We start from the raw sequence: 71,390 nt of genomic DNA on the forward strand, positions 1-71,390 counted from the left end.
CATTGATTCTGGGCAACCTACAGTAGTGGCCAAAATTGTGGAAACCTTTTGGGGAAAGTGTATTTTTGAGGTTTGATGGCTAATAACACCACTTTTTTTTTGGAGTTTCAAAATAATCATATTCCACTGCTGGAATGGCCTGGGAATAGCCCAGACCTTCACCCAATTGAAAATCTATGGAGCCGACTAAAGAAACTTGTTAGTCAGAAGCGAGCCAGCAATAAAACCCAGTTAATAAAAGCCATCATTGCATCTTGGTTTCACATTAGAACAGCTGCAGAACTTAAAGACTTGGTTCACTCCATGGGAAGACATTGTAAGGCCGTAATTCATGCTAAAGGTTACCCAACGAAGTATTAACTGACATGGTGATCATTTTTGTCTATCTCCTTTTTTCTACGTGTGTCACTTTTTTTCTTTATACTGCAACTGCTATTCTAATAGCAAATCCTTCATAAAAGTTATTGCATTACATTCTTGATCAAATGATCTTTCCATTGATATATAATTTTACGGCATTAAAATTATATATATATATATAAAAGTGGTGTTATTAGCTAGTTTTAGAAAATACACTTTTCCCAAAAGGTTTCCACAATTTTGGCCACTACTGTACAAATGTTAACAAAAGGAAACAAGCCACAATACTTAAAACTAGAAAATGGACATAAATGTGCATGTATGTTGGGGAGGAGACAAACGTATCGCAGAACCAAAGGAGACAATCGTTGGTGTTCAATCCCACTGACTGAAAAGTTTACGGACTGCATCTTTGCACACTATTACGTCACCTAATTAAAATACCTGGCACTGAATTCAGAATTCTTCCAGGTACCTATATAGGCAGTTATGAAGCGATGTTTATCTCTAAGTCCACAGATGCTTAGTTAAAGCAACAGTGCCTGGGTGGTTTCTTAACTTGGGTCTTCTGTGAAGAAAGTGTGCATTGCTGCATAAGGAACAGTTACACAACTGTTATGTAACGTTACACCACACGGTGGAACAAAGCCACAGAGCTGTGTTTTGATGCACCCGATCCAACAATGCTTTGGTTTGTTCCAGCTGTCATGCACAATGTCAAATGGCTCCCTGGCTCGAGTTTTCCAAGAAGTTGACTTTTGCTTCTCCAGAGGAAGCTCCTCCTCCTCCTCCTCCTTTTCTGAAGTCGGGAAACTTTTTCCAGCAATCTGGCAGAAAGAGACGGTGGCATCATTAGGGAGATTGCATAAGGGGCTGACAAAGAGTGATAAATGAGATACTGGACGGCGGGAGGGTGGAGAGAAATCACTTCTGGAAAGAAAAAAAGAAAGGGGGGGGGGAAAAAAGAGAAGCTTTACTTTTCTCTCCTTGTTTATTTTCTTTCTGTAAGAAGAAATACGCTGGTTATGTAACTAGAGAACCTTCAACCTTCTGAGATAACGTTCCAGATAGAGTTCTGCCCCATCTTTTTATCGATTTTATTTCAGATGTTCACGCCGGAGGTCTATGAATATATATATATATATATATATTGAATGAAATCAAGCATCCCTTTTTCGTTTTGTGTGTGGGGGTATGTGGGTACGAGGGGCAGGAGAGGAAACTCTCAGAGTTTGAAACCTTTCCTGCATCTTGTCTCTGGAGATTCTCCATCATCCAGGTCGTGGTTATCCCAAAGGTGCTTTTTCAAGAGGCAACTGGACTTTCTTGTTTTTTCTTTTGAGGACGTTTCGCTTCTCATCCAAGAAGCTTCTTCAGTTCTTCTTCAGGTTTCCTGCATCTTCTGCTTCTTTTCCCACATGGTTGAGAACCCTTGTTTTTCACTGGGACATTTCCCAAGGACTTATGACCCAAGAAGACCTAAGTTGTTGTTCCTAGTCCTTTTTCTGAACCCACGGGAACATCTTAACTCATCACTTTGGTTAGGCAACAGAGGGTTGGGGATGGGAAAATGGAATATTTCAGTTGACGGTCAGCTTGACTAAAGGCTAGTGAGAAGATTCTGTAGAAGGACCAGGTTATCATTCTACCTTTGGTTCCTTTTTTCCTCTTCTATCAAAACCAAAAATAAAAGGCCAAAGGACTGAATTCCATAATAACTGTGTCTTTTTTTGATGGCATACCAATTAGATCACAGTGACACCATCATAAAATGTCTAGTCTAGTCTAGTCTAGTTTAGTCCAGTCCAGTGCATTTCATTCCATTCTTCCACTAGAACAAAAAAAGAGAGAGAAGAAGCTGTCCTGTCACTGTTTGTGATACAGGATGTCCAATCTGCTCGTTTCTGCACAGAAATTAAGCAATAGGTTTCCTTTGATTTGACAATGTCAATCAAAGATTTCACCAGAGTGTGCGTCAAGAATAAAACTGAGCCTGGATATTGCCTGGTGGTGCGGATATAACCCAACTGCACCTCCCTTGGGACCTCTCCCTGGATCACAGCTGCTTAGAAAGATCAGGCAGATGTTCAGATTGGTGGTTCTCCAAGAACATGTTAATTACCGTCTGCCAGAGCTCTGGAATGCATTCCTTTCCGCAACGGGATCACAGCACAGATTAGCTTTGATCTGCAGACAATCACAGGTTCTGCACAACCTTGCAAATTTGGGGGGGGGGGGGGAAGGAGATTGGGTAGAAAGAATCACTGTGTGATTGTAGAAGTGGAATGGAGACAAACCCAGGAATTATCCCATCTTGAGGCCTTTGCAAATGTCTATTTGAAAGCATTCAGGGGAAAAAGAAAGCTCAGCAGGTATTGGGATCTGTTGAAAAAATGTTCAATTCTTTCCAAGTGAATGTAAATTTGAGGGGGAGGGGGGATGATAAAGGGCCCCAGCCCTCTCTTCCCAGACCACACAAACTGTGTGAAAATAGAATAGAAAGGAAAGTCTATGGAGAATCATCCAGGCCATGGTTGACCCAAAGGTGTTTTTTCCTTGAAGATGTTTTGCTTCTCATCCAAGAAGCTTTTTCACTTAGGAAGAAGATAGGAGGAGAAGTTGTCAAAAGAAGGATGGAGCTAAAAAATAAGCCAGATTTGACCAGAGGGGGCAGAGAAGAGCAGTCTAGAAAAAAGTTCCCTCCTGCATCCCTCTGGAGAGGCCATTGGGCTGTGGCTCAGAAGGTTTCTGATGTTTCCATTCTAAGCTCTTCTTCCTTCTAGTTCCATGACCCAAAGTGGAATGTAGGCAGCCTACTCTATGCTTCCCAGATTAATAGAGTTGGAAGGGACCTTATAGGTTATCTAGTCCAACCCACTGCTCAAGCAGGAAACCCTACACCATTTCTGACAGGTGGCAGTCCAATTTCTTCTTCAAAGCTTCCAGTGATGAATCTCCCACAGCTTCTGAAGGCAATCTGTTCCATTGATTGATTGTTCTCACTGTCAGAAAAAATTCTCCTTATTTCTATGTTGAATCTCTTATTGATCAATTTCCATCCATTGTTCTTTGTCTGGCCTTCAGGTGCCTTGAAAAATAGCTTGACCTGTTGCACCTCTTTAAATATTGGAAGACTGCTATCATGTCTCCCCTGGTCCTTCTCTTCACTAGACCAGCCATACCAAGTTCCTGTAATCGTTCATCATATGTTTTAGTCTCCACTGCACACAAACACACCTGGGTGCTACCTGAAGAGAGAACAGAAAGACACAGAAGCCCAAGATGCTACTTCATTCCCTAGAAGAAAATCTAGGTGTGCCAAAGGCTAGTAAAAAGAGTTGGGAAGGATTCATGAAGCCTGATTTGGCAGGTTATGCTTAAAACTTAGAACATTCTCCTAATTTTCTTTCCTTCCCTTCCCTTCCCTTTTCCCTTCCCTTCCCCTTCTCCTTTTCTCTCTCTTCTTCTCCTTCTCCTCCCTTTTCTTCTCCTTCTCCTTCTCCTCCTCCTCCTCCTCCTCCTCCTCCTCCTCCTCCTCCTCCTCCTCCTCCTCCTCCTCCATCTCCTCCTTCCCTTTCCCTTTCCCCTTCCCCTTCCCCTAATCCTCCTCCTCCTCCTTCTTCCATAGTACCAACTACTATTTAACTAAAGCATTGTTTCACAGCTGTATGGCATACCGTGGCTCGCCTGGGGACGGCAAGAGCTAAATTTGGTTTAGTTTGCTTTTTTAATGAAATATTTGCTTATGCATGTGTGAGCTCAGCCACAGACATCGCTTTCTTTCCAGGAGAGCCGTGCCAATTTTAGAAATGAACACCAATCGTGCAAGGCTTCATATTCTGAATGACATTAAGAGAGGTGAACAGCACAGTACTTTTCCACTGGGTCCAGATAATGTTTGATTCACTGCTATTGAAAGGGTGTAAAGTTGGAGTGGGGGACGTTCCCCTATTCCAATAGTATTTTTACTCAGGGTGGTCTGGCAGAAGCTGATATGATTCCTCGGAAGGCATGGAACCCAGCAGCAATCATCTTCAAAAATCCTTTCTGAGAAATCAATATCCATGACCTCAATGCCTTCCATCGTTCCCTTAAAACCCATCTTTTCCAGCAAGCCGGGTTGGCTTAAGAAGAAATTTTTAAATTCTTTTAATCAGTCTGTGTTTTCTTAACTTTCGGGCCAAAATTTATATATATTTTTAAATGTTTTTTTTTTAATATTTGTATTCTATGTTTTTTATCTTGGCTGTACACTGCCCTGACTCCTCAGGGAGAAGGGCAGTATATAAATTGGAAATTAAATTAAATTAAATTAAAAATCTATGATATTTTTTACCCCTTCCAATCTTAGCAAAGACGATATGTACTTGTAAGAGGAACATCCAGGAACAGAAAATCTATTCTGTTTATTTTAAAATATTTTTTTTCATTCAATGAAATGGAAAAAGAAAGCCCTGTGATATTTTTTCCCCCAAAGACAAATTCAGTAGTTGCGCTATGAACTCTGAAAGGGTTTTTGTGTCTGTCTGTCCTTCACTATGCAATAATCTCTCCAGCAATCTGTAATCTCTTTGATCTCCCACCTCCATGTCAAGGCCAAGTAAGGACACCATAAAGTGAAGACACCATAAGAGGTGACCATTGTTAACGTAGGAGACCAAAAAGCCAGAGACACTGCAGAGCACCAGTCAAGGAGAATATTTGTAGCTCAGGGTTGAAGTGAGGAGTCCCTGGTTATCTCCAAGCTTGGCTGTTTTCTTGCAGACATTTCATGACCCAAATTAGGGAATATCATCAGTGTTAGAAGAGAAGAAGAAGAAGAAGAAGAAGAAGAAGAAGAAGAAGAAGAAGAAGAAGAAGAAGAAGAAGAAGAAGAAGAAGAAGAAGAAGAAGAAGAAGATGAAGAAGAAGAAGATGATTGTGGGGTCCTAGATGCTCTCTGAGCTTGGTTGTTTTTTGCAGATGTTTCATTACCCAAACTAGGTAACATCATCAGCTCTGAACTTGCAGATAATGAAACATCTGCAAGAAAAGAACCAAGCTCAGAGAGCACCAAGGACTCCTCACACTGTAGAATGACAGAGAGAGAGAGGGAGAGGGAGGGAGGGAGGGAGGGAGAGAGAGAGAGAGAGAGATCAGAGCTCACCTACCAATACCAAAATCATGGATATTGTGAGGAAATTCTAATGCAGTAAAAATAATGAAGTAAAAAAGAAGAAGTTTTTTGCAAGCAAGGAAAATGCTCAGGAAACAGAAATTCCAGGTTAGGACATAGAATTAAAATGTACACATGATGTGTTCATAACCAACTTCAATTTCCCTTTTATTCTATGGTTACAATATAACTCTCTTCTCTCTATAAACTATCCTGTCTAATCATTAAACATTTTTTTTCTGTTTCAAAGTCCATAAGGTGTTCCAGTTAAAAATAAACATCGTCTTTTCTCTGATCAAAGAAGTTTATTTAACCATCTCAACAAGTTCCATCATCTTCATGCACCTTTCTTTCATTGGGTGGGTGGTGTGAAACCCTTCCATCTTTGTGCATACAATAACCTCATTGCAGTCACTATGTACAGAAACTGAAAGTCGGTTTGATTATATCTGTATCTCTCATCCTCAGAACTTGAAAAGGTGTAGCTCAAAGTTACTGGCTGAGGGAATTCTGGGAGTTGAAATCCACACATCTTCAAGTTTGCCAAGCTTGAGATACCCTGATCTATAGGAGACCATCCCTGTCATCAGGACGAAGGTGAATTTTCCCATTTTAAAATTGGGTCCTGGGCATGAACAGAAAGAAAAACACACGCTAAGCTCTGCAACCTTCTGGTAAACCTAATACTTCATGATTTAAGTACTGTTGAAAACATTCATTGAGAAGCATGGAGAATCACCTTGCCTTGGGCCCTATTTGAGACATGAAGATATCACAAGTGCATGCAAAGATGAGCTGTCCGTTCAGCACCATAACCTCCAGGGGGAAAAAGGGGAAAAGTGGAGGAACAGGTTTATGTGTTTCTTTCAGGATGTTTGCACAATGGCCCTTCTCAGAAAACTAGTCTCCAAATTTCTCCATTGGTGTTTGCTCTGAAGACCGTTCTGAGCTGCCAGGAGTATTCCATGGATAAATGTGGAAAACAAGTCAAGGTGAAGAAGAGTCTTCATGGATGTGGACAGAATGGGCCTGTAATCGATGGTTGGTGATCTTCTTCCTTGTGGAATGAGTGAAGGATGAATCCCCAGCAATCCCATCTATGCATTTATTTATATTCCACATTTATTATTTTTATAAACAGGTCAAGGCAGTGAACATCATTTAATTCTCCTTCCTCCTCCTATTTTCCCTACAAAAAACAACACTGTGAGTTGGGTTGGATTGAGAAAGCGGGACTGGCCCAAGGTCATCTAAATGGCTTCCATGTCTAAGGACTCCCCATTTCCTGGCAATTGGTTGTCATACCTCAGGCAGGACTAGAACTCCCAATCTCCTGGTTTCTAGGCTGGTGTTTTCACCACTAGAGACCAAAGTGGTTCGGTTACAGATGAGAAAGATCAAAGGCAAGACATCATCTGACACAAAATCTTGGGGTTGAGACTCCTGTTTTTTCTGTACAACATTGTGAACATCGAGTTCACTAGGCCTCTTGTATTGTGTATCTTCAACCATCCAGAATGTTTATTGATCCTTGTGTAGTTGATATGGAGCTTATCTAAACAGAACCACATGGCTCTTGAAGCAGAGACTTTAGGGGGGGAAAAAAATCTGCCTGGGAAATGTACTTTAGCTGGTTCCCTGGTGTCATAATTTCTTACCTCATAAAAGCAGCTGATGGTGTAATTTAAAACACTCCTTTTCTTTAAAGCCCATTATGATTCTTCTGGAGAGTTTCTACCATGGTAATGTTTCAAGGACAGATTCCATGCTCTGAGGAAGTCTCTCCTTTATGACTCAGAGGACCTAGGGGAAGATGTGTTGAACTCAGTTTTGCTTTGGGATGGTAAGAAAATAAGAGATTGATGGTGTACAGACCGGACAATGGATAGCAAATGGGAGCGCTTCCAGCTATGTCTTAGGACCAAACATTACTGACCAATAGTCACATGGAAGTGATTACCCTAAAGTCATATTCCTGTGTTTCCTTGGGAACTTTAGCATCAATCAATCTTCTAAACGGGGTCATCAGACACTGGGAAGCTATGCCAGTAAATCAGTGCTGGTTCCTGTGTATATCTTCCCAGAATACATGTTCCTTTGTGTGTAGATTTTGAGCTGAGAGCTGCACTGCAAAGTAGAGAGAGAGGCAAAAAAAAAGTGAAATCAGTAAGGTATCTGTGAAATCCTCTTACCTTCGCTACCAGTTCGCAAATGGGAGCGCGATTGCACTTGCTTTGCTCACTCACGACACCTCTGTGCATGCACAGGACCTTCTGCGCTGCGCAGAGCATCAAAAACGGGACGTGATGACATCCGGGTGGGTGGCAGAGTCTCCCACCGCCGGCACTACCGGTTTGCCCAAGTTGGATAGAACCATCTGCATTTCACCACTGGTTGACCCCCTCTTCTTTGGGGCAGCCTCTTACATATTGGAAGACTGCTATCATGTCATCCCTAGTCCTTCTTTTCATTAGATTATCCATACCCAATTCCTGCAACCATTCTTCGTATGTATGACAAAGGCAGGGGTGAAATCCAGCAGGTTCTGACAGGTTCTGGAGAACCGGTAGCGGAAATTTTGAGCAGTTCGGAGAACCGGCAAATACCACCTCTGGCTGGCCCCAGAGTGGGGAGGGAATGGAGATTTTGCAGTAACCTTCCCCTGCCACAATCACCAAGCCACACCCACCAAGCCACACCACACCCACAGAACCAGTAGTAAAAAAATTTGGATTTCACCACTGGACAAGGGTCTATTGGACTGTGGTCATTGCACATGAATGCTGACCAAAATATTTTTCTCCCATATTTGCACTATATTATAGTATCCTAACATAAGTAAAACAAGCTAATGGTACACATCTATATAGTCCATTTGGCAATTTAGTCCTTGATGCCAGAAGGGTTTGTTGACTAAAACTTGGTGCTGATTGGGAAATGCAGCTCAAAAGGCAAATTCTTTGAATGCTGAGGGCACCACCTCTTGGAAATCGGAAGCATGCAGCAGACATTAATATATATATATATTAAAGGAAGTTAGCAGTGAATGAAAGAAAATAAATGAAAAAAATCAGCAATTTGGCTTCTTAATCATCACATTGATGGTAGAGCTGAAGAGTGTATCCTTGTGCAAGCATATGAATTATTATTATTATTATTATTATTATTATTATTATTATTATTATTATTATTATCATCATCATCATCATCATCATCATCATCATCATCATCATTATCATCATCATCATCATTATCAGTTAATCTTTAGTGAGATTCACAGCCTTTGAGGCTGGTTAATAGCTCAGCAGCTCGAGTCCTAACCAAGGACCTAGGAACTGTTAAGGTATCGTCGGAGGATGTAAGCTGTTCCAAGTAAGGTGGTTTTTATAGAGTCAAAATGTTCAAGTCCGGCAAATTTAGAATTTCTAAATAGCGGGGTAGCCCTTTGGGTATTGCTCCGAGGGCTCCAATTACAATCGGGACAACACACAATTTCTTTTTCCACAGTCGCTCAACTTCAATTTGCAAGTCCCAGTACTTTGTGATTTTTTCTTGCTGCTTATCTTCAATCCGTGCATCACCAGGTATTGCAATGTCAATGAACCATACTTTTTTCTTTTCAACTATTGTTATGTCAGGTGTGTTGTGGACCAAGTGCCTGTCAGTCTGAATCCTGAAGTCCCACAAGATCTTGAGTTTCTCATTCTCTAAAACTTTCTCAACCTGATGTTCCCAGTGGTTTTTGCTGTACTCAAATCCAAACTTCTGGCACAATTTCCAGTGAATGATCTTAGCAACACGGTCATGGCGTTGTAGGTAGTCAGTTTGTGAAATTTTGCTGCACCCACTGATCAGGTGGTCGACTGTCTCATCTTTCTCATTGCAGAGACGGCATTTGCTGTTGGTGGTAACATGTTGAATTTTTGCCTTCATGCAGTTTGTGGCTAGGGCTTGTTCTTGAGCTGCCAAAATAAAGCTTTCTGTTTCTTTTTTCAGTACTCCTGATCTTAACCAGTTCCAAGGTAGTTTCTGGTCAGCTTTGCCTTCAATACTTTTCAAGTATTGGCCATGCAGAGCTTTGCTTTTCCAATTTTCAGCTCGCTGCTCAATTATTTCTTTCTTATATTCTGCTTTTGTTTTAGTTGTCTTTAAAAGGCCTCCTTTATTTACTTCCTTAATCATTGGTTCTTCAGTTTTCTGGATGTAATCATTCAAGCTGCGTTTTTCTTCTTCCACAGTCTGCTTTACTTGTAGGAGTCCTCAATCATTATTATTATTATTATTATTATTATTATTATTATTATTATTATTATTATTATTATTATTATTATTATTATTATTATTATTATTATTATTCCGAGCCATCCTTTCCTCCAGCAAAACTTCCGTGTTTTCAATGGCATCGATCACAGGGGGAAAAAAAAGATCCCAAAAGTTTTCTGAAAGTCAAACAATTCATGCAGCTGTTCAAGGGCCGATATTCTACATTTTGTTAAGTTTGGAAAAGGAAGCGCATTCCCCGACTCTTTGGAGTTTGCAAACCAACCATGAAGTCCAAGAAGACCTAGCAAACGGTCTGAGAACATCAGGTACTTTAAGGAAGCGACCCAAGTTTGGACTTGATAAGAAGGAGACCATTGGCAGATTCAGATAATAAATACGTTTTTTAAAAAAAATACAAAAACCCCACGCACACAGCTGTGAACAAATCAACAGAGTGTGGTCCGATCATCCGAGCCAAGTCATCCCTAACGGAGCTGAAATGTTTTGTTTTGGTCTGGCAGGAAGACCATTTCGCGTGTCAGTAGAACTCCATCTAAGAACATCTGGAGACATTCAAAGAACATGAAAAGAGCTGGGCTGAATAAAACTGCCACCTCAAAGGGAGACACATCTTTCAAAAACTCCTTGGCCCAGGCGGGTATACATCGGAGGGAAAAGAGGGGTGCATAAAAATCCATTGTGGGGCAAACTCCACCCCCTAAGACAGGGTCTGCAACCTTAAGCACTCAAAGAGTTATTTGGACCCGTTTCCCACAGAAAAGAAAACACCAGGAGCCACAAAACCTGGGTGGGTGTGGCTAACTCAATGTCAGTCACTTCCACCAGTCACATGACCTCCCCTAGCCACGCCCACCTAGCCTGTCATTAGGGCAGAGAACCAGTTGTTAAAAAACACTGGGAACCACAAAAACCTTTTGACATATCTCTCTCTCCCCTCCCTCCCTCCCCCCTCTCTTTGTATCTCTCTCTGTCTCTCTGTCTCCCCCTCTCTCTGTATCTGTCTCTGTCTCTCTCTGTCCCCCTCTCTTTGTATCTCTCTTTCTCTCTCTCTCTCCCCCTCTCTCTGTATCTGTCTCTGTCTCTGGCCTGGCCGCTTCTCCATCCCGCGCCATCACCCTTACCTTCTCCGGCCAGGCGAGGAGTGATTGAGAGGGGAGGGTGAAGGGTGGGGCCAGACAGTGGTGGGATCACCCGACAGGGAGCCACAGCAAAGGGCCCAAAGGACCGCATGTGGCTCCAGAGCCGCAGGTTGCTGACCCCTGCCCTAAAAGATTGCAGGCAATTTTGTGATGCAAGCATAGGAAGGTACAGCTTGCTTTCAGCCTGCATGGTGACTGTTCTGTCATCTTGGCGGCATCAAAATTAATCTATTTCAATTGACTGGATGTGGAAGACCACCCAATTCAAAAGGGCTCTGGGTGTTAGTTAGAAATAGATGTGTTTCTGGCAAGGGTGAAATCCTCCCGGTTCGGACCAGATTGCCTGATCCGGTAGCGATCGTGGCGGGTGGTTTGAAGAACCGGTAGCGATCGCGGCACGAGGCTCCGCCCACCCGCCCGGTTGTTGTTACTTCCTGGTCATTACTTCCTGGTTAAAATGTGTTCTGTACCCTCTGTGTATGCGCAGGTTTTGCTTTTTTGCTTTTAAAAGTAAAAAAAAGAGGCTCTGACGATCACAGCTGAGCTGCTTGATCGTCAGAGCCTTTTTTTAACTTTTAAAAGCATTTTTTTTACAACCTATTCGATAGAAGGGCATAGGCCAGCCATGTGCTGGAATCAATTTGATTCAAAATTGAACCTTCCTTCCTTCCTTCCTCCCTTCCTTCCTTCCTTCCTTCCTTCCTTCCTTTTTTCTTCCTTTTTCTTCTTTGTTTCTCTCTCTCTCTTTTCTTTCTTTCTTTTTATTCTTTGTCTTTTTGTTCCTCTCTGTTTCTCTTTTCTTTCTTTCTTTCTTTCTTTCTTTCTTTCTTTCTTTCTTTCTTCTTTTTCTTCTTTTTCTTCTTTCTCTTTTTCTCTGTTTCTTCTTTCTTTCTTTCTTTTTCCTTCCTTCCTTCCTTCCTTCCTTCCTTCCTTCCTTCCTTCCTTCCTTCCTTCTTTCTTTTCTTTTCTTTTCTTTTCTTTTCTTTTCTTTTCTTTTCTTTTCTTTTCTTTTCTTTTCTTTTCTTTCTCCTTGTCTGTTCTCATCTTTGGCCAAACCTTTCCTATGGAAAGTAAAGAATAGTACTCCACAAAGCCTAATAGGTCTCTCCTATTAGTTGGCATTTTCAGCTGAACAAGCCATTAAAACAAGAAAAAAAAGTGTGCGTCATTCCCGCAAAACGTGGAAATCTCTTAATCCTTCCAATATTACAAAAGAACAGAAACTTGGTGAGCCTCCAGAATCAGAATCAAATATATGAACATCCCACTTGTTGAAGTGATCCAGAAGGATTGCACAATATTTCACAAGTTTGGTGAAATATTTTTTGATTTTGTCTTTCTTGGAAATCCCCACTATGTGTTGGTACCGGACAAAGGCTCTTCAAATAATTGTTTTCTGCACATTATCAAAAGTGTATGTGCAGAAAACAATTATTTGAAGAGCCTTTGTCCGGTGTCTGTCCAGGGAACAATCATTTGAGGGCCTTTTATCCACTAGTTTTAGACACTTCTCATGGAGTCAGAAGGGATGATCAAGATCATTTTGAACATGGCTTGGGCAAATTGTCAGTCTTGCTTTTGCAGAGGGCTTGCCTGAAAATATACTGGTGGACTTTTTTCTTTTTAAAAAAGATATATTTTGAGGAAAATGGATATGCAATCCAACTGGAGAGCCACTTCCAAATATTTGAAAGCAAGCAAGCAAGAAAAAAAGACAGAAAGACAAAGAAAGAAAAGAAAGAAAGAAAGAAAGAAAGAAAGAAAGAAAGAAAGAAAGAAAGAAAATGGACAAGAAGTAGACAAAGTCATTACAATAGATCAAGTTTTCCTAGCCAAATCTACATAAGTACAAATAATGGAATTAAGCAGATTAAAGCTTGATGTACTAAGTTTATTTGGCCTTGTTTTTTTAATTGAAGTTTTATCATTCCTCTAATGCCCAACAGATGGCAGCAGCCCCATTTCCCATTCACTGATGGATGAAAAGTATCTGTGTTGTCAGAAGGAACTATATCCAGGCTATCCTGAATTGAGAATGGGAATATGCTTGGGAGCTGGGCTTTCAACGTACGAATTTGGACCACAGGCTAACAAACACAGCTGGAAACTCACAGGTCTGAAAAATCCCAGGAATTGTGCAATTTCAACGGTTATATGGGGCATAAGTGCCGGTGGTTGCTTGAAGCTTAAATGGAGAACATGCTTCTTTGCCTGTTTCAGCAGCCTGACAAATGCCATTCTCCTCCAGCATTGGACCCTGTTCAAAGAGTTATGAAATGCATTGCTCAGCAAAAAAATAAAAAATAAAGAGGCATAAACCGTTTCCCTTAAAATTGCATTATTAACAGGTGGCTTTATTCTTCAAACTCCATGAAAAGCTTTCCAATAGCAGGAGACTTCCTTGTAACGTGAGGCATATGGTTACAGAGGAAGCATGTTCTTGGCCAGGATTTCCCTCGCTTCTGAGGGTCTCCTCCGGCTAAGTGGTTGCCAAGGGAACAATTCTTTTGATACGATTATTATTATGCCTGGAGCTTGTCCTGAACTCCGTTAGAAATGGATACGGCTGCAGCATTGCAGAGGTGACGATGCACATTGAAAAAATAAAATAAAATAAAATGCACATCTCATAAATTCTGTCCAGATGGTTTTAAAGACTCGTTCACCTTGCTTGCAAAAAAGAATCAGTACAGAATGCAGAATAACAAAAGCTGGAAGGGGCCTTGGAGGTTTTGTAGTCCAACCCCCTGCTCAGGCAGGAAACCCTATACCCGTGATGGTGAACCTATGGCACGCAGCGCCCTCTCTGTGGGCACATGAGCCGTCACCTCAGTTTAGCTCCGCTGATCATGCGCACATGCCTCCCATCGGCCAGCTGATGTTCGGGTCTCTGCCGCGTGTGGGGGGTGGGGGGTAGGCTGCATGCAGGGGGCCGTGGCTACATGCACGGGGGGACCATGCGTACATTGCATTTTGGGAGTTCGGGTGCACATTTGCGCTTTGGGCACTCGGTACAGAAAAGGTTAGCCATCACTGCCCTATACCATTTCAGACAAATGGTTATCCAATCTCTTCTTAAAAACTTCCAGTGTTGGAGCATTCACAACTTCTGGAGGCAAGTTGTTCTACTGATTGATTGTTCTCACTGTTAGGAAATTCCTCCTTAGTTCTAAGTTGCTTCTCTCCTTGATTAGTTTCCACCCATTGCTTTTTGTTCTGCCTTCTGGTGCTTTGGAGAATAGTTTGACTCCCTCTTCTTTGTGGCAGCCCCTCCTCATATATAAGACTGCTATCATATCCAGTGGTGGGATTGAAATAATTTAACAACCGGTTCTCTGCCCTAATGATTTCTTCTAACAACCAGTTCACCAAACTGCTCAGAAAGTTAACAACCGGTTCTCCCGAAGTGGTGCAAACTCGCTGAATCCCACCACTGATCATATCACCCCTAGTCCTTTTCTTCACTAGACTAGCCATGCCCAGTTCCTGCAATCGTTCATTGTATGTTTTAGCCTCCAGTCCCCTAATCATCTTTGTTGCTCTTCTCTGCACTCTTTCTAGAGTCTTGACATCTTTTTTATAATAATATGGTGACCAAAACTGGAACAATGCTTAGTCTTGTTTTGTTTTTTACCTCTTTCCTGCTGATCTAACAATTTTTCCTTCTGCTGCGTAAGGGCATCTTTGCAAGCTATGCCTTAGGGACTTACCTTCTCCTTTAGCATTACACTCAAAAAAGACCAGTCTGCATTGTGATTCTGCGTTTTTGAATTGAATGCTGTGTTTTAAAAATAGCTCTCCCAACTGTCAGGAGTCCCAGGAGGGATGGAAGAGTTTTTCTGTTTTCCTCTTCTCGCTTTTGGGGTACTTTAGAATTTCTTGAACATTTCTTTAGTCGACCCTTTTAAAACCTGCTTTTTGAACGCAACTTGGCTCTCGCGGTGGCTGTTCTGTTTGTTTTCCTGTTTCAGCCAAAAGTTGAGAAATCGGTTGCCCTTGGAGAGAATGTCCTAACAGTTGCAGGAAAGAGTAAAATTCTCCATTTCCCCCCACCCCAAAATCCTGTGATTGAAATCTCTATTAGGTATAGGAACCATTCAGGGCCGACCTGGGTTTGACACCAGTCCTGTTTGCCCAGAAGGCCCGAAAATCAGCTGACTGGCGTGCACATCAGCTCACGTGCCCACCGATATGGCACACACACGTGCCATAGGTTTGCCATCATGAGTATAGGGTTTCCTGCCTGATCAAGGGGTTGGACTAGAAGATCTCAAAAGTATTCTATTCTGTTCTATTCGATTCTATTCTATTCATTATTCTATTCTATTCTATTCTATTCTATTCTATTCTATTCTATTCTATTCTATTCTATTCTATTCATTATTCTATTTCTATTCTATTCTATTCTATTCTATTCTATTCTATTCTATTCTATTCTATTCTATTCTATTCTATTCTATTCTATTATTCTATTCTATTCTGATTCTGATTTTGATTTTGATTCTGATTCTGATTGTCAAATCACTCCCCTTAAAACTCAGGGCATTTAAGAGCCATCGTGGAGTTCTTTTTTGTATCTTAATGTTTTTAATTAAAGCCCGATGGCTGAATTAGCCAGAACGATTAAACAACACAAACTAGGTTGAACTTGGCTGTTTGAGTTGAGTGCTGATTAGAATAAATGGCAAGAGACCAACTTGCTTCGGCCTGGAGGTGGGAGATCAGCTGACGTCGGCTGACAGAGACTCTGCAATAGACGGTTAAAGCAAACACGTTGTGTGCCCAGCGCATCAGTTTGTTTGTAAGATGCTTCCCCCTTCTTATCTCTTCCAATAAGGCAACCTTGAGACAAACCATTCCTACAAGCAGACTGTGCAAATATGACCAGGCAGGAACCAAATGTTCTTGTCCAGAGATGTGTATTTTTAGACTGGGAGAGCTCTCATTGACATTTTCCCCTTCCTCGTCTAGTTCTGTGTCTTCCCCGACACTTACTGTAGCTTTGTGGGGGTGGAGGTTACAGCAAAATTTGAATAGGCACCAGGCAACCCCATTTCACTGGACAGGTGAGGTCAACGCCAAAACTGAATTCGATCTCATGTACAGGTAATCCTCGATATACAACCACAGTCGAGCCGAACATTTCTGTTGTTGAGTGAGACATCTACGGACATTCTCCGTCATCCAGATCATGGTTATCCCAAAGGTGTTTTTTTTTTCCAAGACGCAACTCGACTTTCTGGTTTTTCTTTGAAGACCTCTCGCTTCTCATCCCAGAAGCTTCCTTGAGTGAGACAATTGTTAAGTGAGTTTTGCCCCCATTTTACGACCTTTCCTGCCACCATTGATAAGTGAATCACTGCAGTTGGTGAGTTAGTAACCCGGTTGTTAAGTGAATCTGACTTCCGCCTTGACCTTGCTTGTCGGAAGGTCGCAAAAACGGGATCATGCAGTGGTGAAATCCAAACCAGTTTGCTACCGGTTCGCTGGCCGTGCATGCATGTGGCATGTCAAATGCATGCTCTACGTCCATGCACATGTGTAGTACATGCCAAAAGGAGGCTTGGGAAGGTAAGTAGAAGCAAGGGAGGAGATCAGCTGTGGCGGGTGATTTAGCTTTCCTGGAAAGCAGGATTTCCTGCTTTCCAGCAAAGCTAAACCGTGCTGAACAGCTGATCATCGGAAATACCAGTTCGGATGAACCGGTAGCTTTTTATTCACTAAAAAAAAAAAAGGTTTTATCATTCCCGGTTTGCCTGAACCAGAGCGAACCGGTAGCATTTCACCCCTGGGATCACATGACTGTGGGGCACAGTAATGATCATAAGGATGAGCCAGTTGCTAAGTGCCTGAATTTTGATCCCGTGACCATGGGGATGCTACAAAGGTCCTAAGTGTGAAAAACGATCCTAAGTCACTTTTTTCAGTGCCGTTGTACGGTCACTAAAAGAACTGTTGTTAAGTCGAGGAACACTTGTAGTTTTAGTTCACCCCAGTCAACATGATGACTCACCACAAGTTTCAGTTCGATCTCCAGGGGCAGAAGGTCCAATAGAACCTCTAAACCCAGCTAGGGAGGGGGTCTCCCCTTTCCAGATGAGCCCAATCGAGCTCAGCTCTGCAGAGACTGACTCCAAAACCTGGAACTGTCTTCTGCCTCTCTTTGAGATCTCAGGGAGCTCCCTACCTGGGGTTATTTGCTTAATGTAGGGGTGTCAAATTCAAGGCCCACAGGCTGGATCTGGCCCACAGGGTGATTAAATCTGGGCCACAGGGCCAGCCTGGAAATAGCAAAGGACCAGCCTGTGGTGCATCTGGCAGCCAAAACCCCTGCACCCTGTTTTCAGCCTGGACGGCCTCCTGCAACAGTCTGCCCCCCCCCGGTGCCCAAACTCCCTGTGCTCCAGTGTGCTGCAGAAGGCATCCATCCCCTCTCCCTCCCCCCAGCTGGCCCATGGAGGAGAAGTACAATGCTGATCCAGCCCTCAAAAGAAATCCAGTTTGACACCCCTGGCTAAATGGATTTCTTTCTGAAAACAAAACAGAAATGAAAACAAGTAGAACCGCCATCTTTCTTCGTGACAACAAAGAAGAGAGGGGCAAAAGGAAGAAGAGCTGGTTGACTTAAGTAGATCGCCAATTAATAGCTCCCATAAGAATCGATCTAGATAGGAACCTTACTACCAAATGAACTTTCCATATTGACACGTGCCTCTAACGCCCCTCTTGTGCAGCCCACCTCGTATTGTGCGAGACTGCCCACGACGAGTGTTTTCTGGCTACCTAGAAGATCTGCACGAAGCCACACCAGAGGAGATCGTCTGGATAGCTGAACTGGACATCCTGTTGTGAGGCTCCGGCTGTACCCTCATAGACGTTTTGTGTATAATTACACGGGTTGTGTGTATGCGTATTACTTCTCTTCTGTCGTGTTCTGATCACACGCTAAATAAATAAGGGTAAGCCCACCTCTTAGGATGGGAAGGCTCTGGGGCTCTCCTGTTCTGTGAATCCCACAGTGGGCAAGGGAATTCGGTCTCCTGCGGAAGGAAATATGTGTCTTCTGGTATCTCACAAGATGAAGACGTGTCAACTTTGGGCTCTGTTCTTATCCACAGTTCCTATGATAAGTAATCCATTGGCTGAACCTTTGCGGATCGAGGGAGCTGAGTTCAGCAGTTCCTCAAGCTCTGCTTTTCTCACAGGCTGATTTTGCAACTCCACATTTAAACTGCTGTCTAGAGTGCACATTTCTGAAGCTTATAATTATGTGGCAAGATCTCTCCTGCTATACACATAGCTGATGCCCCCTCCTTTCTCTCTTTCTCTTTCCTCTCTCTCCTCTCTCCTCTCCCTCTCCTCTTTCTCTCTTTCCCCTCTCTCTGCCTCTCTTCTCTGTCTCTCTCCTCTCTCTCTCTTTCTCCCCTCTCCTCTTTCTCTCTCTCCTCTTCTCTCTCTCTTCCCTTCCTCTTCCCCCCTCTCTCTCCTCCTCTCCTTCTCTTCTCCTCTTCCTCTGTCTCTCTTCTCTCTCTCTACTCTCCCTCTTCTCTTGCTTTCATCTCTCTCTCCTCTCTCTCCCTCTGTCTCTTCTCTCTCGTCTCCATTCTCTCTCTTTCTCTCCCACGCATTTAAATTGGCACAGATTCACCTGCAGATCGAAAGCAAGATCCATAAACTGCATGAAGTCAGTGCTTAACGGCAAAAGCAATTAATAGCATATATACTACACCAAGGCCCAGCGAGCCATGTTTTATGATGCTGGGTCCCAAAACAAACAAAAAAGGAAAATCCACACCCATCGTGGCTAGCTAATCATTAAATGCAAAAGATTTCTTAATTATTTGAAAAGTGGGAAGCGCCACAGTGATTTCACGAATTAAATACATCTGGGGGTTTCTTTGAAGTGAATGTTCTCTTCTGAACATTTGCTGAACCACCAAAGCAGCATGTTGTGCCTCCATTCCAGGGTATCTGAATGTACTTTCTCAAATTCTAAACAAGGGACGTCCAGACTTGGCAACTTTAAAACTTGTGGACTTCAACTCTCAGAAATTGCCCAGCCAGCATAGCCTCTGAGGAATTCTGGGAATTGAAGTCCAGAGAACTTAAAGTTGTCAAGGTTGGATGCCCCCGTTTTAAAAGATTCAGATAGTCCTCGACTTACAGTCACAATTGAGTCCATAATTTATGTTGCTAAGTGAGACATTTGTTCAGTGAACTTTGCTTCATTTTATGACTTAACAATTGCAGTGATTCCCTTAACACTTGTGGCAAGAAAAGTCATAAAATGAAGCAAAATTCATGATGAACTGTTGTAAGTTCGAGGACTACTGTATCATATTGTCCACATGGAAGATCCATTTTTCTATATTGAGTTTGCCTTTGGTGCCATTATTGGCACGATGCTGCTTGTCGCAAACAGCCATTTCAGCAAATGTCCTAGAGAGATAGGAGATTCGTACGAATCTTCCCAAATGCGTACAATATTCATTTTTCATGAAAGAATCATTGCCTAGATCTATCTTTTTAAAATTCATACTGCAACCAAAGCCGCTCTATGAAGCTTTGTCGGTTGAACAACAGGATAGAAATACAATGGACCATTCCCTCTTAACTTAGCCCATGATAAATTGCTAAGCTATTTTAAGAACAGGCTTAAATCCTTGCTATTATTTAAACAAAGCGCTAGGATATAATTTATTTTCTGGTTGTACTCTTGTAATAAGGATTGTTTCCCCCCCACCCTCAAAGAAATAATGTTTCTTCAGATTACATCCCAAGCAAATACTAGCACCTCTGTTTATTTATAGGCCTTTTTTAAGCAGTGCATATCCTACAAGCCAAAGATTAAACCCTATTTAAGCTTGTTTGGACAGTAGGGGAGGGGAATTCCATCCATCTAAAGAACGGTGAACTCAACTGATATTCCTGAAATACAGATGGTTTCCATTGATGAGATAAATCCTTCTTTTTTTTTCTTTTTCCTGGCTCTTAAAAAATTGTTGTTCCTCTGAATTGCATAAGATGTCTTGCCTGTTATTTCAGATCATAATGTATGACGGGAAAAAGGGCTTATATTCTCTGTTGTTCCATCTGCTTTAGACTGGCTCAATCAGCGGTTTCAACAGGTCCCGTTCCTATTTTCTTGAGATTGAATCGGGCTAATTTGTTTTGTTAAACAAAATCCTGTCGAATTGTTTAGCTCTGCTGGAATTGGATTCTGTACCAACATCTTTTTTTTATTCACCCCTTCAATTCCCCAAAGAATTCACTCCCTATGAAACACAGGCATTTCTCTTCTTCTATTTCATTCTCAGATTGCTCATAGATTTCTTTAGAACGTCTTCTGGGAATGTTTTTAATCTGATTCTAACACAATGAACGGGCAAAAGATTTGGGGGTTATTTTCTCCGTGGGTCATCCTTCCATCTCACTGAAAGCTCCTTGGCTATTCATATTCCCTGATCTAAAAAAATAATAATAAAATAAAGTGAAAACTCTTGGCAGGTTTTTTGGTTGATAGGTGCCCAAGGGATTAAAATATGGAAGGGTAGGAAGCCAAGACCAGAGGAGAGACGATCGTATGGTTCAAAACAGGACATTTTAATAGTTTTTTTCAAAAAACTTCTGATGAAATTCATTCCCTGCCTTTCTGCTTCTATAGGCACATGGTGAAAACAAAACACAAACCATAAAGCATAACCATAAAATAAAGGTCCTCACTCTGTCAAGGACCTCGGAGTACTCATCTCTAATGATCTAAGTGCCAGAGCTCACTGTAACAGCATTGCCAAAAAGGCATTAAGAGCTGTTAACCTAATCTTGCGAAGCTTCTTCTCCAGTAACATTGTACTGCAAACTAGGGCATACAAAACCTTTGTTAGACCAATTCTCGAATACAGCTCATCTGTCTGGAACCCGCACTGCATATCAGACATTAACACAATTGAGCGAGTCCAGAGATATTTCACGAGAAGTGTCCTCCACTCTTCTTCTCACACTAAAATAGTTTATGCCACCAGGCTTGAAATTTTGGGCTTAGACAACTTAGAACTACACCGCCTTCGGTCTGACCTAAACGTAGTACATACAATTATCTGCTACAACATCCTACCTGTCTGTGACTACTTCAGCTTCAACTGCAATAATACATGAGCGCACAATAGATATAAACTTAAGGTAAACCACTCCAAACTGGATTGTAGAAAAAACGACTTCAGGAACAGAGTGGTCAATGCTTGGAATGTACTACCTGACTCTGTGGTTTTGTCCCCAAATCTCCATAACTTTAACCTTAGACTGTCCACTGTTGATCTCACCCCATTCCTAAGAGGTCTGTAAGGGGCATGTATAAGTGCACCAGCGTGCCTTCCGTCCCTGTCCTACTGTCCCCATTTATTTGTACCCATTTCCTGTATTCATAATCATGTTTATGCTTATATCTGTTATCTTACACATGCTTGACAAAAATAAAAGGCAATTAATTTTAGTTGCCAAATTTGGAGACCTCTCCTTTAGACTGTTTAAGCCACTGGCTTCTCTCTTTCTGTTCTAGCAGTTGTAACAGAACAGTAGAGTATACTATAGCTATACTATACTATGTTGTCATTTCTTACTCTTTCAAGATAACTCACTCCTGTTTCAGCTTGGTTACGCAATGATCTTCTCCAACTAATGACCTCCCACATAACGAAAGGAAGATGCGCCTATTTGACTTCCTATCTCGTAAATCAGATTGGGCTCCGTCTTTGAGCTCAAAGAGGCAAGCAAATTCATTGAAAAGAGGGCTAGCAATTTCTGGAGTATTCATGTGGCTCAACCCAACTAGGAAGTCTACGAGATGGCATTGGAATATCAGGAAGACTGAAATGTAGGAAGTCCATTCCAAGAATCGGAGAAGTCTTTCATAAGAAGCCTCAACCATTTATCTGAAATAGAAGCTTCTATTGATTCTGATGCTAACCAGATTGTGGCTAATAATAATAATAATAAGGATGTGTAATGTTTCCCTTCTGTCTCACAGGCCCCCTTTCCGAATTTCCTTCCTTCCTTGGATTCGATCCATTTGTTTGTGGGAAAACAGAAACAGATATCAAACTAGCCCTGTTGATTCGTGCCAGGTACATTCCTTCGGAAACTCGTCCCCTTTTTTTTTTCTTGGCTGCTCTAAGTGTCTTCTGATGGGTATGATGGATGGACCGATGAGGTTCCTTGTTGCCAAGGACACATCACACCAGTGCTTCCAAACTGGAATGAGTTGGGTGTCAACTGACATTCCAAGCTGCTTCAGAATGATATTTTGATGGTGATGATTTTCGAAGGAAACCATGAGCTGCAGCATGGAAATAATTGCAAAAGGCATCTCGTTTAAACACAGTTTGCTTGGGTGAAATGAGAGAAAAACCCCAAGACATTTTTCACCTTTACAATACATGCATCCATCTCTTGGAGTGGCCTGCAAAGGACACAAAACAAGTATATGACTCAGAATTGGTTTTGCTGCCCTGGGTTTCACCCCCAAACTATAGGGTAGTGGGAATTTGCATTGTTCTTTATTTGTGTCAGAAGCACCTACAAATTATAGTTATATAACAATCAACACTGAGCAAATAAATAGGTACAATGGATGGAAATGAATGGATGGAATGGATGGAAACTAAACGATGGATGGAAACTAACCAAGGAGAGGAGCAATCTGGAATGAAGAAGAAATTTCCTAATAATGAGAACAATTAATCAGTGGAGTGGCTTCCCTTCAGAAATTGTGGTGCTTCATCCCTGGGGTTTTTTAAAGAACAGATTGGACAGCCCCTTGTCTGAAATGGTATAGAATCTCCTGCTTGAGCCGGAGGTTGGACTAGATGACCTTCAAGGTCCCTTCCAGTTCTGTTCCAACTGAGGTGTCAAATAGATCATCCTCAAGGTGTTTTTCCAAAAGGCAATTGGACTTTCTTGTTTTCATGTCTTCGAAAACCTTTCGCTTCTCATCCAAGAAGCTTCTTCAGTTCTGAAGGTCATTGAAATACAGAATGTGTAAAAAAGGATGTCGAATAAATAGGATTAAAACTGAATGTCATTCTCTCACCGTCGGGCCATGTCGATGGCATTTTCTCTCACTAGCATAAGGTCTTCTTCCGTACATGTTGAAGGACATCCTGCATGTGTGAGATGGATTGTTCTTCATTACATTCACATGGAGTATTGTCTAGAGGGAAACCCCATTTTCTTAGATTGTCCAGCCTGGCACACATTCTATGTAGTGATTTCCATACAAGCCAAGGTTGTTCCTGATCAGGTGACAGACAGTTGTGTGGTTGTGACCTGTTGCCTGGTAGTATCTTACTCACTTTCCATAGATCCAGGGCAGTCTGTGGCAGTTAGGAGAGGCTGAGGTTTTTTTTTTTTTTTTTATTAAATTTATATAGGAAGCTGCTCCTCAGACATTTGCATTGTTAATGTCCGGTTTTTATAGCTTTCCGTATTATTACAGAGCCCAAGGTTCTTGGTGAAGGGAGCTCGCTTATCAACAATAATTTCTATATTTTTATTTTATTTATAGATCAAATTTAGAGAGCGCCCATCTCACTCCCTGAGAGATTCCAGGCAATGTACACAGGAGTGGGCTTCAAAAATTTTAGCAAGGGGTTCTCTGCCTGGTTGCTGGGTGGGCATGGCCATGGTGGCATGGCCTAGTTGGCTTCCTGGACCACGGCGGGGGCATTTTCGCCTTCCCAAGGCTCCAGAGGCTTTCCTTGAGCCTCTGGGAGGGCAAAAACTGCCTCCCTGGTCTCCGGAGGCCCTCCGGAGACCTGAAACAGGCCCATTTCTGGCCTCCGGGAGGCCCGTTTTTCCCCACCCCGAGCCTCCATGTAGGTCCTGCACTTACCTTGCATCCAAAATGGGTGCATGGAGACTCCTGGAGGAGAGCAGGGGTGGGGGGGAGGGACTGGGAGTGGGTGGGAGGGGCTAGCTAGGGGTGGGATTTGGAGGTTCTCCTAACCAGCCATAACGTTAGCTACAGGTTCTCCCGAACCTGAGCGAACCCGTAACATCCCACCTCTGAATGTACAGTTAAAACATACTGTACTTTTTTTTAACTACTGTTAAAATAAGAAGGAACGAAGTGCAGATCAAATGAATTCCATGTTGTGGTGAATGAGAACCAAGGGACGTTTTCTACCTTTACACAAACTCATGGAGTTCGCTGTGAACTTTTCGAGTTTCTAGCTAGTAATGGAAAGAAATTATGGAAGAAACAAAAGAATCACTACTTTTTAAACAAAATCTCAGCAATCTCTTCTCAGGTGGGAATGGAAATTCAGAAATAAGTCAGTGCAGAGGTCCATGGATTACATAGCCATCTGCTGTGGGTAATTTTTGTTGTTGCTGTAGTTATAAAATTAGACTCTAATGATTTGATTTCACACCACTAATTACATCCTGGCATGCCATTTCTAATTATATGTTTTCTCCCAAGGCATTTTTATTGGCCTCTGTGTATGTAGGCCATTCATTTTCTCCTGCCCTTGTAAGTGGATTTTGGAAACTGCCAATTTTCTCTTCCCAGTTAGCCATTGAACAATGCAAAATTGTCGTGAAGGGAAATAAGTGGGTAGCCAAAGAATACAAAGAGGTCACCAATTTTCTCACCTGCTCCTTGCAGGTATCTAAATTTCAGTATCTTTAACAGATGTTTAGCTTTCATTTGAACACCTTCAGTGAAGAAGCATTCACCGCTTACCTTGATAATTGAACCTACTGTTAAATTGCTCATATTATTGCAGCATTTCTTTTAATATTTCACCTGAATCTAACTTCCTGGGTCTTGAGACCATTTATCCATGCCCTCTACGCTGGAATGACACATAATAAGTGCAATGAGCAGAATAGCAGATGTGAAATTCGAACTCCACCTGCATAGAATTGGGTTAGTGCCATCTAGTGGCTAAATTGTATGATAACATTATCCATGTACGACTCTTCTTGTTCTTAAGATATTTTAAACTGGGTTTTTTATCCCCCATCACAAATCAGAACTTTGTGGGAGGAGAGGGGAAAAACCCACATCAACACAACATTTGAAAAATCGTATTTGGGTTCAGTACATAAATTTGAAGACTCTGACTTTCCACCTCATAATTCCATATCATATGTTTGATTAAAGATTTTGTTTTCTTCAAATCTCTAGAAAAGGAGAACTATAGACTGCCCAAGACCAACTGGTTTCAAATATTTTGTATGCTTAACAAATAAGAACATTGGACTTTTCCTGTCACACGGGCTGAAAAAAGAAAAGGAACTTGAGAATTGCCAATTTCACCGATCAAGAATATTTCTGCTGGTACTCAGAGTACCGGAAATACAGTTTTTATATGATCCGAAGCAGGAACATTGCGAGAAAAGTTAAGCACCCTTGTAATTTTTTGCAGTGGTCACACTGCGTTTTGCAAGGATAGGGAAACCGTGAAGCTTCCGTGAGGCGTATTTCCTGAGTAACATACCAATGGGCATCTCAATGAATCAGTGGAACAACTTGCCTCCAGAAGTTGTGAATGCTCCAACACTGGAAGTTTTTAAGAAGAGATTGGATAACCGTTTTTCTGAAGTGGCGTAGGGTTTCCTGCCTAGGCAGGGGGTTGGACTAGAAGACCTCCAAGGTCCCTTCCAACTCTTGCTATTCTATCTATCAAAATAGGGTGTGATCTCTGCAACTAAAAAGACCCACATTCCCTAGTTAATGGTGTTCTACCACCATGGATGTTATCTGCAAGACTAATGAACCCTAATTAACATCTAATGGAGCTGATGCTAGCAATACAGGAAATGTCAGGACATAGTCCAAGGATAAAAGAAATACAGAGAGGCTTATCTATCCAAGGAGTCCTTTGTGCTCTGCTTATTCCTTTAAATCAATAGGGATAGATTGCACAATTAAATTATATCTCATGCAAAATAATAAAAACTTGGCATCGCTCCAGGCTGCCTTCACCAAACCTTTCTACATTGTAAGCTCCAATGAATGGCCATATCCCCTTGTCTTAAATAACCCAAATAACCTATTGTATCTTTGGATCAAATATATTTCTATCCACAATTCATTTCTCTTGGTGGAGAGGTGAGGTTGACGGTGGTGGCGGTGGTGGAGACATTCCTTTAAAAAGTTAAGGGATCAGAGAAGTTGGGCTGCAGGTGGGAGAGCCCTGAGTTCAACATGGCAGCCTGGAGATTGGTCTTCAGGTCATCGGTGAAAAGATCCTGGAAAGAATCTTAAGTTCCACGTAACGTGGATGGTTTGTGTCTGGCTTCTTCTTCTTTTTTTTCAAATGAATCTCTATGGGCCATCTTTCACTGTCTGCATTTTTCAAAATGTTTACTCAAGGATTGCCATAAACTGCATGCTATTGAACCAAGGATGCAATCCAAGTTGATTTGAACCAAGCCTTATCTGTATCATATAATCATGATCCAAGGCATACATTCATGGGAGAAGAGAAACAGAGAGAGAGAGAGAGAGAGAGAGAGAGCAATAAATACTAGGTCATTTATACCTTCCAACCTCCTGATAATGCTGGGAGAGAGTAAACGGAATAGGGGAGGTGGGGGGTGGGGTGGGGAGCTAGGTAATGATTTGTCATCCGGGCAGCTCGGAGTAGTAGTCAAACCTTCTGTGTTAGAAACCCTAGCTGTGATTGACAGCTGGGCTGCGGGGGCCTTGCCCGCCTGCGTTGACAAGAATTATGAGGATTTGTCAAAGCCTAATGGACATGGAAATGCCAGATTATGCCGAGTCCCTCGACTCCTCGTATACCATGCTAGAGTTCGAAAACCTGAGGGTGCTGCCCACAAACTCATCAGGTGAGGAGCTCCTTCTTTTTCTCTCTCCAATCGGACCCTGTTATCTTAGTTGTCCTCTCGGTGGACAAAGGAGACCGTGGGGTCGAAGGGTGGATAGTACCAGCTTTTTCCTGGTGAACTCTCCGAGGAACAGAAGAATTGGGCTGTGGGGAGATACCAGGGCCTAGGATTCGATGGCCGATCAAACTTCTTGAGAACTTTCCTGGATTGGCATGGGCAGAATATTTTGTTAAGCTCTTGCTTCGTTGGAGCTAGTAAGGCCAACTACTTAGCCACACGGATTAGGATTGTGTCTGAATGACCGCCTTCCTAAGGATGGTTGGTGGGTTTCAGAAATAAGGGAACGTCTTTCCTACAACGGGCCACTATGTTTGTCAAGAGCCTTTGGAAAACGAGATAGCACCCAGAGAGTTGAGCCACCTCATTTAGACAATGAAGTGCTTTTAGAAATAGAGCAGGAAATAAACAAATGTTCCTTCAGGGGGAAATAGATAATTTAGCAGTCTTGCCTCTGTGAAATTACTTTCTGTCTTTTTGCCACCACTGTCTTTTTCCTCTTGCTGGGGGGGATAAAAAGGCCATCTAGAATTCATTGTGGCTTAGCAAACGATGTGCGGTTTGTTTGTTTTTTTCACACCCTCAAACTACACAGAGAATTAGTACAATTTGGATTTGTGTCCGCTGTTCAAAAGTTCGTCTCGATACGTGTCGGTGTCTGTGCCTGATGGCATTATTTTTTGTTTTCGGGATTCTACAAAAATTATGCTAGAGGAAATAGGTGACTCTCTGGGCTGTTTAACAAATTGTTGTGATGGACACTTGCCTGTTTTGGAGACTGTAAGAAAGATTAAGGCATTAACGTGATTTTTTTTGTGTGTGATATTTTTTTTCTTCATCTGGATATATCTTGGTGTTCCTTTGAACTATACTGTTATTAACTCAGTGCAAAATCATACTTACTTACTTCTTTTAGTAAGAGGGTATGTACCTGTTGTTCTGAATCAATCAGAGAATCGTAAGGCTGGAAGAGACCTTGGAGGTCTTGTAGTCCAACCCCAGGAACCCAAAACAGGAAACCTTATATCATCCTGGACAAATGGTTCCCCAATCTTTTCTTGAAAAACTCCAGCGATGAGTCTGAGTCTTGCTAAAAAGCCAAAGAGAGCAACAAATATAGAAGTTCCTGGGTGGACGAAAATCCAGAGACTTAAAAAAGTGGGAAACCAATATTGGTTTTATGAGAATGGAGAGTGAAGCTGTAAGATTTCACAGTTGGTGGCTCACGATTTCGATACGCAACAGAAAACCAACTGATCATTTCCTAGTGGATGGGAAAGCTTTTATTTCATTTTTTTTTAACAGCAAAAATATGGAAAAGTTGAAAGTATTTCTTTAGCAGCGAAATGCCAATTCTGACTTCCGAGCAACGTTCTGGAGTTTTAGGAGGCAGAGGGTGTTTTCCAACAGGACCTTGTGAAGTCAGGGCTTAAGTTGAAAACCTAGGCCTACAGAATACAGGAAGTCCTCGAGTTATAACTATAGTTGAGTCCAAAATTTCTGTTGCTAAGTGAGACAAGTGAGTTTTGCCCCATTTTTACCACCTTTCTTGTCTCAGCTGATAAGGGAACCACTTCAGATGTTAAGTTACTAGCAAGGTTGTTAAGTGAATCTGGCTTCCCCATTGACTTTGCTTGTCAGAAGGTCACAAAAATGGATCACAGGACAATACAACTGTCGTAAATATGAGATAGCAGCCAAGCGTCAGAATTTTGATCACATGACCATGGGGATGCTGCAACGGTTGTAAGTGCGAAAACCGTCATAAATCACTGGTTCCAGTGCCTTTGTAACTTCAAGCGGTCACTAAACAACCTTTTGTAAGTCGAGGACTTCCTGCAATAAGACTCTTCAGAGGCAAGTTCCGGAGTTCTTTGACATCCAGGCCAGGCTTACTTACATTTTTTTTACCTCAAAGGTGCTTTTTCAGGAGGCAACTCAACTTCCTTTCTTTTTTTTTTTTCTTTGAAGACGTTTCGCTTCTCATCCAAGAAGCTTCTTCAGCTCTGACTGGATGATGGGGAAGCTGAAGAAGCTTCTTGGATGAGAAGCGAAATGTCTTCAAAGAAAAAAAAAAAACAGAAAGTCCGGTTGCCTCTTGAAAAAAAGCACCTTTGGGACAACCATGACCTGGAGGACTGAGAATCTCCATAGACACACTTTTTACAGGAATTTGACCCAACAATTTATTATTATTTTTGGTATTATATGTAGACATCCTGAGGCTGTGAATTTTATGCAAATCCATTTTCATAGACTGGTTTCAGATATCAATCATATCTTGGTGCCTATTAAATGGAAAACATAGATGGAATATGAACTGACAATCCATCTCCTGTCAGGTGTAGCTGAATTTAAATTTCTGCACAAAGCATAAAAGCTCCTTTCAGTTCGTTCAAGTATTCTATTTCGGTTGATGGATTGAATCTATATAGCTGCCCCTCTCATTCAGACGTGCACCCAGGAACTCATTCATTCTCTTTCTGCAACGAAATGCCTCTGAATTCGCTCGGTTTCCAAAAGACTAGCCTCTCGATGTACGGTAAAAGTTCACGCTGTGGACGCCACAGGTTAGATTTTCCTAAAGGTGAAGGCTGTTTCAAGCAGGCACCGTGGTATTTGCTTATGAGCTAATAAGTAAACCAGCTTGCTCAGGAACTAGCTGTTTTGAAATTAACCGTGTTTGCCTTAGGTAAGCACCCTCTTGAAAAATTCGTCAAAACAGCTTTAGAGAACTGAGCCAAAAGGGTCCCGTTCTGGACCGATTCCGTCAATGAAATCGAGGAGGTCTGTCCAAGAACTTTATATGACGCACTAGGGAAACCGACCTCGCAAAAAAGAATCAGAAGGAAGCCCGTTCGGTTAAGGAAGCCATTCCAACCACTTAGACAAAGGGATCCTGGGTGATTGAGTATCAAGAAAATGTCTTTTGCAAGCTTTTTTATTCTTTGTAATGATTGACGGTAGGAATGGACAGAATAAATTCTTAGAATAATGGACAAGAAAATCTTGGTGGCCCAAGAGGTCAAAATAAATGCTTATTGGCGCAAGAGAGGAAATGAATCCAGGGTGTTACAGGATGTGAGGATAATTATAAATTCACTTCTTACTCTACGGTAACTACACAACTCCCTTCTTTCTGAAATCTATCCTGTCTAATCATCAAAACCATAAATCATAGGTTCATTTTTTTTCCTGTTTTATGGAAAAACTCCATAAGGGGATCCAATTTATCACGTGTTATGGACCTGCATTCAGAAAATTCACGTTTATGCCATTCCACTTGTTTTCATTGTCAGGAAATTTCTCCTTAATTCTTGGTTGGTTCTCTCCTTGGTTAGTTGCCACCCATTGCTTCTTGTCCTGCCTTCAGATGCTTTGGAGAATAGCTTGACTCCCTCTTCTTTGTGGCAGCCCCTCAAATATTGAAACTCTGCTATCATGTCACCCCTAGTCCTTCTGTTCATTAAACTAAACATACCCAATTCCTGGAACCATTGTTTATATGTTTTAGCCTCCAGTCCCCTAATCATCCTTGTTGCTCTTCTCTGCACTCTTACTAGAGTTTCAATATCTTTTTAATAGTGTGGCGACCGAAACTGTATTCCAAGTGTGGCCTTACCAAGTAAAGTAAAGCATGAGGATCAACCCTTCTTAAAGTCATTAAGGCTGTGAAACGTTGCTCCAACAAAATCTCTTTTGGTAAAAAAAATTAAAAAAAATAGTGACGATAGATATATTCATAATGTATTCCTGAACATATTTATTTATTATCTATCTATCTATCATCTATCTATCTATCATATGGCACATTCACATCATACATCAGTAAAAGGAAAAATGGGGCTAAAATAAAACCCAGAATATAAAACCCAGAAGTCTTAGCAGGAAGATTACAAAGGTGTATCTAAGTTGCAAATATATTTTTTTATTTCGTTTGTCGCAGCCAGGAAATCAACAAAATCTCTATTATAGGCTCTGACACAGTGTCGCTATGTGTTTGTTTTTCTGTCCCCACAATCACAATTCAGTGACCGTACTTTGCTGCTAATCATAATGACTCATATAGAGGTAGCTAATAACCTGAGATATCTCTGAACATTGTTCCCGATATTCACAAGATAAAACCATGCCAGTTCTCCAAGTTTCTGGCTGAAAAAACAACAACAACCTATTCACACCCATCCATAGTTATGATCTTGTATAGCTAACATCTCTGGGGTGGGGGTGGGGAGGTACTTTATTAAAGGAAAAATCTACCATTCTGGTCTTACGCAACATCTGGGAACTTTTGTTGACAAAGGAAGCATTGGGAAAGATGTTAGCTTTAGCGTTCTAAGATATCTTCTCTCTTGCGGAAATCAAAAACTTCCTACTCTTAATCTTCAGGGATTGACCACCTTCAAGAATCAGTTCCGCTCCAAGACTTCACCTGTCATCTTTCTTAGGCCTCCCCTGATTCTTGGAATCCCCTTTTGGCAGGTGAAGTCCACATACTTTGACTTCTCCAAGAGACAGCTAATAGCTCTGGTTGCGTTTCATAGTTCCTTTTTATAGAGAGAGAATAGAATAACTGCATTGGAAGGGACCTTGGAGGTCTTCTAATCCAACCCCCATCTTAGGCAGGAGACCCTATACCATTCCAGACAAATAGTTGTCCAATCATTCTTAAAAATTTCCATTGTTGGAGCATTCACAACTTCTGAAGGCAAGTTGTTCCACTGATTCATTGTTCTCACTGACAGGAAGTTTCTCCTTAGTTTTAGGTTGGTTCTCTCCTTGGTTGGTTTCCACCCATTGCTTCTTGTCATGCCTTTGGATGCTTTGGAGAATAGCTTGACTCCCTCTTCTTTGGGGCAGCCCTTCAGATAATGGAACACTGCTATCATGACAGCCTAAGTATTTCTTTTCATTAAATTAATTGTACGCAATTCCTGCAACCGTTTTTCATATGTTTTAGCCTCCAGTCCCCTAATCCTCTTTATTGCTCTTCTCGACACTCTTTCCAGAATCTCAACATCTTTTTTATAATATGGTGATCAAAACTGGAGGCAATATTCCAAGTGTGGCCTTACCAAGGCATTATACAGTGGTATTAACACTTTATGCTAAAAGCCGTTCTATTTCAGTGGCTTTTCAACTTTGTGCCGATGCTTCCGGTGATTTTTCTGCTGCTGCCAACATTTTTTTTTCTCTATTCTCTTCTCCTTGACTTGCAACCGTTGACTTAGTGGCCATTCAAAGTTACAACGGCATGGAAAAAAGTGACTTACGACTGTTTTTCACACTCATGACCATTGCAGCATCCGCTGGTCATGTGATAAAAATTCAGGCGCTTGGCAACTGGCATGTAATTATGATGGTTGCAGTGTCCCGGTGTGTGTGTGTGTGTGTGTGTGTGTGTGTGTGTCACATGATCCCATTTTGTGACATTCTGACAAGGAAAGACAACAAGGAAGCCAGATCCACTTAACAACCATGTTACTAAGTTAACATCTGCAGTGATTCACTTAACAACCGTGTCAAGAATGTCATAAAACGGGACAAAATTCACTTAACAATTGTCCTGCTCAGCAATAGAAATGTTGGGCTCATTTGTGGTTGTAAGTGAAGGACTGCCTGTATTGGATCGGGCTGAAATCCTAGTTGCTATCTTTATCGGTTCAGTATTGTTCTTAACAATGGCAATCGGCCATCTTGAAATTTTGATAATTTCAAAATGACAGCCTTTTCCTTTTCGTAGAGGCCCTTGTCTCGGAGACAAGCAACAATGGCTTACTTGCAAATGGGATCAACTCGTTGTGCTCCATCTGTGGGGACCGTGCAACTGGGAAGCATTACGGCGCTTCCAGCTGCGATGGCTGCAAAGGGTTCTTCAGAAGGAGCGTCCGGAAGAATCACATGTATTCGTGCAGGTATAAAAGATGCTGCCATTTTTTTCAGGGAAGGCTAGGAAATTCCCATTTCCTTATAGGTGTTTCTCAACCTTGGCAGTTTGAAGATGGAAGCCTTCAACTTCCAGAATTCTGGGAGTTGAAGTCTGTACATCTTAATGTTCTCACCTGTGGGTTGTGTATGAAGGGGGAGTCCACACATCTTCAAGCATGCTGCCTGGGGAATTCTGGGAGTTGAAGTCCACACATTTTTCAAGTTCACATGTGTGGGTTGTGTATGAAGGTGGAGTCCACACGTCTTCAAGTATATTAGCTGGGGAATTCTGGGAGTTGAAGTCCACATATCTTCAAGTCCACACGTGTGGGTTGTGTTTGAAGGTGGAGTCCACACATCACTGGAGGCTTTTAACAGTAACAGTAACAGAGTTGAAAGGGGCCTTGGAAGTCATCTAGTCCAACCCCCTGCTCACACAGGAGGCCTGTACTAGGGATTTGAACCGCCAACCTTTCTGATTGACAAGTTCAGTGTCTTAGTCACTGAGCCACCTAGTCAGGCTATCCTAGTCAGGCTAATCCACACATGTGGGTTGTGTTTGAAGGTGGACAACAATGGAAAGTCCAGGAAAGTCCACACGTCTTCAAGTATATTAGCTGGGGAATTCTGGGAGTTGAAGTCCATAGATCTCCAAGTGACCAAGTTTGAGAAACACCGTCTTAGACACAACCAATGGCAGTCCTGGGAAACATCTTCATTTCCCCAGCCATAAACTTTGTCCTTAGCTATTTCTTGGAAGAGGTAATGATTTACAAAGCAATAAATGAAGAAGCCCTCTCCATAATATAATTTTCTCATATTTTTAAAGAGATTTCTGGGGAAAAACACAGGAAAAATGCTATGTCCTTTGCTAAAACAGCCCTAAAAAAATTATGAACGCAGGTTGGGAAATAATAAATAAGTTTGGAAGAGCTTTATAGCTCCCGCTGCCTTAAGAAAGTTCAAAACATTCTTAAAGGTTCATCTCATCCTGGGCACCTTTTTTTTTGAACAATTACCATCTGGCAGATGGTACAGGATAATAAAAACAAGGACAAATAGTCTGAAAAACAGCTTCTATCCCAGGGCAGTAACCATATTGAATTCTACAGTATAGTGCAATATCGGGTTTTCAATTTCAATTATATAGAATGAGAAGGATGTGTGTTTGTCTTTTTATTTTTATAGTTATAATGTACACTGAAGATGGCGTTTAATTTCATTGTACGATGTGCAATGACAATAAAGTAAACTAAACTAATCTGTTTGTTTTCCTTGGAATTAACCTCTTTCCCATTCCAGGTTCAGTCGACAGTGTGTGATTGACAAAGACAAGAGAAATCAGTGTCGATATTGCCGCCTGAAAAAATGTTTCCGAGCAGGAATGAAGAAGGAAGGTAATTTCCTCCATTTCTGTCCTCCGTTTGTGAGTGTGATACAGTCCATGTTGTGTTGCTGGCTGTGTGATCTCTAGCCTCTGGATGAGACAGTGAGTCAGAGTAAGTTCCACGTAAGCAAATCTCTGCTAGTATCTTTTATGAGTCACAGATCAGCAAGGAAAGATTGCCTTTCTCCAAAAGTTTAAATGACTCAGATTAGCCCAGATTAATCTTGCTCCCTGAATTATAATCGATGGGGCAGGAAAAAAAATCTGAGATTCTAATAAATCTTTCTCCTCCCTTCAAAGACCTGATACGTCAATCTCCCTAAATTTGTCTATCTACCTATCTACCTATCTACCTATCTACCTATCTACCTATCCATCTATCTACCTATCCATCTATCCATCTATCTATCTATCTATCTATCTATCTATCTATCTATCTATCTATCTATCATCAACTGAACTGTCAATCACTGACCGCAGGCGGCCAATTCTTCATTGTCTCTTTATTTCTCCCCATAAGCTGTACAGAATGAACGGGACAGGATCAGCATCCGGAGAAGCAGTTATGAAGACAATGGGGCATTGTCCATCACCATCCTAACCCAAGCAGAAGCAATGGCACAGCAGGTAAGGGAGATGGATGGATGGATGGATAGGTACATACATACATACATACATACGGTAGATACATACGGTAGATAGATGATAAATAGATGATAGATAGAAATAGAAAGACTGAGAGACAAAGGAGAGATGATAGATGATAGATAGATAGATAGATAGAGACTGAGAGGTAGGTAGGTAGGTAGGTAGGTAGGTAGGTAGATAGATAGATAGATAGATAGATAGATAGATAGATAGATAGATAGATAGACAGATAGATAGAGACTGAGAGGTAGGTGGGTAGGTAGGTAGGTAGGTAGGTAGGTAGATAGATAGATAGATAGATAGATAGATAGATAGATAGATAGAAATAGAAAGTAAGAGAGACGGAGGAGGGATGATAGATAGATAGATAGATAGATAGATAGATAGATAGATAGATAGATAGATAGATGTAGGTAGGTAGGTAGGTAGGTAGGTAGGTAGGTAGATAGATAGATAGATAGATAGATAGATAGATAGATAGATAGATAGAAATAGAAAGTAAGAGAGACGGAGGAGGGATGATAGATAGATAGATAGATAGATAGATAGATAGATAGATAGATAGATAGATAGATAGATAGATAGATAGAAAGAAATAGAAAGAGAGAGACGGAGGAGGGATGATAGATAGGTAGGTAGCTAGATAGAAAGAAATAGAGAGGTAGGTAGGTAGGTAGAAATAGAAAGTGAGAGACAAAGAGAGAGATGAGAGATAGATGATAGATAGACAGACAGACAGACACTTTCCCCAGACCTTCTTGCAGTAACTTAACTGTGAATTTATTTTGGTACCCCCGTTATTTCTGATAGATAACTTTGCACTAAACTCCCCAAGAGGGTTTTTTACCCATGCGGAATTCGTTTTGGTCTATCTCAACTCTACAAATGATCTGTTTGAAGTGGGGGTGCGTTCTTATCTTTAACTGGGAGTGTTAATGAAACACTTGTGATATATTGCCACCTGCTGGAGCAATGGAACTTATTGAATTTGAACATATTATGCCCAAATAAACTGAATGGAATAGGGAAGGGGCAAAAATGTATTGTAACAGTAACAGAGTTGGAAGGGGCCCTGGAGGTCATCTAGTCCAACCCCCTGCTCACGCAAGAGACCTGTACTAGGGATTCGAACCGCCGAACTGCCAACCTTTCTGACCGATAAGCTCAGTGTCTTAGCCACTGCTTTGATGTTTTTGGTTTTATTGTTGTTGTTCATTTTTGAAAACATGCCCATTGCATGCACACATGCTTTCATTTGTAAATTTAATTATCCCGTTTAATCTAAGGCTTCTTTAAAAAATACATTAAAATGGACATGTATGCTGAAGACTATTTCTCCAGACGTAGGCGTCACTGCTGTTTTGAGTAATGCACATTTTACAATCTAATTTCTTCAATATAATGCATGCCTGTCCTTTATTTCTTTTTTCCTTCCTTTCTTTCCTTCCTTCCTTCCTTCCTTCCTTCCTTCCTTCCTTCCTTCCTTCCTTCCTTCCTTCCTTCCTTCCTTCCTTCCTTCCCTCCCTCCCTCCCTCTCTCTCTCTCTCTCTCTTTTTTTCTTTCTCATGTTTAGACAGACTTTTTCTTAAAACTTCTAAAAAACTGGCAATTTGCACTGCAAAAATCTGGATTTGCAAGGATAATGCTCTCACTTCATTTATTCGTTCATCAATACAAACTTAGACGTTTGCACACAATTGGAAAGTAAACGAATTCCTCTCCTTTCTCTGTTATAGAAAAAGGAGGGGAGGGAAGAACCGAAGGAGGGGAAAGAGGGGGCTTTAGTGCCTTGAAGGGAAATCTGAATTACCTGGTCTCTCACTTTGCAGTATTCAGCTCTCCGTCCTGTGCACAGCGCAGAGATTGCCATGAAGAAAATCGCCACGATCAACGATGTGTGTGAGTCGATGAAGCAACAACTTCTGGTTCTCGTGGAGTGGGCAAAATGCATCCCCGTGTTCTGTGAGCTTCCTCTGGATGACCAGGTGAGCAAGGAATCGTATTTTGCCCAGTTTTACACTCTTAAATTGCACAAGGACGGTGGGCGACTTTACTAACTCGCACATTGAAAAGTTTGCTTCTTTAGAGCGGTTTGGAAGACACAAGTAAGCAATAACATCTTCTCCCTCTTGCAATTTGCAGGTTGCCTTACTAAGAGCTCATGCAGGGGAGCACCTCTTGCTGGGAGTTGCAAAGCGCTCCATTCCATACACAAATTTTCTCTTATTAGGTAAAAAGAATTTTTCTCTGCTTAGGTATATTTTAAAAAAAAGCTTTCATCATCCAGCTCCCATGAAGCTTCTCAGTCTCTTGACCATTGCAAGGGGGTCCCTCTGGAGTTTTGATAATGAATCAGGGTGTCAGGGTTCCAAGTAATACACCCATAGCAAACAGAACTCCAAGCCAGGTAGATTCCTCAAAGAATAGTTTTATTGGATATATCATATTGACACAGGCTGGTGAAAACTGACTCTGAATGTTCCTGCGGTTTTCACCTAATTAAAAGTAGAAGTTTTTTCCCTTTCCCAAACTATGAGTCACATGGTCTAATCAAGGTGCCATCCGGTTGCCTGGCAACTTCACTCCTCCTCTCTCCGGCCACCTGTGGGAATGTCCTTGGTTCCCAGGAGAAAGTATTTTGTTTTGGCTACAAAACCCCAGCTATCTCTATTCCCCCCTCCCTATCCCTCAGCTCCAGTGTGGCAACACTGAGGCCTCAAAATGGCCTCAGTCAGGTCAGATTCAGGGTTGACACAGGGGTGTTGTCTGCAGCTGACAAGTGGAGCATGTCCTCCTCACCAACTCCTTTAGATAGTCTTCATTACCAGGTTGAAGTAAGCTTGATGAGACCTTGTGTGGAAAAGGTCCCTGTTCTGCCTGGTCAGAAGCAATTTCACTTGGTCATCTGGAAGTTCTTGCATTGTGATTCAGAACAGTGTTTCTCAACTTTAGCACCTTTAAGATGTGTGGACTTCAACTCTCATAGCTGGCTGGGGAATTCTGGGAGTTGAACTCCACCTGTCTTAAAATTGAAATCCGAGCGTTGGGAGTCCACACATCTTGAAGTCCACGTATCTTGAAGTTGCTAAGGCTGACAACCCCTGATTTAGAGTGAAGTAAAACCCTACTTTCCCCCATATTATCGTGCATCTTTTCATAAAACTGGGACTCCTGTCACTATTTCAGTCACCTCCACCCATCATCTAGATCTTTTTAGGACCACCCCAGTTGAAACCTACTGCAAGAATGAGCCGAGGTGGCGCAGTGGTTAGAGTGCAGTACTGCAGCTACTTCAGCTGACTACTAGTTCAGCAGATCAGTAGATCAAATCTCACCGGCTCAAGGTTGACTCAGCCTTCCATCCTTCCGAAGTGGGTAAAATGAGGACCCAGATTGTTGGGGGCAATACGCTATTTAGTATACTGTCGATTGTTGTAAGCCCCCCAGAGTCCTCGGAGAGTGGGCGGCATAAAAATATGATTAATAAATAAATAATAAATTAATAAATAAACTGATCCTTCTCAAATCTTCAAGGGCATTAGATTGTGTTTATGGACCACCCTCAGCCAGGGGTTGATTATGGCTCAAGGAACCTTAATCCAAGTGGCTTCCTTCGCATAAGGCGCTATGCTCCAAGCAATCCACATATTGTCCTTGTGTTATGGGTGAACCATAAAGAGGGAGGGAGGGAGGGAGGGAGGGAGGGGAGATTAAACTGCCACAAGGATTGATGGAATGCTTCTGTTTCTTAACACTTAGAAAAAAATCGGTGTAAATATGTATGTCTCTATATTAGCTGGAGTCATGTATCACCCTCATGTGCCTCACAACATTCCTTCCTCTTCTATAGGCAATGACTTCATCATCCCCATGCAATGTCCAGAACTTGAAATTGCCCGAGTGGCAATCAGGATTCTGGACGAGCTGGTGAAGCCCTTACGGGAAATTCAGATCGACGAGAATGAATATGCCTGTCTTAAAGCCATAGTCTTTTTTGATCCAGGTATTATTTTATTCTTCACATCATCCAGTTTGATAGAAAAAAAAAAAACCCTTTGGTTACAAGATGATGATAGGAATTGACAGGACAATGTCTATGGAGATTCATGGTTGTCCCAAAGGTGTTTTTTCAAGAGACAACTGGATTTTCTTTTTCCTTGAAGATGTTTCGCTTCTCATCCGAGAACCTTCTTCGGTTCAGTTCTTCAAAACTGAAGAAGCTTCTTGGATGAGAAGCAAAGTGTCTTCAAGGAAAAACAAAGAAAAGTCCAGTTGCCTCTTGAAAAAGCACCTTTGGGACGATTGATAGGACAAGCTTCCAATGGGTATCTTGGCTTCTTTTAGCTTTCCTGGACCTTCCACTATTGTCTTAAAACCTACCTCCGTCCTGAACCAAAGCTAATTTTCTATTGTTTTTGCTTCACCTGATCATTTCGTTTCTCGGTCATGCTCCCACCGTAAGCATGACTGACAACATTTGCTCACCTTCATTTCCATCTGCCTTATTTCTCTCCTTTCTCCTTGTCCCAGATTGCAAAGGGCTGAGCGACTCAGGGAAAGTCAAGAACATGCGTTTCCAAGTCCAGGTGAACCTGGAGGATTACATCAACGACCGGCAATATGATTCCCGGGGAAGGTTCAGCGACATCCTCCTACTGCTCCCTCCGCTGCAGAGCATCACTTGGCAGATGATAGAGCAAGTTCAGTTCATCAAACTCTTCGGCATGGCCAGGATTGACAGCTTGTTGCAAGAAATGCTCCTTGGAGGTACAACATGGGTGGTGATGTGAAGGGGCCTGGACTAGATGTGAAGGGACCTGGATTAGGAGCAAGGAGACCCAAGTTCTGCTCCTCCTTCAGGAAGGAACCTCTGAGGAACCTCTAGGTTGTCCCTCTCGTACAGCCCAACCTACCCCAAAAGGTGGTGGTTGTGGAGAAAACACAACCATGGATGCTCCATCAGTGGTGGGTTCCAACCGGTGTTACCACCGGTTCTCTTCACTCACACGCTTTGTGCGCGATCGCCACGCCAAACTTGTGCTCTGCGAAAGCGCGTTAGGTTTCTGCCCAGCTGAGGTGCGGCAATCCACTCTGCCGCGCCTATCAGCTGGGCTAAAAAACAAGAAATAAAGGTAGGAATAAAGCAGGGGCAGGTAGGAGGGCCCAGCTCCTAGTCAAAGAGAACCGGTTCACATTGTCACCACTACCGGCTCAGCCGAACCGGGCCGAACCGGGAGCAACCCACCACTGTGCTCCATCTACCATCTCAACCTGCTGAAAGAAAAGTGGGATAACAAAACTGGGAGACAGAGAAAGTAGCTTTGGGGTTAGGTCTACACAATATCTTTACCCAGCAGTTCCTTTCACCTATCTTTGCTCGGCTTGGCAAGTTTTAACCTTGTTAAAAATACTCCCAAAGGCATTCCGATGGATCTTGGAATCGGGGAAAAAAAAAAAAAAAAAAAAGAGCCAGAACAAAGTTGAATTGGTGATTATGGGAAAAAAAGGTTTGTTAATATGGCTTCCTTACACAGTAAGAAAATTCTTTAAATCCCAAAATAATTATATAGGAGCAAGAGAGTCCAAATTGCCCCCCAATCCATTGCTTTTGTGGAAGGCTTGGGGGGGGGATTCATTCTAGAACTGTTTTTGTTTGAAGGGATGATGAACCTAGATGGCCATATAACAGAGGTCTCCAAGCTTGGCAATTTTAAGACTTGTGAACTTCTTGAATTCCTCAGACAGCTGTGCTAGCTGAGGAATTCTGGGAGTTGAAGTCCACAAGTCTTAAAAGTTGTCAAGCTTGGACACCCCCTGCCCTATAACACAAACAAACGAAACTGTGTGGGGCAGACTCCATTTCTATTAAATTTCTTTAAGAAAACTACCAACGTGTTAAATGGCTTGGAATTCAACAAAGACTGAACGTAGTTCTTTCTCTGCCCCGTGAGACTTATTAGAGAACGGAAAATGGCTGGGGGTCAGAATTTGGGGGTGCTGTCATCTGTTGAAAACTAAAAGGCAATGCCAGGAGGATTCAATGTTCTTTGCTTCTACTGTAGTTTGACTTCTGTGAAGATTCTTCAAGGGGAACAGACTCCAAGATAGACCATTTTCTTTCATGTCACTTGACATAGTTTGAAAGGCAGAGGAATGTGGACATCCAGAATTAAAATCAGACTGCTATCTGGGGGTTTGTTCATTGAATATGATTGGACTGAGATGGCTTTCTTTTTGTGCAGGAACAAGCATGGATATGCCCCAATACCAGCCAGGCCCTTCCAGCCATAATATGGAGCATCTTCCAAGTCACATCGTGCTGCCTAGCACAATTGGCTCAGTCATTCACACCATTTCAGTCTGTAGGTACCCAGTTTCTCAATGCTTCAACTAGAAAATTGTAGTTGAACCTTGACCATTGACCCAAAGGATACAAATGTTTGGAATGACCAGAATGGGTGGGTGATACTGATTGGATGAAAGGGTGGTGATGAAGTAGACTGGCAGGAAGACAGTAGATAAGGAGTGGATCCACTGAGGAATGGGATTTACAAAACATATCATGAAGGACTTTTTCAAGGTCCAAAACAGACTGGTCAGGAAGGCAAATCATGGCTGCGTATGCTCACATACATGAGAAGTAATTTTCATGTTCATCTTTTCTTCTACAGCTTCACCAGAAACTTCGCTCCCTTCTCCTTCCACCAGCACAGGAAGTGAAGATTACAAATTGGGTCACACCCCTGGATCTGAAATCCCAACAACCCTTTTGCCCCAGGTGGTCATCCCCAAACAAGAGATCCTCTAGGAAATCCACTCTTATTTTTTTAGTTGCCCCTTTTTGAATTCAACAAGCTTTGCTCCCATGACAGCAGCCAACATTGCTAGGTGTCTCACCCAACAAAATCACCTTGCGTGTCACTTGAGTCCTTCCCAAGAAAACATCCCACGACTGTTATTAGCATAACAGGTGTTAACTATCATATAAAACATTGGCAGTTAAGTGGTTTATTTTCTGTTACACTCCCATCTATTGTGGTGTTGTGGAAACACAGGACTGGTTTGGGTGGAAGAACAAATGGAGATTAGCTCCATGCAGATCTTAGAACCAGTTTGATAGCCATAGTCCAATAATAGTTCTAGTTGAGAGATATACAGTACATATTATTGACATACCCCTAGGATTTAATCTAAATTTTTGAAATTCCTCTTACCATTTGTAAAAAATGTTGGAACAAAATAAATTGTACTTAAAATAAAAGTCTTCAAGCAATATATCCAATATACCATTTCAGACAGGTTTTCTTAAACACCTCCAGTGATGAAGTACCTACAACTTCTGGAGGCAAGTTGTTCCACTGATTAATTGTTCTCACTGTTAGGAAGTTTCTCAATTCCAGGTTGCCTCTCTCCTTGATTAGTTTCCATCTACTGTTTCTTTTCCTGCCCTCACTTGCTTTGGAAAAATAAGCTGACACCCCCCCCCCCCGGTTCTTTGTGGCAGCCCCTCAAATATTAGAACACTGCTACCATGTCATCCATAAGTCAACCCATATTCTCTCTCCTGGTGGGCTCCATCAATGATTTTGTGGTCAGAGACAGACATGGTATGAACCTGGGGACTTTGTGCTCTCTTCCCTTGGAGCAATGTCTCCACACCCATAGAGTAAATCAAATCTGCCATTTGCCTGGTGCTAGTCAACAAAGCTCCAATCAGTTAACTTTATTCCACATTTTTATATAAAAAAAATTACAACAGAACAAGGATCTGAAAACCAAGGAACTTCGTTTCCATCCATTCCACACACATATTTGCTAAATCAGAAGACATAATCAGATGTTTAAACATGATCTGCTGAGTTTCAGAAGGACAGTCCCACCAGAGGCGGCCTATATATGAGTGAGGTCCTTAAAGGTCGATATACCTAATTCTCAAACGGTAGAACTGAAACCACAACGGATCTTGAACTGGCTCCTTTTTTCACCTTTCTATCTTGTGTTGCATTTTCTTCCATGGGCGGTTTCCTCCAGGATTAACTTCAAAGTAAGACTGAACTGCCTACATTGTGTTTATATGACCAAGAAGAGTTTGCTAAGATGTACCAAGCGCTCCGTGGCTGGATTCTGTAAATGCTAAATATTTTACCCCTAACTAAGGCCCCGGTCACTTGCAACGGGCAATATTTCTTCTGCACGGCAGATGTTAAAAATGGCAGGCAGTACCAACCGATATCAGGGAAAATATTCATGGATATCTTTATAGGCTTATTAGCCTGACATGCCTTCTTAAGAATGGAGGATTGGCATCCTCCTTAACACCATGGTAGACATACTGGTAGACCAAGTTCTCTCAGAAAGGAGAAGAACCACTAGATTTGGCTTGCGAAAGAAGAAACACCTACATCGTCTATAAAAACATACCGAAGGACACACCTGAGGTTTTGCCTCTCTTCTTCCTCACCTGAGTTCCATCAATTCTGTAATATTTTTAAATGCTGACATGCCCCAGGAAGGATGTTAGGAGAGGCTCTTACAATAACAGCACTCTCTTTGGACATCTCTTATAAACATGCAACCCAACTCACAAAAAAAGGTAAGGCACTATACAACAAGCAGCGAGGTGAGCCAAAGGTTGGTCTTGCCAAAATCCACGGGCAAATGAGAAGACTGGGTTTCAGGCGAGGGTCATCCACAAGAACAGAGATCCAATACGAGTGATAGGAGCCAATGCCAGCTACCTTCATCGGAAGAGTCACACTCTACGGCCTTCAACTCAAGACGACAACGTGGGTCTAAGCCCGTTACACTTACCTCTGTCTAAATGCTAAGGTAAAAAGGGGTTCCTACAGAACTTTACTCTGCTACTTGTTGCTGACTCTATAGGGGGGATGTTCTCATCTCCGTTTCAAGGCCATTGAGCCAGCGTTGTCCGAAGACATTTCCACAGTCATGTGGCCAACATGACATCATGGAGCTCTGTTCCCTTCCCACCGAAGTGGTACCTATTTATTTACTCGCATTCGCATGCTTTCAAACTCCTAGGTTGGCAGGAGCTGGAGCGAGCTCACGTCATCATGTGGCACTCGGGTCTCGAGCCTGGGCTGCCAACTTTCCAGCTCACTAGCCCAGCGTCTTCGACCACTGAGCCACCATGCTGCCCCCCAGATTTATTTTATTTATTTATTTTATTTAAATTTGTATACTGCCCTTCTCCTGGTGGACTCAGGGCGGTGCACAGCCAAGTAAAAAACATCCAATACAAAATTTAAAAATTTAAAAGAATTATACCCTTTGGCCGAAAATTAAGAACCTTACGAGTAAAACCCATTACACAATTAAAAAATCTAATATGCTTCATCTACACTTGGAGAACTTCACTCAAGTCAAAATCTTCTCTGAGAGGTCAACCACAGACTCGGGGGTGTCCACCCCAAGCCCTCCTTAATCCATAAACCTCGTTGTGCAAATGCAGTTCTGGTGAACTTGTATCTCAACCTTGGACACACAAGCACATTAAGCGCCAACATTCGTGCGACACCTTCATCACGCGGGTATCCTCCTGCCGCCCTCTGTAGATGCCCAGCTAAGGGGGTAGAAGCATGCGATGCCATTACAGAACAAAAAGAACTCATCCCTATTAGAGTTAAGAAGCTAGGTTTTTTTTATATATATATAAAAAATCAGGATACACATACATACTCAAGAGTTGTACTGAGTCTTCTGGTTACAAGGAGGCTGCATGGGGAGGGGGGTGATCTCTCTCTCTCTCTCTCTCTTTTTTTTTACTTTAAGCATAATTTAAGCATAATTACCATTAGGAAACAAGTGGAATTTCACGACCGATCTGAATCCTACGTGGAGTTAAATGCCCACCTGCCTTTCGTGAGTATTTCCTTAATTGCAGCATTTTTCAACCTCTTAAGGACCTTCCCTTCTTATAATGTATCTCAACCTTGGCAACTTTTAAGACACCTGGAGCTCAACTTCCTAGAATTCCCCAGCCAGCCATGGGTTACTAAACGAATGTCAAGTCAAGGACTACCTGTAGTCTTGGGATCTAAGGCAGCTTCTTCAAAAACAAATGGAGTGGCTTGAGGGACGTCTGATGGATGACCTTCCAGACTAACTTCTGCTGAGCTTCAGAAGACACTCCCTTTCCAATGACCGGTTTCCTGAGTCCCTAGCACCACTTCCAGTGCTGAGGAGGGGGGGGGGGGGAGAGAGAAGGACTTTTTGAAAAACCTACCGGTCTATTTGACAAAACCTGATGCAGTGACATGAAAGAGACAACGGAGAGTTTGCCGACTTTGAGAGGTTTTGACTTCCGTTGCCTTTCTTTAAAATCCATTCTCGGCCTCCTCAAACAGCAGAGGACTTCCCTCAAATTGCGGACAAAATCAGCCATTTGAGCCAAGCATCCACAAGCAGACGGTACTTGTTCGTATGGTTGTTTCCTATTTAGCACTTGAACTGATACTGAACCTAAAATGGAATGATCTGGTGAGGTGAGGAAATTTTGAGACCTCTCCCTGGCAAGCTTTGGGTTCTCTGGTGGGAGAATCAGAAGCCGTGTGAGATAATCACCCACCCTAACACAGCTCACGGGCCTTGTTGGGGCAAAGAGGAAAAGGACAGCATGGCACCAGAAACCATCCTGAAAACTTTTCGTTTCGGAGATTGGGTTTGGCTAGCCGTTTCCAGCATGTCCTGTGATTGACAACGGCGTCTCATGATTGACGGTGTCTCATGACTGACAACAGTGTCTCATGATTGACAATGGTGGCTCCAGGAACAGTCTTTTCAAAAGAGGAGAAATCAAAGGAAAAAAAAAAGAGGAAACCTCACAGATTCCTAAATGTAGAGATCTGGCGAAAAATGAAGAAAAAAAAAAAAAAAAGCCTACGCAGTCCCTCTAAAATCACGTAACCGCAGTGGAGATGCTATTTGGACTTCCTCGGCGTAACTGTCCCTTTTCCCCTGGCGTTTGGTTCGTTCTGCTCAACGAAAGACAGGCGTGGCCGCATTCCGCGTTCCGAGAGCGAGACGTCGGAGGTTATAAAGGTATAAAACTCTGCTTGCTACAAGCAAAATGTTTGTTCGGTATGTTTGTTAAAAGTCCACTGGCCCCAGGTTGTGGCTTTTTTCCCGTCTTGCCCTCCCCCAATAAATACAACGAACGCCTCGTGTGGGTTTCAGCATGATTGGGCAGGCTCAGACAGAAAACTCAGGCGCTCCTTTCTTGGCCCTCATCAACAGGAGTCTCCGGATTCGGAATCCAGCGAAAGGATTTATCCACAGCAGAGACGGTTGTCCCCCAAAGACCGACTTCATCCCTTCCCAGCACAGCCTCCGTTCCCACGTGGGCTTCTCGCTCTTCAGCCTTTCGATCTCCTGCAAGTTAATGGGGGCCTTGGGTGAAACTCTGCAAACTTGGGGGTGGGGGTGGGGGTGGGAGCCGAGATTCAAGGTCTCAGCTGGAGTGGAGTGGAGGGGGAGAGGTTGTGAGAAAGGCAGGTCCAACTTGCAACCTGAGGGTGGTGGTGATGTTGGGGGGGGGAACGGCTTACCGTTTCATCATTGCATATTGAATGGATCTGGGTGCCGAACATCACAGCAGTGAACGTCAGAAACAGAAACCCTTCAAGGCACAAGAAGATCAGCAGGATGACCGTCACGGGCGGGGAGAAGTTACTGCATTCTGGGAAGGAATGAAGGAAGGAAGGAAGGCAGGCAGGCGAGAGAGAGGGAGAGGAAGAAAGAAGGAAGGAAGGAGAGAGAGAGAGAAAGGAGAGGAAGAAGGAAGGGAGGGGAGGAAGAGAGAGAGGAAGGAGAGGAAGAAAGAAGGAAGGAAGGAGTGGGGGAAGAAAGGAGGGGAAGAAGGAGAGGAGGAAGGAAACAAGGAAGGAAGGAGAGGGGGAAGGAAGGAAGGAGAGGAGGAAGGAAAAATTAAGTTTCAATTCAGAACAATCACATCCACGAGTCTTTTTGGAATAATTAGCCAGTCCAAATAAAAGGGAACTGTGAGGTAGAATTCAAAACTGACTTGCACATGGTTGGAAGCAAATACAAAAAAGCCTGCATTCATAGAAGGCCCAAAAACATTGTACAATATACTGGAGGGATAGGCATGTTGAATGGGGAGTCATAGAGAATGGAAATATATTACATATGTTGACCAGACAGTTTAGGAGATTCCTACTGGTCTGGGAGGGTGACATTCCTATTTTAGGGCTTCAAAAACTTCCTTCAATTTAAGGTGGACTCCTGAAAACTTCAGGAAGCATTTTTGACTTCCTAATCGAGTCTTTCTCAACCTCGGCAACTTGGACTTCAACTCCCAGTATTCTCCAGCCAGGGGGATTCTGGGAGTTGAAGTCCACTTGTCTTCAAGCTGACATGGTTGAAAAACCTTGTCCTAATCTAACCTTACAGCCTGGGATTTGCTAGTGGCTTCCTATCCAACTAATAATCAGGCCTGACCCAGCTAATTCCTACTAAGGCGAGATAAGGCCAGCCATCTGCTGAGATGGAATTTGAGGAATTATATTTTCATGGCTGCCTGCAAAATATCCGAGAAAGCAGGCTGGCCATCTCCGACCATCATGTTGAACAAGACATGGGGGGGTTTAACCCTTGCAATTCCAGCGCCATATGTGTGCACCCTGATACTACAAAATGTAACACAGATAGGTTGTGTTGTCTCCCGCAGCACGATCTAAGCATCGCCCACGCTGCACTCCCATGCATAATTCAAAAAGGCAATTATTTTGAAAACAAAACTCCCAAAAACATCGGTCGGTTGGAAGATGTCACCCGAGCACTCAACAAAATGCTCTTTTGGAAACGCGCCAAGCAGTTTTCTTCAGGAAGCAAAATAATGTGGATACCTCCCAAGACTCCCATCGTTTGAATACTCAATGGCCAATTTTCGATTTTCAGGCTTCTCAACCGTTGGGCATCTAGATTTTCACAAAATAGTCTTCTCCCAGAAAATCGAACTACCTTAAAATTTCTTGCCTTAAGATCCATTTTCCAAAACTACTCCAGCTCTGGAGATCAGCTTGAAAAAGACAATGGCTCTTGTCCAGTAGAGTGAGAAGGTCCCTTATTTAATCACATTAGATCCCAAATTTTAATTATTTGTTTTGGAATTATTTCTCTTTGTAAGGCATGATTTGGCTTTGGTACAGCTTTAATCATTCTGGTGCAGTTTTCCCTGCTTTTTATTGATGGATGCCACTGTCAAGTAAAGGGCTACTTAAAATCCTTCCACGGTTTCAGATTTGCACCAATGTTCCTTTACGGTCTGACGGCACCTGAACCGTTCTACTAGACGAAGCGATTTAGGCGTGCTTAAAATAAATCAGTCAAAGGCCATGTGCTCGCTTACCAATCCACTGATCTCGGACGCAGGAAAAGAACTGAAATCCACAGAGGATGAGGGCATGAGCTGAAATTAGAGCTATGTACATCTGGAAAAAAAGGGAAGATGCAGGCATCAATCTTCGGAAGGCACATTCTTCAACGCGATCGCGTGTCTCCTTCCTTTATTTCTCATCTATCTTCATTTATTTCAGGGGTGTCAAACTCGATTTTATTAAGGGCCGCATCAGGATTGTGTTTGACCTCGGGAGGGCCAAGGGTGGGCATGGCCAAGGTGGGTGTGGGCGTGTCCAGCTCGACATTACTTGTTCTGGCTCCGTTTTCAGCTGTGACGGCCTCCTGCAGCTCTCTACCAGTGAAAACAGAGCCGGGGGGCAGGGCATGTGGCCTCCATGAGCTCCGTTTTTCCTGGCAGATGGCGGGGGCCATCGTGGCCGCTAACTGAGCCCGGGCGGGCCGCGTGCAGCCCTCCCAAGCTCTGTTTTTGCTGGCAGAGGCACCGCGGACCGGTTCCTTCGCTGTTTCCAGGGCAGCCGCATGGGCCAGATCTAAGCACCTCACAGGCCTTGATTTTGACACCCCTGATTTAATTTCTCCATTTTGGGAGCTTCTCTGATTCCACAATGATTTGAGGCAGCTTAGAACAAAAATTAAATGCCAACTATGCCTATCAAAAATAAAATAAAATAAAAGGAACAGAGCTAATCAGAAGACGCCCCTCCTCCCCCTCCCAAGTTCAAACAGCAAAATGAAAAAGCTCAGCTTCCATTTCTAACCCAAGGAAGATGTGAGAAAAAGCCAAAAGGGTACAGAGATAGAACATCTTTCACAAGGCAGGCACCATCCACCAAGGAGGTGAAGTCGGCATTAAAACGCCACCAATATTCTGACTTGCAAATTTAAATGTTCCGCTAACGTTCCTCCCTCTTCCCCGATTTGCGACAAACGAAATCACAATGCCTACTCACAGTAAAAAGCACAAAAAACCTCTGGTTCCTTTCCCCTACGCAGTTGTTAACCCACGGACAGTGATGATCCATCTTCCGAATGCATCGTTTGCAAATACTGATGGGATTTAAAAGGGGGGGAAAAAAACGTTATGTGCCTTTTGGAGTTGAAAGTATAGAACCCAGCAAAGAACCCGTTTCTTTGAAAATCCAAGGTATTTGCATACAGCAAACAAGCCAGATCTATTTCCTCTTTTAGGAACCGGACAAAACTTTATTAATTTATATTTCGTATTTCTGAACCGCTCATCTCCCTCTAGGAGAAACGCTGGAAAATAGATCAGGTCTGTATCGTATCAGGGTATTTCTGATAGGAGTGAAGATTATAGCGTGGCAGCTGGCCACAAGCCTTCTTTGGAACAAGGCTGAAGTGGAGAATCCAAGAACTTTGCTTGGCTCCCAAGTGGTAGAGAGTCAGGAAGAAGAGCTTGATGGGGATAAGGAAGGACCCTCAACTGGACAAAAAGGGGGTGAAGTATTCTTTTTTTTAAGTTCTGAGAAATGAGATAACATTCAGAAGTGGCTCAGGCAAATGCCTCCTTAATTCACTGAAGTATCAAAAGGAAGAGGAGATACAGTTCACTCACAGAATCAAAGAACTGGACCTTGGAGGTCAAACATCTATGGAGATTCTCAACCATCCAAGTCATGGTTGTCGCAAAAGTGCCTTCCAAAATGCAACTGGACTTTTTGGGGGGTTTTTTTTCTCCTTGAAAGCGCTTTGCTTCTCATCCAAGAAGCTTCTTCAGTTCTCAAAGTGGGTGGGATGAGAAGCAAAAGTGAAGTAAAGACAAGGATAGAGAAAGCTAGAACAGCATTCTTCAAAATGAAAAAAAGATCTTCTGCAGTCACAACATACGCCTAAGACTGAAAATCAGGCTTGTCAGATGTTACACCTTTTCTATCCTGCTCTACGGAGTGGAGAGTTGGTCTCAAAGACAAATTCCTTGTGCGTCCAATCACACTTGGCCAATAAAGAATTCTATTCTATTCTATTCTCTCAATCAAAGTAGCTTTAGTCTTCCTGCAGAGTCAATTAACATTGGGGGGATGGGGGGGGCTGCCAGACTGGGGCAGGGTTGGGAGGAGAGGCAGCATTTTCATCTGTCTTTCAAAAAGGGCGCTCGTGTAGTTGAGTCTGGAAAAAGAGCCTGCTTTATGAAGGCCAACAAGCCCTCTACTGCCTTTTTCGGAGGCACCGAGGGCTCCCTGCCTCCCCCAGCCTCCCACATTTGTAGGAATCCTCCGTTTCAAACGGTCGGGGGCTGAAGGGGAGGGGGGGGGGCTGAGCCAAACCGAAGCAGCAGCTGCGCTCAAGAAGGCAGCACCTAGGAAACAGCCCCCTCGTGCTCTCTTGCTGAGCACAAAGGAGAGAGAGAGAGAGAGAGAGAGAGAGAGAGAGCTTGGAACAGGAATGACCCTGATCCATACTTCTGGGACTGCAGAAGCCACGGAAAACATGGGGGAGCAGTCTGTTTTGAGAAAGCGACTCCCAGGGAAAAAAGCTATTATGGGTCAGGGAAACAGGGCGAGGGTTTAAAACAGTGCTTGGGGCAAGGACCACCCATCACTATCAATCAATCAATCAGAACAGAATTCTGGAGAACTGAAGAAGCTTCTTGGATGAGAAGCGAAACGAATTTCAAAGAAAAAGTTCAGCTGCCTTTGGGGGGGAAAAAAAGCATCTTTGGGATAACCATGACCTGGGCGATTGAGAAGCTCCACACTAGGAGAGAAGCTCCTTTGAAAGAAGACTAGGCTGATGGGACCTCAGGGTAGCAATGGTGAAAGGAATTCACACCTCAGTTCTAACCGGATGGAGAGGATAGCAATAGCAATAGCTGTTGTGGCCCGCCAGCGGCCTGCGCGGATCGTGGCTGATCCCAACGAGGAGGCTGGTGTGGTGTTGCGCCAACAGCCTGCGCAACCGGCACTCACGTCGGACAGCGAGGAGGCTGAAGAGGATGTGGTGCCAGAGGCAGAGACTCAGCCAGGGCCTTCAGAACCTCCAGAGGCTCCTTCAAGTGGAGAGAGCGAAGTGAAGGAGCCTCTCCTCAATGCTCGAGCACGCAGGGCTGCCAAAAGGCAGGAGTGGCTACTCAGGAGGAGGAGGTCTACTCGAGAGTAAGGCTTGAGGATAATTGGCCACTCCCTTAGCCTATTTAAGTCACGCGCCGTTAGTAAGTTTCTTGCTGGAAACAATTTGCAATTATAAGAGCATTTTTGAAAAAGTCTTATCGTATTTTGTTTTCTGGGCTGGTTGCCAACCTTTGCCGGACTTTGGTTTACTTTTGCTACTTAATAAATTTGATAAGGACCGTTGGTGTGTGTCAATATCCTCAGAAATCCGGAGCTGGGGCAGAAAAATAGCCTTTAGACTTATATACCGCTTCACAGTGCTTTACAGCCCTCTCTTAAGCGATTTACAGAGTCAGCCTATTGCCCCCAATAATCTGGGTCCTCATTTTACTGATCTCGGAAGGGTGGAAGGCTGAGTCAACCTTGAGCCTGGTGAGATTCGAACTGCCAAATTGCAGGCAGCCGGCAGTCAACAGAAGTAGCCTGCAGTACTGCTCTCTAACCACTGCGCCACAAGATCCTCAACTTATGTACTATATGCTGGTTTCAGAGCAAATCAAGGGCAGCGTGACAGATACCTGCAGTGATGGGCACGTTCTGGCTTCACGCTGCAACATTTGGGGCACTTGTAGATGACTTCCCCTGGTTTCAGCTGCAAACTCTCCATGTATTCTTTTGTAGCATTTCCTTTGGGGACAGCACCCTAAAAAGCCAGAAAGACAGAGCTCAGTGATTCAGGAGGAGGCTACTTATTTACAGTGGACTCCTCGATCTCATGTTCTCCAAATGGGCCGCCCTTCAGTTCCCAAAATCCCCAAGGCTGCATTGGCTGTGGGATTCGGAATGGGACAAATCACCACGGCCAGCTTACTACATCCAACTCACTGTTGCCAATTCAGCATGGACAACTCACTATGGGCAACTTGCGTTGGCCAACTTGCCTTCGTCAACCCGCCACAGGACAATTCACCCAATATATTTATTTAAAATAATTTTAAAAATATTGTAATCATTGTCATTCAGATATCATTTTGTCCTTCCTTTTGCATCCTTCCTTCAATGATTCTATTCCACCATTTCTTCAATATTATGTAAGTTTTGTTCCGTGGCGAGTTGGCCATAGCAAACTGTCCCCTGGTGAGTTGGCCATGGCGTGTTGGCTGCAGCGACTTGTCCTAGACCTGTGGGATTATAGGAAGTGTGACTCCACGTGCTCAAGAAAGACTCCTCTGCGTGGCATCCAAAACTGTTGGTCTCCATACTCACTGGATCCGTCAGCATGGTTCTTAGGTGAGAAGACAACGCCAGCACAGCCAAGCCGTTGAAGAGGACTCCGTTGACCAGGGAGTACCAGAAGTCTTTGGAAGGCAGCAGCATGACGAAGGTGACCACGAAGTCGGCGTAGACCACCAGAAGCCAAGTCATCACTGCGCAGACCATCCCGCAGCTGTCGCGGATGAACCAAAGGCGATCTCCCGCGTCGCACTCGGATGACGACGAATCGTAGCAGTCGTTCTCGGCAAGAAGTGGATGGTGCTCAACTTCACGCAACCTGTGCCCGGATGACTGCATGGTTTTCCAGACTGGCCCTGTGGGAAAATAACCAGCGAGTAGCTGTGCACCAAGGCTCCTAGACGGCACATCTTCCGTTGTCAAGGGATGGCGAACAGCCCATCCTGTTCTAATTCAAACGAGGCAAGTCAAACGCCATAAGGAAGGACTCCAGAATTGATGTACCCAAGGTTGATCTCAACAGACTCAGAAGGCCAAATATTTAAGATCCTACGGGTCAATCAGGTTTTTTTTCCCCCCCGGCATTATTCTGGCTGCCTAGAAGAACTTCTAGAAGTTCTCAAGTCAGCTGTTGAAATATAAATAAAATTAAAGCACTGTTGGAGCTCAGAGTTGAAACGAGGGGTCTGTGGTGTTCTCTGAACTTGCCTGTTTTCTTGCAGACATCTCCTTACCCAATTAAATAACATAATCAGTGCTAGAAGGGAGAGAGGTTTGGAGGAGGAGGAGGAAGAGAAGGCGGGGGAGATGACTGTGGGCTCCTTGGTGTTCGCTGAGCTTGGTTGCTTTCTTGCAGATGTTTCCTTACCTAATTAAATAACATAATCAGTGCTAGAAGGGAGAGAGGTGAAGAGGAGGAGGAGGAGGAGATTGTGGTGCCCTTGATGCTTGATTGTTTTCTTGCAGATGTTTCGTTACTCAAAATAGGTAACATCATCACTGACCAACCAAGCTCAGAGAGCACCAAGGACCCCATAAAATTAAAATCTTCCTCTCTTTTCACGGCCCTTTCGTTCCTGGCAGTTCTTTCGGACTGGCTTCTCAAGTGTAAAACCTTGGAGGAGGAACCTTACAAGAGGAGGCTCAATCAATCCTGACGGACCCATTGTTGGACTTCAGTGGCTTAATGCTGTCCTTGTAGAAAGTTTGAATACCTTTAGCCGTACTAAATGAGACGGCCCTTTCAATTAATTACTTTCATGTAGGAATTCTACCTAGGATTTTTATTTTTTATTTTTTTTTGAAAATTCAGCCGCTGGGGAATAAAAAGTTCTGCTTTGGATCCATCTCTTGGCCCCCGTTTGCCTGGTCCTCCTCCTCTTTTCCTTGCGCACGGAAGACTTCTGGGGAGCATTTGCAAAACCCCTGTTTGGTGTCTTGAGTGAAGTTCTAAGGAGCTTCGTCAAGCCACAAACAGCCTCATTAAATCACGGCTCGCTTGGGAAAGGAAGGAGTTCCCAGGGAGCGCCCCGCGATTCGGACGGGAAATCAAAGTATGAGGAACAGCTGCAGTGTTAAGTCTCTCAAATGCCGAGAATGGCAAGAAATCCTAGAGACCCTTTTCATCCTAAAATCCCTATTGATTCGGTGCTATTACCGTCGATGGCGAAGGGCAGCGCTGAAAGCCTGCTATTGATTTGATGATATCCGAGCAGATGCTTCTCAGTTTCCCCACAAATGGCAGCTTCCTTCTCCTTACAAACCAGCACACATGAACACAGTTTTAAAAGTGCATTGACCAATGTGTAATTATCCTTGATTTATCATCAATCAAGGCGGGATTCCTGGGCCATGCAAACTCAACGAAAGGAGGACAGAAGAAAGGCGGGATTGATTCTACCTCCTCTTCCTCACTGTTGTTATTCACAGGGGACAAAGGTCCTGTGAAGAGGTCCAGCCTTAACCTGATGATAGTAAGGTAAAGGTAAAGGTTCCCCTCACACATATGTGCTAGTTGTTCCTGACTCTAGGAGGCGGTGCTCATCTCCGTTTCTAAGCTGAAGAGCCAGCGCTGTCTGAAGACGTCTCCGTGGTCATGTGGCCAGCATGACTCAACGTCAAAGGCGCATGGAATGCTGTTCCCTTCCCACCAAAGGTGGTCCCTATTTTTCTACTTGCATTTTTTACGTGCTTTCCAACTGTTAGGTTGGCAGAAGCTGGGACAAGTGACGGGAGCTTGCCCCGTTACGCGGCACTAGGGATTCGAACCGCTGAACTGCCGACCTTTCGATCGGCAAGCTCAGCGTCTTAGCCACTGAGCCACCGTGTCCCTGTGATAGTAATTACCCCTCAATTATTTTTTTTCTTCTTTTCAAGATACTCAGAGACTGTCTGGACAAGTCCCTGCACATTTGCTGGCGAGGTTTTTCAAAAGCAGTTTGTCATTGCCTCCTTCCTAGGGCTGAGGTTGAGGGACTGGCCCAAGCTGAGCCAGGAGATTTGGCACCTAAGGCAAAACTAGAACTCACACAGTTTTGTAGCCTGGTCCCTTCACCACTACCCTGAACTGGCTCTGGTCTGTAGCAAATTCTTCTTTCACTGATACTGGTGAAGGAATCAGGGATCCACTCAGAACCACCCCAATGCTTGCGATCCTTAGGAATCCAGCTGACAAATGGCATTCTGCAGCAGCACAAGATTCTAATCTTGCCTTTGGAAAATAGTCATCCACACAACATCCTAAGAAGGACTTGATTACTGTTAAGATTTAAAAAAAAAAACAAAGCCAGATGAGGGAAACAAAAACTTTCATTTTTGGCAAAGGGTTCAGATCTCAATCCACGAAGCAATTCTGCAGCAAAAACCTGGTTTTGTTTTTTTTCAAAGATGCTGTGTAAGTTAAAAGACTGGCTGTAGGCAGGGGGGGGGGGAAAGACAGCATAAAGGAGGTTGACTTGTTGAAAATCCCAAAAATGTGATCAAACATTAGTCTGGGGTGGAGGGGAAATCACTCCAATCTCAGCTGATGCACAGAGCCTTTGCATAAAAAAGGATCTCTTTCAAACCACAAATATTTTAGACAGGGCTCGACTGTTTTGCAGCTTTACAAAATTGCCTATATTCCTTTTTGTCCAACCTGCAATCTTCAAGCATACTGCATTGCAGTTTGTGCATGTATCTTAGCCAGCATCCTCTTAGCCAAGACCAAAGAGAGTTTGATCTTGGAGAAGGATGGCAGATGAAACGCTTCTAACTTGGGACGTCAAGTCTAGATTTCCCAGTCACGAGAAATATCAAATAAACAGGTTTTGCATTCGTTGCAGAAAGGCAATAACTACACACGGGAACCGATGAGAGGGAAGTCAACAGTAAGATGCCGCAATGATTTAAAACATGAACCGTACCAAAAGCTGAGAAAAAATGTCCATCAAATACTTAGCCTATGAATAATGGGAACTCTTAATGAAAATACATCTCCCCCCCCAAAAAAGAAGCTGCAATTTAAAAAGAAAACAGCCTAGTCATGTGTGCGTGGCAACTGGCCACGAATCTCTAGTGGTGCTTCCAGTTTGAAACGTTATCTATCAATCTCACTTCCCTAAATTTGACGGAAAAGACCCGCCTCCGTGGCTTTCTAATTGAACAGTGGAGGCCAGTTTACTAACTTCACGCGTTTTGTCTCTGCCTACTATCCGAAGAAAGCTTCGTGAACGGGAAGCTGGGTAAGCGGCGTGGAGATTGGTGCCTGTAGGTGTTTGTAAGGGCTAGGGGGTAAAAAATGATACATACCTGTTAGGGACAACGGTTAGTCGGACATCTTGCTGTTCCTTTGGGCTTCTACGATGCACACGCGGTCATATCAGGTGTGACCTATCCGGGCATAAATAGAAGTGCGTGTTGGTCACAATCAGTACAGCCCGAGAGAAAACGCAAGTGAAGCATCACCTGGCAAGGGCAGAACATCTGCTGGACATGACAGCAGGTGCTCCCTGGAGAAGCACTTTTGACCTCTGGGCTCACTTGTCAAGTTCAAACATCTCCCTTTCTCTGGATTAAATCCTGAAATCTCTAAGGGAAAAGGAGAGAGAGAGAGAGAGAGAGAGTCATGGCGAGAGGCTTTTGATTCTTCGGAAGAAGGAAGATTGTGGCTAATGGGCAGTGTTATCCGCCACCAGCTGTTTCGGGAAGTGTCAAATTCAGGCCATCTGCCCTGCTCTCTTGCTGGCCAGCTGTCTGCAGGCCGTTGCCATATTCCAGAAGGTTACGACCCATCTGGAAGGCAGAATGCACGCTGTCCGGGGGCTGCTTGAAACTTCTGCAACTGATGCAGAACAAGGTAACCAGGATGACTCGGAACCATTTTTGCCAGGGTTTAAAAACTTCTATTTTAGGTATTATTCACCCAGCTGAAGTTGGTTTTTTTAAAGGCTTGGGACTTGGGTCCCTAAAGGTTGTTTCTATTTTACCAGTATGAAATACATTCTTCTCTGGGTAAGGTTAGATATTTCTTTCCATTTGTGGTCATTTCCCCCCCCCCCCCCAAAGTTACTTTGTCAGTCACCGCTTCCGTCAGTTTTCGTCGCTCTGCTATTATTTCATCTCCCATGCTTCTAACTAAACTGCAAATTAATTTCATTTCTAAGTTATTTTAGCATTTATGTTTTTACCATTTTATTTATTTCTCTTGGTCTACTTTTAGAGCAGCGTTCCCCAAGGTTTCTGTGTTGGTGGCCCAGCGTGGGGGGTGCAGTAGAGCGCTGTGGGCCACAGGTTGGGGCCCCTGATTTAGAGCAGTGTTTCTCAACCTTGGTAGCTTGAAGATGGGTGGACTTCAACTCCCAGAATCCCCCAGCCAGCGCTGCTGGCTGGGGGATTCTGGGAGTTAAAGTCCACCCATCTTCAAGCTACCAAGGTTGAGAAACACTCCTTTAGAGGATAGCTGTGGGTTCTGGTATATCAATTCTTGCTCTCAATCTTTTTAATTTGATTTACTTTTATTTTAAACGGGAAAACCTAAAGCAACTTAAAAAAGCAGGGGGACACAGTAGCCGGTACATAGCCAAACGACCAGGGTCTACAGGCAAAAGGAAGGACGCCAGCAAATCCGAGAGAAATTGCTAATGAAACGCAAAATCATAATGAGCAGAAAGACGAAAGGCTCCCCCCCCCCCAAAAAAATAACTCTGTTGACTTCTCTCTCAACAGCCCAGAACGCAAACAAAAAACTCAAGAGCACGGCGATAACGTCAACCAGAGTGAATAATTCAAAAGTACAGAATGTGAAGTAACTTCGGGCATCTCGTAAATGAGCCGATCCACGTTAAGAGCGGGGACTTTCCCAGAATCGAGTCAAGCCGTGCCTTCAAATAATTCAACTGACTCTAGTTCTAAGCGAAAAGCAGGGAAGGAAAGGACAAGGGGAAATAAAAGACCATCCGTCTAAAATATATTTTGTAGAGAAATAAGAATGTAAAAATCCACCGATTCCAGGGTCCCAAGGGACAAAGCATCCACCTCAATGATGCAAAATTGTCGTCTACAGTCCAGATACCGTTTCAAAGATTTTTTTGGGGGGGGAAACGGATGCTCCTTTGAGTAGACATACCCTGTCTTGGAGGAAACCAACTCCAGTCAGTCTTTCATTGTCCAGGAAAAGCAGCAGCTGCAGGAGGTTCAGCCGGCTTCTAAGCGCCCAATTAAAACCTCCTCTTGATTATTTATTCCAAGTATTACACGTCCAAGGTCACAGTTGCTCCGCTCCCGCTTAACGGTGAACCTGCCTGTAACTGAATATTCCAAGCCATCCTAAAGTTACATATTTTTCCAGGGCTGCGAGGGGACCAGCTGTGACTGAAGCAAACCTACCCTCTGCCTTAAAGCTACCTTCTGCTTTTTTTTCTTCTTTTTTCTTTGAGTTTCCGAGTTGCAACATACCTACAATCGGCTCTTTGAGCCAGTCCCCTTCCGCCTGACAAATTCGGAAGATATTCTAGGCGTGAAGATGGAAAGGGGACGGAGAGATTTGCAGGCCACCCAAGGCCTGCCCCAGCCACGTCATGGGGCATGGCGGGGTGTGTGTGTGTGTGTGGGTGTTACATTCTGGCAGTTGGGCTCCTGCTCTCCAGATCTGGGATCTGCCCCAGGTCCACAGGCGTTCTCATCAGCAGGGCCTTGTGAAGTTCTGATGTCACAGAGATCTCTCTAGGTCTCTGTGAGCAGAGCAGGCAAGGTAACAACTCTGTTGAAGGAGGGAGAGAGGCCCACAGGTAAAGAAAGTCCAGAAGCATTTGTGCGAATCTGAAGCCAAACCTTTGAAACTGGCGACCAACTTCACCACTCACACATGGGAAGATCAAGCGAGTGTATATTTTGTTGAGTGTTATGGTAGCCCCAGAAGGATTGCTTTCCTTTCTGCAGTAACACACACGTGTGTTACGCAAAAAAATAACACGTGTGTTATGTGTGCACGGAAAGGAAAGGAAAGGAAAGGAAAGGAAAGGAAAGGAAAGGAAAGGAAAGGAAAGGAAAGGAAAGGAAAGGAAAGGAAAGGAATCCTCCTGAGCTACTATAATACTTGGCAAAACATACACTTGTTTAATCTCCCGTGTGTTACCGTGTGTGTTGCCTCCAGAAGTTGTGGGTGCTCCATCATTAGAGGTTTTTAAGAAGAGACCGGACAACCATTTGTCTGAAATGGTAGAGGGTTTCCTGCTCTAGCAGGGGGTTGGACTAGAAGACCTCCGAGGTCCCTTCCAACGCTGTCATTCTATTGATGTGGACTTTAGAGATTTAAGACAAACAGAAGTCATGTTTTCATCCTATTAGCAACTGACCAGCAATGAGACAAAGTAAAAACCGAACAGCCAGGCATGTTACGTTTGTACTATGGTACGTTTCACATTTTGCTGATGACATCTGTGCCGTAACTCAGGTTTTTTTTTTTTAGCTATAACACTTGATTGTCCATGTTATTTTCCCCTCTCCTCGTTCTTCTTAAGACTGAAGTGAACATTTTATCTGTTTTTTTAAAACCTTCCATTTAGCAGTTCCATTAGTTTAATCTCTCCCCAGGGGCATCAATTTTGATCTGCTCTCAAAGTTTTGCAATTCATCCTTCGGCTGCTGGATCTACTGGCCAAAATTGATATGCAGATGACCGACTACTGAAGTCAGCTGATGGGTTAGACATCTCTTTCGTTCAATTATTTGACGCTTACTGAGGCAGGATCTCCACTAATGACCTCCAGCGTCTTTTAGAGTCATCCAATTAGTGTTGTTTTGGAATAATTGTACAGTAGCCAATTACTGCATTGGAAGAAAAGGATAGAAATAATGTAAGGTTTTGTCAGGCGACGAGAAAGCCTACCCATTCTATTGTGTGTCACTTCCTGAACGCACTTGGGAGGCATGCTCTAATGCAGTATCAGACGATGCTTTGCCTGCAAAATGTCTCAGTTTCAGTTCGCTTTTTTTTCTTCTAAAAGGAAATCTAAAAAAAACCAAAAACCCAGAAACTAATGCTAGATTTTCCCACACCCTAAGAAAGCATTCTAGTTAGAAAGGATAATAGTCTAGGACTCTAGAAGTTACACTAAAGTCCTGAACTAGCTCAAGACAATCGGTTTCACATTATTCTCTAGAAGTATCACCGCTAAGAGCTTTGGATAGACTTCTATCTCAGATTTACAGCTGGAAATACTGGATTTTTGAGGAGTTGAAGCTGCCAAGGTTGAGAAACCCTGAGCAAAACAGGGAAATCCTGCCTTGAATGAAGCAGGTCAGATAAGCATGATGAAAAAGTCTCGGGTCTATCTCGGGGTTGGACTAGATGACCTCCAAGGTCCCTTCCCACACTGTTATAATATGTCCTATTGTGAGAGATGAGGAAACCCCCCCCCTCACCCAGATGGGGATTGGGACCCCATGTCCCAAAACTCCAGCAACTCATCCCGGGAGGCCACAGCCCCCTAGGAAGACAGGGCTCCAATACCCATCATTCCCAGCCAGGATTCCAAAGAGGAAGGTGAGAGATGGGAGTCCAACCTGCCTTGGAGGGCACCCAGCTGGGAAAACTCCCATCAGCTTTTTCCCCTTCCAAAATTTGGGATGGGCCTCAAGTCCCATAATCCCCCACCCCCACGGCTGGGGATTATGGGAGGTGAGGTCCAGGGCAGGAGAGAGGAGGAGGGGGCAGCACCTGGCAGAGGCTGGAAAGGGGCGGGGCCGCTTAGAACGGGAGAGCAGCTGGGGTGGGCGGGGCCACCCGGCGGGGGGGGGCAGATGGGCGGGGCTTCGCTATGCCCCGCCCTCTCGCCCACTGACAGACTTACCTCGCCCCGGTTCCTTCAGGGTTTTGCCTCGCACGACCCCGGCTGATGACGATGGCGGCGGTCCCGGCCCATCCCGGATGGAGGGGCCCGTCCCCGCAAGCCCCGCCGGCTGAGGAGGATCCGTCGCCGCGGAGGCACCGCCGAGCGAGCGAGCGAGCGAGCTCCAGAAGCAGCACGGCGTCCCGCGCATGCGCCCCGTCACGCGCTTTTGGCCCGGCCCTCAGGAGGGCAAGGGGGGACGTCCGCGCATGCGTTCAGAGGACTGGGCTGGGGTTTGCCCCCAAGGGGATAGAGGGAGGAGCGATAAAATCCGGGATTCGCGACGACTTCGTGGAGAGTGGGGGACGGCGAAGGAAACTTCCCCGCTTCTCTCGTTTTGCGGATCGACCGGAGTGGGTGTTGGTGGGAAATAAAACGCGCGTGATCCCCGCTGGGCGGAGAGAAGGAACAAGAGTGACGTTGACATGCCCGCTTGCTCCGCAAATGGCGGCCGTCAAATGACATCGGAAGTGACGTTTGCGTAAGCGCGATTCCTTATGCCTCCAACCCTAGGGTGTTCTACTTCGGCCTCGGCCGGGTTCGCGCCTGCGCAGAACGCACGCTGCCTCTCCTGCCCTTCCTTGCAGGGTTGCTGCAATTCATCGGTCCTGCAACTGCGCTGGACGCCGGCGCTTCTCCTCCCTCCCTTTTCCCTCGCTTTTGCAATGCCTCTGGGCATGTGCAGAAAGCCTTGGGCTCCGTTCTTCCTCGCAGACCTTCCAGTCGATCCATACCCACCCTCCCTGCTTGCGAATAATGCATTTTATATAATATGCTTCTTAGCAAATCCAGGACCACCTCGCAGGATAGTTGTGCACGGAGCATGCCGCGGTGGGACGGTGCAATAAAGGAACCGCGTGCAATTCTCGTTGTAAGCTGCAAACTTAGTTCACTACTCGATGGTTACGGGGTTTCCCTTTAACTGTGCATGCTGGTGATTGACAGCCAATAAATGCAATTGCTATCCTTATTACAATTGCAACAACAATAATAATTTCATCCATGTTTGCGCAGCCTAAATAAAATTCTTTATTGGCCAAGTGTGAGTGGACAGACAAGGAATTTGTCTCCGGTGCATAAACTCTCAAATGTATATACAAGCAACAAGCGATAAATCATGATCATAATCGTCATAAAATACACCATAAATCATAAGATACAACACTTAGTCATAAAATACTAAATAAGCAATCAATATAAATCATACTAGGATAAATCCCTCCGCTTCTGTTTTATTCTCCTTTCTATCGATGAGAATATTGATATTCTATATTCTCTTGCCACCTTAGAATGCAAACTGTCAAGAAAGAGTGAATCGCCTTAAAATCTGAGTTAATCTGAAGTACTCCAGCTTTTTGAGACACGCCTTGATCTGAAAGTGTTAGATGCGGATCTGATATATATTTTAGGCCACATTTGAAAAATGCAAAGTGCCCTCGCGGCCCTCAAAATCTATGACTCTACTCCGGCAATGGGATTTCAGTAGCTTATTTCACATTTATTTCAATGCTTTTCAAAGTTCAGAACTACCTTTGGACAAAATCTGACACTGGAAGTTTTTAAGATGTTGGATAACCATTTGTCTGAAATGGTGTAGGGTTTCCTGCCTAAGCAGGGGGTTGGACTAGAAGACCTCCAAAGTCCCTTCCAACTCTGTTATTCTGTTCTGTTCCGTTCCGTTCCGTTCCGTTCCGTTCCGTTCCGTTCCGTTCCTCATTCTAATATTCTATTCTTCATTCCAATATTCTATTTTATTCTTTTTTTTAAAAAAAAATAATTTTTATTGAGTATTTTACATTTTAAAACCAAGCACACAATAGCAAAAGAAGTTGAGACAAAAACAAAACAAAAATACACGCACATCAGACGTTAAAATACAATACTAACAACAGATATACACAAAATATACAATTGTATATCCTATCCTACCCTACCCTACCCTACCCTACCCTACCCTACCCTACTCTAGTCTACTCAATTCTACTCCACTCTACTCCACTCCATTCCATTCCATTCCATATTTTCTTTATCCTATCCTATCCTATCCTATCCTATCCTATCCTATCCTATCCTATCCTATCCTATCCTATCCTATCCTATCCTATCCTATCCTATCCTATCCTACTCTACTCTACTCTACTCTATTCAATTCTACTCCACTCCACTCCATATTTTTTTTGTTCTGTTCTGTTCTGTTCTGTTCTGTTCTATTCTAAAATGAATAAATAATAGCTAAAGACATTGATTTCTCTCTGTGGACTGAATATCCCAAATTTCTGTTGAAAAAAAAAAATCTTACAAGAGTTGAATCCTGCACTCGTTTACTAGATCAAGTTCTGACTTTTTTTTTTTTTTTGAAAGGCACAAATTAGTTTTCTGTCTTTAAATCGGTTTGCCTGTGTCCACCAGAGAGCAGCCTTTGATTAAAATACGGAAGCCCCTTTGCAAAAGGAAGCTTCCTAGCCATCCTTTCAGTTTCCTTCCTCCTAAAGCGGATCCACAGCTCATAAATGAACAATCTTCGTGGACTGTTCCATAGGGGTCAATTTAGGGACCCATATTTTTAACTATCGCTGTGCGTAAACTCTTCCCTGCATTTGGAAAGCTACCTTCTCAAGAAAAAAAAGGATGCCCACAGAATCTTTTCTTGCATTCCCCCCCTTAGGGATACAGAAGATCTTTCCGTGCGAAGAAAACACATTCCCATTTTGTGACAGCGAGAACATTTTGGAAGACCTCACGGTGTAGCTGAGACCGAAGATGCGCCATTTGTGTGTGTGTGTGTGTGTGTGTGGTTTTTTTTTTTTTTTAAAAAAAGAAATGAAATATGGAAAATTATGCAGGGCTTGGAATCTGGAACCCTCCAAAATATCTGTTTGCCAAAGTGGTAGCGAAAGAAGAATGAGGGTGGACGGTGTCAGCTGTTCAGGATGGATAACTTATTTATGGCCTGCCTTCTGACAATCTTTGTAAAACTTGGCACTCTGCAACTGATGGAGTCCAGCTGCAAGTCCAGCTGGGATCCAGATGTTTTCAAACATCTGTACATCTGTTGCTTTAGAATTGGGCTTCCATGGCACGGGGAGAAAATAAGAAGCGAAAATTAACTGTTGTGCTTCCCACCCACCTTTTTTTTTCTCTCTCTCTCCACCGAGTTGGCGAATGTTTGGGGCAAATCAATCAAAGACGCTGGGAAGAAGGGCATTTACGGTTAAATATTTCTCTTATGAATATGTAGGTTTCACTTCACTCTATAATTTGCAAATTGGAAACTCAATCTTGCTCCTGCTAGGAGACAAGCAAAAGATTTCCTTACTGGAAATGGGGAACAGAAAGACAGGGTGTCCGTGTTACAGCGTGGGACATTTGAACTGTCTGAATTTCAGGATGGAGCGGAAGAAAATTTAATTTCTCCCGTGCCAGGTGGGCATAGCTTAACCCTCCTTTTCCCTCTGTTTCATTTGGCAGCACACTTCCTTCTTGCACGAAATGGCAGAGGAACCCCGTCCAAATCACACCTTGGCAGGGGAAAAATAATGGAATTCTCCAAGTTTAAGCTACTAAAAAAACAGCACTGGAAGGTTCAATATGTTCTTCCAAATACTCCCCCATCTTTTCTTGAGCGAGAAAAGTTAGAAGTTATGAAGTTATTTTTCACACCTCATCAAATGGCCTTTAGGCTCCTTTAGCATCTCTTTCCCCTCCAAGGGCTTGGAGATCTTCGGTTCAAGGGGCTTAAATTTGGGTGGGGGGGTGTTTCCTTGAATGACCATCTCATTCTTCTTCAGGTTCTCAGACCACTGGTTGAATATTGAGTTGTTTAAAGCAAAGAAGTTGTCCTTTTTTTAAAAAAAGGTATTTTCTGTTGTGATGACAATTGTAAGGATGAACTGGTTGGATTGCACAACAATTTTGCAGAAGCAGGAAATACCCTTGCCCAAATTACCTTGGCACAGGGAGAATTCTTTGAGTTTAGGGTATAAAACGTCTGCAAGAAAATAGCCAAGCTAAGAGATCATCAAGGATCCTCTTCTTCTTCTTCTTCTTCTTCTTCTTCTTCTTCTTCTTCTTCTTCTTCTTCTTCTTCTTCTTCTTCTTCTTCTTCTTCTTCTTCTTCTTCTTCTTCTTCTTCTTCTTCCACCCCTCCTCCTCCTCCTCCCTCCTCTTCCTCCTCCTCCCAAACACTTCTCCCTTGTAGGCCTATGTGAGGATATCTAGTTGGCTTATAAAAAGTCAGCAAATTCAGAAAGCACCATGGATGTCTTCTTCCTCTTCCTGTACCCCCCAAATTGCTAAGGTTACCTGAAAATTCAAGGTGGGGGGGCTGTCCCTTTAATTTATGTGCTTGCCTGAAATACTCTTTAAATCCTTGCATTTTGCTGCAGGACTTCCCCGGTGTGTCAGATGAAGAGTGGCATTTTAGATCTAATCTCAGAATGGAGAATGTATTCCCAGAACCGTTTTGCTCCTGAGAGAGCTATGATTTTGCATCTAAAGCTCGCACTTCAAACCCACCAAATTCCATCCACAATTTTTCTCTTTTCAGTTCCCAACTCTGACCTCTGTTTTTACTTTTTGTTGATTCTCCCTTAAAGAAATTATTAGGTATTTCCAATAAATGTAGAGAAACTGAAGGAATAGCTTGTTTTGCTAATATTTTTTTGGAAGCTTCAGAGTGACCCCTAGTGGTCAGAAGTAATGACTAGGTCAAGGCTCCCAAATACAAATGGAGAATATTCAAAGGGAGCTGAACCTGGAGGCTTGTTTGGTTCCACAGTTTTTTCTGCCCCCTTCCTTGTAATGGAAGAGACCTTGGAGGTCTTCTAGTCCAACCCCCTGCCAGCTCTGAAGACAAGCCGTTCCACTGATTGATTGTTTTCACTGTCAGGAAATTTCTCTTTAGTTCTTGGTTGCTTCTCTCCTTGATTCGTTTCCATCTGTTGCTTCCTGTCTTGCCTTCAGGTGCTTTGGAGAATAGGTTGACTCCCTCTTCCCCATAGGTAAAAGGTAAAGGTTCCCCTCACACAGATGTGCTAGTTGTTCCCTACTCTAGGGAGCAGTGCTCATCTCCGTTTCAAAGCCGAAGAGCCAGCGCTGTCCGAAGACGTCTCTGTGGTCATGTGGCCGGCATGACTCAATGCCAAAGGCGCACAGAACGCTGTTACCTTCCCAACAAAGATGGTCCCTATTTTTCTACTTGCATTTTTTACATGCTTTCCAACTGCTAGGGTGGCAGAAGCTGGGACAAGTCACGGGAGCTCACCCCGTTACGCAGCACTAGGGATTCGAACCGCTGAATTGCTGACCTTTCCATCGACAAGCTCAACATCTTAGCCACTGAGCCACTGCGTCCCTCCTTCTCCATAACAGCCCTTCAAATATTGGAAGATAGCTATCATGGCACTCTCCTCTTCGTTAGACTAGACATACCTAGTCGCTGTAACCATTCATCGTAGGGTTTAGAAGAAGACTTTTGAAAGAATCAAAGACCATCATTCATGTGGCCTCAGACCGGGATTTCTGAAACAAGGCATAATTGTGGTTTAAAACCTTGGCTTTTTTTTTTCGTTCATCCGAGCTGACTATAATTTTTGGTTTTGACATAAGGATAGCCTGTGGTTAACAGAACATGGAAGTTTCCTGTTTTCCTGCTCATCCCTGACCCATAAATAAATGTCGTGGTGTTATAGGATGAATCGTATTTGCTAACCGTAACTCTTGTATTTGGCTGATTCAGCTTTGCCCAGCCTGGTGCCCTCCAGATGAATGGCGGACTCAGTGCCCGTAATTGGCAGCCATCGTCTTGTTTCGGGGGATTGTAGAAACTCTGGCTCATCCCTCTGGAAAGTTGAGAAAGGCTAACCTACTCCCATTTGGTGTCACATCAAAAATCTGATCCGTCTACGGCCACGTTCTTTATTTTTCTAGTATTTATGGGACTGGGTGGCAAAAGTCCTTCCACAATGGAAGGCGTAACGGTGACAAAAGAAGAGGAATGCTTTGAGTGTTCCAACCTTAACGCTAAAAAAAAAAACCCCACCAAAACGTTTTGAGGTTTCACATTTGGGAAATAAATTCTTTTCCATCTTGTATTGTTTTTTTAAGCATTGCTTTTAGCACATTTGCAAGGGAGAAAGCCATCCTCCGAAAAAGTCAGTGCAAGCGAAGTTCATACTGACACAGCACTAAAAGTTTGACGACATCCATTAAATCAACCCAGAAGCGGGGGGCGAGGGGGCTGCTAAAACTCTGCCAAACTCCCCAATGGTTGAGCTTTCTTTTTTAAAGGTTGTCCTGTCTCCTGGGACACATTTGTGTAACAAATGTTTAAAATCCGACTGTCAAAAATGGCAGAAGGGAGGGAAGATTCTTCGTTCCATTTATAGGCGGACTTGAAAAGGGCACATTGCTGAAAAAAAAAACCCAGTAAGGGATTATTACATTTGGAAGAGGTTGTGAGATTGGATCACACCAAAGATCCATCTAGTCCAGAATTTGGGGTCACCCGGTGGCCAACAGGAGCTGTTTGAGATGTTCACAAGGAGATGAGATGAGGTTTAGAATAGAATAGAATAACAGAGTTGGAAGGGACCTTTGAGGTCTCCTAGTCCAACCCCCTGCTTAGGCAGGAAACCCTACACCACTTGTGAGAAGAGCCGAGGTGGTGCAGTGGTTAGAGTGCTGTACTGCAGCTACTTCAGCTGACTGCTAGTTCAGCAGATCAGCGGATCAAATCTCACCGGCTCAAGGTTGACTCAGCCTTCCATCCTTCTGAGGTGGGTAAAATGAGGACCCAGATTGTTGGGGGGCAATATGCTATTTAGTATACTGTCTTTGGTGTAAACCACCTAGAGTCCTCGGAGAGTGGGCGGCATAGAAATATTAATAATAATAATAATAATAATAATAATAATAATAATAATAACAACAACAACAACAACAACAATAATACTTCAGACAAATGGTTGTCCAATCTCTTCTTAAAAACTTCCAGTGATTATATTGTCTTGTCTTGTCTTGTTTTCTCTTGTCTTGTCTTGTCTTATATTATAATTATATTAATTTATTGGATCATTTTTTATTAGTTTTATTGTTTTAAATGACGTTTTATATTCTGTAAGCCACCTTATCGCCATGTGCAAATAGGTGGCAATATAAATTCAATAAATAAAAATAAATAAATAAACCTCAAAATCCCTAATTGCCGTATTCTGTCCACATACGGGAACTGTTTTCTCCTTTCCAAACATTGGACCTGCTTTTTTCCATCATCCTATCCAGTCCTGCCCAACGTCTTCTTTTTTGGGACTTTTCTTGACCTCATTACCAAAACAGACGAGAAGACATCTAGATAACATTAAGTGGCTCAGTCCTGGTCAGGATGATTCCCCATCCAGAGACCTGATTCTTGATTCCTAGATACTTGTGAGTTTTTTCAGAATTTTTTTTTTTGCATGACCGGTAACATTGTACTGCAAACCAGGGCATATGAAACCTTTGCCAGACCAATTCTTGAATACAGCTCATCCACCTGGAATCCACACTGTATATCAGACATTAACACGATTGAGCGGGTCCAGAGTTATTTCACGAGAAGAATATTCCCTTCCTCTACTCACAAGAGAATCCCACCAGGCTCCAAATTCTGGGCTTGGACAATCTGGAATTGCTCCACCTGCAGTTTGATCTAAGCATAGTACACAAAATTGTCTGCTGCTACAACATCTTACCTGTCAACGACTTCTTCAGCTTCAACCACAATAAGTACAAGAGGCAAACAACCGATACAAACTCAAGATAAACCGCTCCGAACTCGATTGCAGAAAATACGTCTTCAGCAACAGAGTGGTCAATGCCTGGAATGCTCTACCTGACTCCGTTGTTACAGACTCAAACCCCCACAGCTTCAACCTCAAACGGTCTACCGTGGACCTCACCCCATTCCTAAGAGGTCCGTAAAGGGGGCGTGCATAAGCGCACCAGGGTGCCTACCATCCAGAGGTGGGTTTCAGCAGGTTCTGACCATGGGGGTGGGATGTTCTACTTACCTTTACTACCAGTTCGCATGCACAGATCACCGATGATGACATCCGGGGCAGTGGGTGGGGCCTCCCGCCGGTTTTACTACCAGTTCTTGCGAACCGGTCCAAACCGGGGGCATCCCGGCTGACTTGAGTTAAATTTTAAACTGATTTTAAATTGGGTTGTTTTTAAATTACGGCCAAAAATATTTAATCATTTTAAACTGCTTTTAAATTTTGTATGTTCTGTTTTTTACTCTGGCTGTTCACCGCCCTGAGTCCTATTGGAGAAGGGCGGTATAGAAATGGAAACAAATAAATAAATAAAATAAATAAATCCCATCACTGGTTCTGACCAGTTCTGGAGAACCGGTAGTGGAAATTTTGAGTAGTTCAGTAGTAAAAATTCTGACTGGCCCCACCCCCATCTATTCTCTGCCTCCAAAGTCCTAGCTGATCAGGAGGAAATGGGGATTTTGCAGTAACCTTCCCCTGGATTGGGGATGGAATGGAGATTTTACGGTATCCTTCCCATGGAGTGGGGTGGGAATGGAGATTTTACAGTATCCTTCCCCTGCCACGCCTACCAAGCCACCACACCTACCAAGCCATGGCATGCCCACCAAGCCACACCCACAGAACCGGTAGTAAAAAAATTTGAAACCCATCACTGCTACCATACCTGCCCTACTGTCCCCATTTATCTGTACTTCCTTCCTTTGTTTACGTTTATGTTTATACCTATACCTGCTATCTTGTACATGTTTGACAAATAAATAAGTAAGTAAGTAAATAAATAAATAAATAAAAATAAATCTCAAAGAATGGGGTAGAGTCATGGTGCCTTCATCTGAAAGCTATGAAATAAGGGATAGACAAGTTGGTATTTTATAGATTTTTTCAACTCAATTGCTGTTGGCCATTGACGGTTGCTTACTGAGATATGTGGAAGACCCCAATGTTCCTTCTTTGCGATTCTCCAGGTTGGTCAAAGCTCAGCTGAAACTTTAGAGCCACGTAATTAAATCACCAGGCCTTCTAGTCAATCCTCCAAGGAAGGAACAAGAAAATATTTTTCTTTCTTCCTGGCATCAGGCTCAGCCCTGCGATTATCTAATGGCCTGTCAATCAGCAGCAGGCCATCAGATCTGGATTAGTCCTTCAGAGTTGGGGCTGTGGACAAGCAAGACTGTCAGTTTCAGTTTTTCACTTCTGGGAGTAGGTCAGTGTTTGTTTCCCCTCTGTTTCTCATTCTTGCAAATTTCTCAGTTTTGGTTTCTCTTCGCTTCGCATTGGTCCTTTGATAAACTGAATGCATCCCAGCCCTTTAGTAATGTGAGACTTAATTTTTTTTTTAAGCTACTTTTAAAATTTGTGTCTGTTTCTCTGAATGTTTGCTCCTTTGCTTGAAAATTGCTGAATGTGCACCCTTTCTGCTGATTTTCTTTCTTTCTTTCTTTCTTTCTTTCTTTCTTTCTTTCTTTCTTTCTTTCTTTCTTTCTTTCTTTCTTTCTTTCTTTTTACAGAATATATTTATGTGTGGGGTTTTCCCAGATGCGCCTTCTTTGTTCATATATTCCTTTTTATCACACGACAATTTTAGGAGAAGGCTGAACACAGAATAATAGAGTTGGAAGGGACCTCAGAGGTCTTCTAGTCCAACCTCCTGCTCGAGCAAGAGACCTTATACCATTGCAGACAAACGGTTGTCCAATCTCTTCTTAAAAACCTCCAGTGATGGAGCTCCCACAACTTCTGGAGGCAAGTTGTTCTACTGATAATTGTTCTAACTGTCAGGCATTTTTTCCTTAGTTCTAGGTTGCTTCTCTCCTTGATTAGTTTCCATCCATTGCTTCTTGTCCTGCTTTGGAAAATAGGTTGACCCCCTCTTCTCTGAGGCAGCCCCTCAAATATTGGAATGGTCACCCCTAGTCCTCCTTTTCTCTAGACTAGACATACCAGGGACAGGTTTCAAAACCAGTAATTATTGGTTCACTCGTGGGTGTGTGCGCACTCTCACGCATGGGCAGGTGGGCGGAGCCTCCCGCCGCTGCTGCTACCAGTTTGCCTGATCCGGGGCGAACCAGTAGCAGCCCACCACTGTTCTGCCCCAGCTACGGACCCCAAAGAACGCAGCACACACAAAGTCCGTTCAAATCTTAGTTTACTGAATAAACCAGTCTTTTACACCAACGGCTGTTAATTAATTGCATTAACAGCCACCAAGAATTCAAAGAATAATAACTGAAAGCTTACTATGGTTGGCAGAATGCCCAGAAGCAATTTGCAGGAAGCTGATAAGATAAGCAAGACAAGACACGAAGGTATGTGAACGAAGTTGTTCCCTGAAAAATTGCTTCAGTCGGCGTTCCTCCTTAAATAGGCTAAGGGAGTGGCCAATTAGCCCCAAGCCTTACTCTCGAGGAGACCTCCTCCTGAGGAGCCACTCCTGCCTTTTGGCAGCTCTGCGCGCCCGTGCATCGAG

At 43.3% G+C, this 71,390-nt stretch overlaps 2 protein-coding genes across 2 annotated transcripts; one reads left to right on the plus strand and one right to left on the minus strand.

Annotated features, from left to right (window-relative positions):
- The first annotated feature begins 26,623 nt into the window (after positions 1 to 26,623).
- On the plus strand, positions 26,624 to 42,082 carry LOC139323533 (hepatocyte nuclear factor 4-beta-like). Its single transcript, XM_070952928.1, has 10 exons — positions 26,624 to 26,793; positions 32,594 to 32,765; positions 34,081 to 34,175; positions 34,686 to 34,792; positions 36,643 to 36,798; positions 36,956 to 37,043; positions 38,664 to 38,816; positions 39,344 to 39,580; positions 41,056 to 41,175; positions 41,485 to 42,082. Exons 1-10 carry the CDS (start codon positions 26,676 to 26,678, stop codon positions 41,619 to 41,621), a joined length of 1,383 nt encoding a protein of 460 aa, XP_070809029.1. The 5' UTR covers positions 26,624 to 26,675; the 3' UTR covers positions 41,622 to 42,082.
- Positions 42,083 to 44,365: 2,283 nt separating this feature from the next.
- ZDHHC7 (zinc finger DHHC-type palmitoyltransferase 7) lies at positions 44,366 to 56,469 on the minus strand. The gene is made up of 7 exons (XM_070952891.1): positions 56,305 to 56,469; positions 52,549 to 52,871; positions 51,861 to 51,985; positions 49,165 to 49,261; positions 48,204 to 48,285; positions 46,381 to 46,511; positions 44,366 to 46,204 (listed from the first exon to the last, which is right to left on the minus strand). The coding sequence occupies exons 2-7, from the start codon at positions 52,852 to 52,854 to the stop codon at positions 46,025 to 46,027; spliced, it is 921 nt and encodes a 306-aa protein (XP_070808992.1). The 5' UTR covers positions 52,855 to 52,871; positions 56,305 to 56,469; the 3' UTR covers positions 44,366 to 46,024.
- Positions 56,470 to 71,390: the final 14,921 nt, after the last annotated feature.

Source organism: Pituophis catenifer, unplaced genomic scaffold, assembly GCF_029215685.1.
Source record: "Pituophis catenifer annectens isolate HBS135680 unplaced genomic scaffold, rPitCat1.0.hap2 SCAF_13, whole genome shotgun sequence".
Lineage (NCBI taxonomy): Eukaryota > Metazoa > Chordata > Lepidosauria > Squamata > Colubridae > Pituophis > Pituophis catenifer.

Excerpts from the sequence above, each read along its gene's own strand:
- LOC139323533 (XM_070952928.1), top strand. The coding sequence starts at position 26,676 with ATGAGGATTTGTCAAAGCCTAATGGACATGGAAATGCCAGATTATGCC. Across the intron at positions 26,794-32,593 it reads GCTGCCCACAAACTCATCAG|AGGCCCTTGTCTCGGAGACA; the intron begins GTGAGGAGCTCC and ends TCCTTTTCGTAG. Across the intron at positions 41,176-41,484 it reads CATTCACACCATTTCAGTCT|CTTCACCAGAAACTTCGCTC; the intron begins GTAGGTACCCAG and ends TTTCTTCTACAG.
- ZDHHC7 (XM_070952891.1), bottom strand. The coding sequence starts at position 52,854 with ATGCAGTCATCCGGGCACAGGTTGCGTGAAGTTGAGCACCATCCACTT. Across the intron at positions 51,986-52,548 it reads GAACCATGCTGACGGATCCA|GGTGCTGTCCCCAAAGGAAA; the intron begins GTGAGTATGGAG and ends CTGGCTTTTTAG. Across the intron at positions 46,512-48,203 it reads CGTCCGAGATCAGTGGATTG|AATGCAGTAACTTCTCCCCG; the intron begins GTAAGCGAGCAC and ends ATTCCTTCCCAG.